A 60,948-nucleotide genomic window follows, 5' to 3' on the forward strand; every position below is an offset into this window, starting at 1 on the left:
TTTCTAAAACATATCACTGTGTAAACACAGACAAAGTCGCCGAGGAAATTCCTAATCTGAGAAAAAAATGGTTGAAAAATCCCCTAGCGCAAATTGCAGTGCGAAATAGTTCAGCATCTGAGATGTAAGTAAAGGCTCCCTTGTGCATATTGCAAGCTATTACTTCCTGCTCGGTGCCTCAAGTCGACGGCTTGTTGTTGAACATCTCGTTAGCATTCACCACTGGTCAACTTAATGCCTAATCCTGGCTATGGAAATTCGTCTCTGCACGAAATGAGAGTCCGAGTTGTGGCTGTACAACTGTATGTGGAGCGCTGGTGATTGTAGGCTTAATTTACATAGAAATCAGAGTCAGCATTACGTCTCGGGCACAGACAATTGACGTTATCTTGCCGGAGATAAGTATAGGTAAATATAGGACTTTAGACGAGATAGTTATGTTTTGTACACAGATAAGAAAGAGAGAGGAGTCTGTTGGCTTTGTAATCGCGGTGTTTATTCAGTGGGTCACCTTGAGTGCGGCCGCCACGTTTCTGTTAGTGATGAGGCTGAATGTAGATTAAGAAGCGCCAACAAAAAATATACAATGCGAAGATAACGAGACTGTGGGTATGTTGTTGACAATATTGAGTTGAATTCTGCATTTCTATTGAAGGTAATATGTTGGTAAGCTAATAAAAACAATTACGAGACCAAAGTCCAGGAGACCCAAGCATGGCTTAAGGACACATTTCTGAGTTTGAAAATGTTAAGCCTTTAATCACTGGCTACCCGTGCGATAAACAGACCGAAGCATTTTGATAGGGAGAAAGGATAGAGCAAAATCATCCCATCCCCAATCCCCCATCCCCCATCCCCAATCTTCCATATCATGTCCCCAAACATTAATTCTCCTTCGCCCATCGCCACAATCTGCTCTGGAAACCTCCCATTCCTTCCCCAACAGCCTTCACCCATTCTCCATCCCCCATCGCTATCCCCGCCTTCATCTGTCTTCTCCCTCCCCGTTGCCCCTTTTCACAAAAAGGACCCAATTAAATACCACAATAGACACACACATTACCTGAATGTATGACTCTGTTGTTTCGACTATCATAGAGATTGAAAATGGAATCCATTTCTCAGGCGACATAGGTGGCCAGATTCATAATCGACCTGTTTGGAACCACTTCGTCCCAGGGAGAGTAGTGATGAGCGATACACACTGGGGAAATAGGTCATTTAGACAAGACTAGGGTTCTCAGTTGCTGCCCTCAACAGAACGGAAGGTTTCTGTAATAATGTCTCGGTATTTCCGGTACATTTAATTCAGAGAGCTATTTTAGGTATCGGTTTTATTGAATTGAAACGAATGAAAACAACTCGGGGCACAATTTGTAAGAAATTAGGAAACTTGTAAATGCACTTTGGATATTCTTCCAATCGATATCTAAATGGAACATATTTTGTCAATGTTCAATTTTCATTTAAAGATCCTTCGAGTGCTAAGGGTAATTAACGACGCCGCAACGACATCTCAAGCAGGAATCCATAAGCGTCCTTTGGTTTGAAACTAGTTTCACCTAAACGCCAGCTAAGACGAGTTGAGCTCCCAAAACAAATTTTGTCTCAATACCTCATGCTTGTTTGAAAAGATGCTGAAAAGGAAAGAGTATTTTACTATAAATGGTGAACAGACAAAAGAGAAACTATTTGGGCCAAATGTTCAACGTTCATCAACCCTCTTATGTTCAATATGAGGGCAAGTTCTATTTCAAAAACAAATTTCATATTCTAACATAACCCAAAACATTGATGTCAATTAAATTGGAGGACATTTCTTCTCACCATGTGGCACACACAAATGTTCAACTTGAAATGTCATCTATGACATTGAATGTACCCTTTGTGGATTGATTTTAGACAGAAAGAAATAATTATACTTCAGACTGAAGGAAAAAGATATTTGCCTGCCACCAAAATTACATTGTCGCGAGGTGAATATCTTCTTCTGGTGCCAAATGTATACTTTCTTAACGTCAAGAACTGAAACGTGTGTATAAATTTAATTATATTTCAAAGTAAATGTTTTACCATCAAGTGTTTGGATGAATATGTCATATGTTAACAATATACCATCTTAAAAAGTCCGACTTAAATAAGAAATGTCAATGCAAGAGAATAACCTGTCTTGTGTGTTCTCCGAAACAGATTTCATAAGTGTAAAGGGCAAAATAGTTGTGAAAATTATATGAATGATAGTTCTGATTCTTTGCAATTTTGAAGTGTTATAAAACCTTTCCATTCCCTACAATGAGCCGACACTAAGAAACTCTGTCTGTCAATTTCTATACCTTTCACTATTAACATCTTCCTGTTCGACGACCCGTGGACTTATATAAAATCCAATCCAAAAATATATCTCCCTGTCTAAGACGCCAAACATCATAGCATCTCCAGTAGCGTCACAAGAATATTTTGTGCAGTTGCAAACTATCAAAACACTCCCCATATTAACCAATAGAGCATCTTTTGAAAAAGGTGATAAAAGGTAATTTGTGACTAATTCCCATGTTAACTGTTCAACATTACCAACTGGCAAATACTCACGGCAGGAATGTATATTTACTTATAGCCATATATGAATAATCCTTGGATTCCCACGTTCCTGTTCAACACATAACAACTTGTCAATACGACCTGAAGAAATAACTATTACAAGGTAAGTCTTATTGCTGACTTATTTGCATTTCCCAGAAATAGAAGCGACACAAATATTTCTATATTCAAAAGAAATATCTGCTAAAAGAAGAGTCAAGTGTACTATTCCGATTATATCATGAGCATGTGCTAATGAATCACTATCAAACAGTCAATACACCAGTGTTCGCGAAGTTACCTTCACGATAATCTACATCGCATAGTCTTTGATACATGGTCGTTTTCAGTTGTTATTATCGTCGGCCATGCAACGGTAAGACTGCAAGGTTGGCAGTGACATATTTTGAACAGCGTGATTTCGTCTGGAGCAAAACAACACGATAAACGAGGCACGGGTAGTCATAAGGAAATGCGATGAACTGTCCCTGAATCATTTTCGACAGCAGAAGTTTCAAGCAAGTTTCTTGCTTGAAAAGCGGTTTGCATTCGATCATCAATCTTTATTCATTTCGTAGAGTAGGCCAAGGACCCAATCTACATTACCGAGTTACATGGAGTTACATTCGGTCGTCTCTCAATGGAAGGTTTGAAGCCAAACTGGAACTAGCTGTCTGCGCGTGCACAGTTGCCTGGTCTTTTACAAGTGTGTTCAGACAGGGCACTAGGTCTTAGGGCCAAATTAACGAGAGATTACAGCTATTGCTGTTAAGCCCTCAGCTTAATAAGTCGTTATTGTATTGTTTAAACATCGGTACGTCATTTTATTTTGTCATCGCTTTTGTCGTTCACCTTCACTGGAGGAACATAAACTAGAAACTATATTTTCACAGCGCCATGACATCAATGACCTCTGCTGTGGTTTGGTTAATAAACTTTGGCACCTTGACCTTTCAGTTGCCACAAAAAGGGAACATAAACTTGAAACTATTTTTTCACAGCGCCATGAGTGAGTGAGTGAGTGAGTGAGTGTTGGGTTTAACGCCGCTTTTAACAGTATTACAGTTATATCAAGGCGTGTCAGCTTAATGTGGGAGGAAAGCCCGAAGTGATGCAGGTCTCGGACTTTTACAACTTCGGTGAAACTATTTTTTCACAGCACCATGACATCAATGACGTCTGTTGTGGTTGGCTTAATAAACTTTGGGAATTTGACTTTTCAGTTTCCACAAAGAAGGAACTGAAACTGCTAGTTTTGGATGATTCCTCTTCCAGTTACATAGGTTGTAATAAATAGTATATTACACTCTCTAGGTCATCGTAAAGGTAACTTCGCTAACACCTGGTATCGTCACCATTTGATTGTGACTCACATTGTCATGATATAGTCGGAATCGTACAACTCCTTGAATCGATATTTCTTATAAATATGGAAAAGATTTTGTCGCTTCAAGTTAATATATATTTATTATCTATTTAATCTATTTAATATTAATTATAAGTGTACATCCCGAGTGAAATAATTTTGTTTTTAGTTTCGTTTTGTCATATTCTATAAGTATTTCCACCCAAAGTGCTGGCCTTCGTTTAAAAGTTAATGAATAAAAGATAAAAGTTAAAAGTTGAAAGTTTGAATGATTTAGCGTATAAATCTAAGGAACTTCTAATGAGCCACTCACTTTGGGTGCAAAGTAGAAATTCATGGTTTCGATTAAGTGTGATCTGCCTGTCAGTACAGTGAGTGAATGTTGTTTAACGCCGCAATATTACACCTATAAACAGTCGAGTTTCGGGGACAACAACCAGTCATTGACATTATGAGCAACGCCAAACGCTTCAGAGTACGATGACACGTTATCAGCGAAGTCACCGAGCCTGACCTTCGCATGCAATAAACAGCATACAACCAATTCAACTGGGCATCATAGAACCGCATTCGGTGATCATCTTATCGGTGTTAATGAAGTTACCAACTGGTTCTACGCTACCTCTGCAGGACGCTGTCATACACTTCCAGTAGATGCAGTGACCGTTGCTGTAATTCTTGCTTTGTTTGTTAGTTGTTTAACTCCGCATCCAATACTCCAGCTATATGAAGGCGGTCTATAAATAATCGAATCTGGAACAGAGTATCCAGTGATTAATATCATCATTATCGATCCATGCAATTGGGATACGATAACATGCAACCAAGTCACCGAGCCTGACCATTCGATCCATTTACGACAAGCACGTATTAGTGGGGATTTTATCCTGACCCGGAAACCCGCACGGGTATGAAATTCTTGCTTTTCAGACAACCGCCCGAAAGGACTTTGTGAGTGCCTGCACTAAGCATGTTCTACTTCTCTCAATCCAGCCGTGATGAGAATTAATACCTATTTTATCTCCATTCTACATCTAAATGATCTCATGTGGTTGTTACATTTAAGGTTACTATCGTAAGATAAAAAAACATGGCTTTCTTTGGAACCCGATTCGAATGACATGATGCTAAAAATATCCATCCAATCATACTACTTCCACGAGCGAAAGAAGTTTTGTGCTATGTTAGTTATGAGTCAAATGTGGAATGTGACGTAACTTCCGAATTGTGGCTTTGGTGCCAAGTGCTCCAGGGTATTTATAATATAATGGACATAAAATACATTGGAAATCTGAAGACATGACGAAGTACAATCCTACAGGAGCTATTTATGGAAATGATTTATACAAAAATCAATTATCTTCTACATTGTTAAAATTAATTAATTAATAGATGAGCGTTCGTATGGCACCTTCACAAGCACCGGTAAGGTCTACTTCTGTTTAGTGGGGACAAACAACTCAAGTATTTGGGGTTTTTTCTTATCAGTTGACACATTATTGTGAAATCAATCGATATATTCTGCCATTATTCGACTGCTATACAAGACAAACGGCCGCACTAAAAAATTATACACTAAAACTGAAACAAACAAGAAATAGTTATTCGATGGCGATGTGTCTGATTCGGGTATCATACTTGTGTTTTAGACCTTAGGTTTGCAGAGTTTCGACGACTGTTTTGAGCCTTGTATCGTTAAGGGATAAAACAAGGACTGTTCGGCTCGGAGTCAGTATACTGTGTCTGAGTGATGTATCCATGTTAAACTGCGGCATGGTATCTCAGTGGGCTAGCACTATATAACCGGTATTAGTGAGGACCACAGCAAAACCATCTAATAAAAAACACAACTGCGTAACGCAAATTGTTTGACAATTTGTCAGCCATTAAACGATGGTATTTAACATTTGATCAAAAACCACGGTGAGACCTACAATATTGTTACTTCCTGGAGTTCATGTTTTCCAAAGGTTGGGGAAATTATTTCTCAGATTAATGCTGAGTCAACAAAACACACCATCACGCCATCGCTTATTACTATGCACACTGCAACAGACATTGGCAGCCTGAATCAGACTAGCGGCTCGCTTGTCGATCACATTCCCCAACACTTTACTTTCTGTATAACGAGGTGGACACAATAGGTTACATATCTGTTCCTGGATGTCCATGGGTGATGGAAGGTTGCGTTACTCAATCTTTACCCAAGTACCGCTGTTGTACCGAAGGGTATTAGTGCCACATTCTCAAAAAAGTATCATCTACGTAGAGGATACTTACATCTACGTTGATGATATTTTCATTTACTTAGATGATACTTTCATCTACGCAGATGATACAACTTTCATCTACGTAGAAGATACTTTAATCTACGTACATAATATAATAATCTACGTAGATGTAAGTATAATCTACTTAGATGAACAATAAAATTAGACCGTGATAATATGCTTCCACACTGTAGTGTTTGTATCTTTTTTTTCCGCATATATATATCCTTCTCTCATCACTGACCGAATCACTAATTTTTCATTATACTGTAGGTTCCGATTCCGCATTTTTAAACTTATCTTCCGACGTTACGCTTTTTAGGTAATCGTCCTGAGGCCGAGCGTCATCAATTGTGACTATCTTCCCGAAGCAGGAGTGTCCACTAGCTATTTCAAACTCTGGAAAACTAGATTTTGATAGGCTCATGGACATTCTTGCCTCGGGAATATGTATTGTGACCAACTCGTGTCGTTCCCGGACAAGCCAAAACAGGTTACGGAAAAGGCCGAGTGGTGACGAATGTAATGGTTTGTAAATTTGAAAATCAACACAACATAACATTACACTGTAACTCACACTTCATCACACTTAATCGTCGAATCCATAGTTCACTTAACATATGGCTGATTGTTCGCAGCAATTATCCAGTTATATAACGGCTGTCAGTAACTGATCGAGTCACCATGAGCATCGCTCCACGAAATAAGGATACAATGACATGCAATCAACCAATCCTAACAGGCCGAGACCGCTTACGTGGTCTTATGGTAGAGCATCCGCCAAGAGACCAGAAGGTTCGGGGTTCGATCCCCGTCGTCATATCAAAAAACGTTAAAAGTGGTACTTGTTACCCCGGTTGTTACTCCACAGTAAGGGGCTAAAACAAGAACTGCTCGGCATTCCATGCACATGGCTATATAAGTGCAATAATCTTAGATGCGACGTTAAACTTCATTTCACCTGACCTTACCTTACCACCCAATCAATCGAGCTGCATCTTACGACAAGCATGGTCTCCTGAACATGGGAACCAATATTTTTTACCGGGATTCCCCAATGTATGGAGGGCTTTTAAGGCATATCATCTCACTGACTTACGTTTCTCAAAGACGTTCTTCTTCACATATATGTGGTAATTCGTTTTGAGTGAAACGCCAAGGTTTGACATTCAAACTTCGCCCTCACAGTAAATCACGCGAGAGAAACAATCTGATGAAGACATGATTATATCCATTTAACGTCAATGCTGATGATATTGTTCTTCGTATCCATTAACGTAGTGTAGTTGAGAATTAATGTCTTGAAAATGTTCGGAAAATACGTTTTCCGTTTTTGCTCCTTGAAGTTTCTTTGATGTCGAGTCAATGTAGAGAAAATAAGAAAGAATTCACATTCATTTCAGTATAAATAGAATTACATCTCTCTTCAAAGTAATATCAAATAATATCAAGATGAAGGCTGCTCGCTGTACAAATACGTGCTTGTCCTGTTGCAACGGATTGATACCCTTCATTAACATGAGGATTTCATTTTGTTTAAAAATCGTTCAAAACGTTCTTGCGAATATTGTTACACGTCTATCATATTTATTTTGATACACGAAGAACTAAAGGAATATAAAATCACTGAGATTTAAATCATATAGATAATAGTGTCTCAAAACTAGCTCATTGGGCCACAGCTTTAAATGTCAACAGCCATGTAACAAAGGTTGCTGTCAGCAATGCTGTTCAAATATTTTCTTCACAAAGACTGATGACAAACGTATTAACAAAACAAACGTGTCTTGGCTTACTGACGTGCTAACAAACATACGAAACAACCAAAGCGAAAATGCCATTCGAATATTCTTAGACACAACATCTGCACAATGTAATCATGGTTTGAAGTTTGAATATTAAACTATGGAAATATACCTGTTCAACCTTTGGAACATTATATAAAGTCTTGGGATTATTTTCTAAAACATATCACTGTGTAAACACAGACAAAGTCGCAGAGAAAATTCCTAATCTGAGAAAAAAATGGTTGAAAAATCCCCTAGCGCAAATTGCAGTGCGAAATAGTTCAGCATCTGAAATGTAAGTAAAGGCTCCCTTGTGCATATTGCAAGCTATTACTTCCTGCTCGGTGCCTCAAGTCGACGGCTTGTTGTTGAACATCTCGTTAACATTCACCACTGGTCAACTTAATGCCTAATCCTGGCTATGGAAATTCGTCTCTGCACGAAATGAGACTCCGAGTTGTGGCTGTACAACTGTATGTGGAGCGCTGGTGATTGTAGGCTTAATTTACATAGAAATCAGAGTCAGCATTACGTCTCGGGCACAGACAATTGCCGTTATCTTGCCGGAGATAAGTATAGGTAAATATAGGACTTTAGACGAGATAGTTATGTTTTGTACACAGATAAGAAAGAGAGAGGAGCCTGTTGGCTTTGTACATCGCGGTGTTTATTCAGTTGGTCACCTTGAGTGCGGCCGTCACATGTCTGTTAGTGATGAGGCTGAATGTAGGTTAAGAAAGCGCCAACAAAAAATATACAATGCGATGATGACGAGCCTGTAGGTATGTTGTTGACAATATTGAGCTGAATTCTGCATTTCTATTGAAGGTAATATGTTGGTAAGCTAATAAAAACAATTACGAGACCAAAGACCAGGCGACCCAAGTATGGCTTAAGGACACATTTCTGAGTTTGAAAATGTTAAGCCTTTAATCACTGGCTACCCGTGCGATAAACAGACCGATGCATTTTGACAGGAAGAAAGGATACAGCATAATCATTCTATCCCCAATCTTCCATATCCTCTCCCCAAACATTAATTCTCCTTCGCCCATCGCCACAATCCGCTCTCGAAACCTCCCATCCCCTTCCCCAACAGCCTTCACCCATTCTCCATCCCCCATCGCTATCCCAGCCTTCATCTGTCTTCTCCCTCCCCGTTGCCCCTTTTCACAAAAAGGATCCAATTAAATACCAATGTTTCTACTATCACAGAGTGAAAATGGAATCCATTTCTCAGGCGACATAGGTGGCCAAATTCATAATCGACCTGTTTGGAACCACTTCGTCCCACGGAGAGTAATGATGAGCGATACACACTGGGGAAATAGGTCATTTAGACAAGACTAGGGTTCTCAGTTGCTGCCCTCAACAGAACGGAAAGTTTCTGTAATAATGTCTCGGTATTTCCGGTACATTTAATTCAGGGAGCTATTTTAGGTATCGGTTTTATTGAATTGAAGCGAATGAAAACAACTCGGGGCACAATTTGTAAGAAATTAGGAAACTTGTAAATGCACTTTGGATATTCTTCAAATCGATATCTAAATGGAACATATTTTGTCAATGTTCAATTTTCATTTAAAGATCCTTCGAGTGCTAAGGGTAATTAACGACGCCGCAACGACATCTCAAGCAGGAATCCATAAGCGTCCTTTGGTTTGAAACTAGTTTCACCTAAACGCCAGCTAAGACGAGTTGAGCTCCCAAAACAAATTTTGTCTCAATACCTCATGCTTGTTTGAAAAGATGCTGAAAAGGAAAGAGTATTTTACTATAAATGGTGAACAGACAAAAGAGAAACTATTTGGGCCAAATGTTCAACGTTCATCAACCCTCTTATGTTCAATATGAGGGCAAGTTCTATTTCAAAAACAAATTTCATATTCTAACATAACCCAAAACATTGATGTCAATTAAATTGGAGGACATTTCTTCTCACCATGTGGCACACACAAATGTTCAACTTGAAATGTCATCTATGACATTGAATGTACCCTTTGTGGATTGATTTTAGACAGAAAGAAATAATTATACTTCAGACTGAAGGAAAAAGATATTTGCCTGCCACCAAAATTACATTGTCGCGAGGTGAATATCTTCTTCTGGTGCCAAATGTATACTTTCTTAACGTCAAGAACTGAAACGTGTGTATAAATTTAATTATATTTCAAAGTAAATGTTTTACCATCAAGTGTTTGGATGAATATGTCATATGTTAACAATATACCATCTTAAAAAGTCCGACTTAAATAAGAAATGTCAATGCAAGAGAATAACCTGTCTTGTGTGTTCTCCGAAACAGATTTCATAAGTGTAAAGGGCAAAATAGTTGTGAAAATTATATGAATGATAGTTCTGATTCTTTGCAATTTTGAAGTGTTATAAAACCTTTCCATTCCCTACAATGAACCGACACTAAGAAACTCTGTCTGTCAATTTCTATACCTTTCACTATTAACATCTTCCTGTTCGACGACCCGTGGACTTATATAAAATCCAATCCAAAAATATATCTCCCTGTCTAAAACGCCAAACATCATAGCATCTCCAGTAGCGTCACAAGAATATTTTGTGCAGTTGCAAACTATCAAAACACTCCCCATATTAACCAATAGAGCATCTTTTGAAAAAGGTGATAAAAGGTAATTTGTGACTAATTCCCATGTTAACTGTTCAACATTACCAACTGGCAAATACTCACGGCAGGAATGTATATTTACTTATAGCCATATATGAATAATCCTTGGATTCCCACGTTCCTGTTCAACACATAACAACTTGTCAATACGACCTGAAGAAATAACTATTACAAGGTAAGTCTTATTGCTGACTTATTTGCATTTCCCAGAAATAGAAGCGACACAAATATTTCTATATTCAAAAGAAATATCTGCTAAAAGAAGAGTCAAGTGTACTATTCCGATTATATCATGAGCATGTGCTAATGAATCACTATCAAACAGTCAATACACCAGTGTTCGCGAAGTTACCTTCACGATAATCTACATCGCATAGTCTTTGATACATGGTCGTTTTCAGTTGTTATTATCGTCGGCCATGCAACGGTAAGACTGCAAGGTTGGCAGTGACATATTTTGAACAGCGTGATTTCGTCTGGAGCAAAACAACACGATAAACGAGGCACGGGTAGTCATAAGGAAATGCGATGAACTGTCCCTGAATCATTTTCGACAGCAGAAGTTTCAAGCAAGTTTCTTGCTTGAAAAGCGGTTTGCATTCGATCATCAATCTTTATTCATTTCGTAGAGTAGGCCAAGGACCCAATCTACATTACCGAGTTACATGGAGTTACATTCGGTCGTCTCTCAATGGAAGGTTTGAAGCCAAACTGGAACTAGCTGTCTGCGCGTGCACAGTTGCCTGGTCTTTTACAAGTGTGTTCAGACAGGGCACTAGGTCTTAGGGCCAAATTAACGAGAGATTACAGCTATTGCTGTTAAGCCCTCAGCTTAATAAGTCGTTATTGTATTGTTTAAACATCGGTACGTCATTTTATTTTGTCGTCGCTTTTGTCGTTCACCTTCACTGGAGGAACATAAACTAGAAACTATATTTTCACAGCGCCATGACATCAATGACCTCTGCTGTGGTTTGGTTAATAAACTTTGGGACCTTGACCTTTCAGTTGCCACAAAGAGGGAACATAAACTTGAAACTATTTTTTCACAGCGCCATGAGTGAGTGAGTGAGTGAGTGAGTGTTGGGTTTAACGCCGCTTTTAACAGTATTACAGTTATATCAAGGCGTGTCAGCTTAATGTGGGAGGAAAGCCCGAAGTGATGCAGGTCTCGGACTTTTACAACTTCGGTGAAACTATTTTTTCACAGCACCATGACATCAATGACGTCTGTTGTGGTTGGCTTAATAAACTTTGGGAATTTGACTTTTCAGTTTCCACAAAGAAGGAACTGAAACTGCTAGTTTTGGATGATTCCTCTTCCAGTTACATAGGTTGTAATAAATAGTATATTACACTCTCTAGGTCATCGTAAAGGTTCCCCATGTAACACCTGGTATCGTCACCATTTGATTGTGACTCACATTGTCATGATATAGTCGGAATCGTACAACTCCTTGAATCGATATTTCTTATAAATATGGAAAAGATTTTGTCGCTTCAAGTTAATATATATTTATTATCTATTTAATCTATTTAATATTAATTATAAGTGTACATCCCGAGTGAAATAATTTTGTTTTTAGTTTCGTTTTGTCATATTCTATAAGTATTTCCACCGAAAGTGCTGGCCTTCGTTTAAAAGTTAATGAATAAAAGATAAAAGTTAAAAGTTGAAAGTTTGAATGATTTAGCGTATAAATCTAAGGAACTTCTAATGAGCCACTCACTTTGGGTGCAAAGTAGAAATTCATGGTTTCGATTAAGTGTGATCTGCCTGTCAGTACAGTGAGTGAATGTTGTTTAACGCCGCAATATTACACCTATAAACAGTCGAGTTTCGGGGACAACAACCAGTCATTGACATTATGAGCAACGCCAAACGCTTCAGAATACGATGACACGTTATCAGCGAAGTCACCGAGCCTGACCTTCGCATGCAATAAACAGCATACAACCAATTCAACTGGGCATCATAGAACCGCATTCGGTGATCATCTTATCGGTGTTAATGAAGTTACCAACTGGTTCTACGCTACCTCTGCAGGACGCTGTCATACACTTCCAGTAGATGCAGTGACCGTTGCTGTAATTCTTGCTTTGTTTGTTAGTTGTTTAACTCCGCATCCAATACTCCAGCTATATGAAGGCGGTCTATAAATAATCGAATCTGGAACAGAGTATCCAGTGATTAATATCATCATTATCGATCCATGCAGTTGGGATACGATAACATGCAATCAAGTCACCGAGCCTGACCACTCGATCCAATTACGACAAGCACGTATTAGTGGGGATTTTATCCTGACCCGGAAACCCGCACGGGTATGAAATTCTTGCTTTTCAGACAACCGCCCGAAAGGACTTTGTGAGTGCCTGCACTAAGCATGTTCTACTTCTCTCAATCCAGCCGTGATGAGAATTAATGCCTATTTTATCTCCATTCTACATCTAAATGATCTCATGTGGTTGTTACATTTAAGGATACTATCGTAAGATAAAAAAACATGGCTTTCTTTGGAACCCGATTCGAATGACATGATGCTAAAAATATCCATCCAATCATACTACTTCCACGAGCGAAAAAAGTTTTGTGCTATGTTAGTTATGAGTCAAATGTGGAATGTGACGTAACTTCCGAATTGTGGCTTTGGTGCCAAGTGCTCCAGGGTATTAAGAATATAATGGACATAAAATACATTGGAAATCTGAAGATATGACGAAGTACAATCCTACAGGAGCTCAGCCAGGCCGCTGGATGACGTCTTTCCAGTTACCCCTATCACCAGATACTGTCTGATTAGTATTAATACATGGAGATTCTGAAAAGGGCGGAAATCGATTTTGACAATCGCAGACACAGGACGTTGACATTGGTGATTTACGGCAATAGCCCTGTGACACGGAGGCATCGGAATGATCTAGAAAAATGTCCAATGGCAACGAACGGTATCAATAACACTTACCGTAACCAATTTCGATTTCAAACACTTGTGTGAAGGACAGACATCATGAGCTTGCAAACAAGATGCTTGATATCATATTTTTTCGTTTGTAGTTTGATGAAGCCTGCATTTAAACAACAAGCGCCTGGGAAGACAAGATTAAAGTTTCCAATTTTGTATTTCCTTTGATGTTTGTGCAGACAGTGGATTCAACAGTGTAATTTACAGTGCTTACAAAGCCCCTATACTGTTATATTGTAATCACCTGTTATTCTTCTCGTAATGTTTTTACAAGCATTTATCTCTTAATTAAGTAGGGGCCACGGGTGGCCAGATCGTCTGAGACGCCGCAATTGGCTGTGCAGAGTTCCGTCCCTTGTAAACACCTAAAACCTGTGATCCTGGGTTCGCTCAGATTTTGTTTCGTAGGTTTCACCAAAGTGGTGAACCTCTAAGACCCGCAGGGGCGGTCGCATAGCCTAGTGTTTAAAGCGTTCGCCCGTCACGCCTGAGACTAGGGTTCGATTCCCGACATGCGTACATTGTGTGAGGCACATTTCTCGTGTCCTCCGCCGTGATATTGACGGAATATTGATAAAAGCGGCGTAAAACTATACTCACTCCGTAAGACCCGCATCGGTCTTTTCTTCCGCATTAAGCTGACATGCCGTGGTAAACTCGAATACTGTTCAAAACGGCGTTAATTCCATGTCACCCACTCACTCTCAGTTTAAGCACATTGCATATCCTGCATTTACTTTCTTAACATGTTTCCCAACCGTCTTGTTTGAACCTGTACACACACCTGATAGGACATATATATCATTCATTATTCCTACATACCAATTGGGCCATCAACCTGGGAAATTAATCTTTGATTATATCGTTGTTAGCATACTATAAATATATTGTCTCATTGTTTGTTTTTTGTTGTTGTTTTTTGTACAGTGATGAAAAGGTGATTTATGGAAATGATTTATACAAAAATAAATTGTCTTCTACATTGTTAAAATTAATTAATTAATAGATGATCGTTCGTATGGCACCTTCACAAGCACTGGTAAGGTCTACTTCTGTTTAGTGGGGACAAACTACTCAAGTATTTGGGTTGACAGTTGACACATTATTGTGAAATCAATCGATATATTCTACCATTATTCGATTGCTATACAAGACAAACGGCCGCAAAAATTATACACTAAAACTGAAACAAACAAGAAATAGTTATTCGATGGTGATGTGTCTGATTCGGGTATCATTTTAGACCTTAGGTTTGCAGAGTTTCGACGACTGTTTTGAGCCTTGTAACGTTAAGGGATAAAACAAGGACTGTTCGGCTCGGAGTCAGTATACTGTGCCTGAGTGATGTATCCATGTTAAACTTCGGCATGGTATCTCAGTGGGCTAGCACTATATAACCGGTATTAGTGAGGACCACAGCAAAACCATCCAATACAAAACACGACTGCGTAACGCAAATTGTTTGACAATTTGCAGTCATCAAACGATGGTATTTAACATTTGATCAAAAACCACGGTGAGCCCTACAATATTGTTACTTCCTGCAGTTCATGTTTTCCAAAGGTTGGGGAAATTATTTCTCAGACTAATGCTGAGTCAACAAAACACACCATCACGCCATCGCTTATTACTATGCACACTGCAACAGACATTGGCAGCCTGAATCAGACCAGCGGCTCGCTTGTCGATCACTTTCCCCAACACTTTACTTTCTGTATAACGAGGTGGACACAATAGGTTACATATCTGTTCCTGGACGTCCATGGGTGATTGAAAGTGGCGTTACTCAATCTTCACCCCAGTACCGCTGTTGTATGGAAGCGTATCAGTGCCATATTCTCAAAAAAGTATCATCTACATAGAGGATACTTACATCAACGTTGAGGATATTTTCGTTTACTTAGATGATACTTTCATCTACGCAGATGATACTACTTTCATCTACGTAGAAGATACTTTAATCTACGTACATAATATAATAACTTACGTCGATGAAAGTACCATCTACGTAGATGTAAGTATAATCTACTTAGATGAACAATAAAATTAGACTGTGATAATACGCTTCCACACTGTAGAGTTTGTATCTTTTTTTCCGCATATATATATCCTTTTCTCATCACTTACCGACTGGCATGACCCTGAAGGTTTTTTTCATTACACTGTAGGTTCCAATTCCGCATTTTTAAACTTATCTTCCGACGTTACGCTTTTTAGGTAATCGTCCTGAAGCCGATCATCAACAATTGTGACTATTTTCCCGAAGCAGGAGTGTCCACTAGCTATTTCAAACTCTGGAAAACTAGATTTTGATAGGCTCATGGACATTCTTGCCTCGGGAAGATGTATTGTGACCAACTCGTGTCGTTCCCGGACAAGCCAAAACAGGTTACGGAAAAGGCCGAGTGGTGACGAATGTAATGGTTTGTGAATTTGAAAATCAATACAACATAACATTACACTGTTACTCACACTTCATCACACTTAATCGTCGAATCCATAGTTCACTTAACGTATGGCTGATTGTTCGCAGCAATTATCCAGTTATATAACGGCTGCCAGTAACTGATCGAGTCACCATGAGCATCGCTCCACGAAATAAGGATACAGTGACATGCAATCAACCAATCCTAACAGGCCGAGACCGCTTACGTGGTCTTATGGTAGAGCGTCCGCCCAGAGACCAGAAGGTTCGGGGTTCGATCCCAGTCGTCATATCAAAAAACGTTAAAAGTGGTACTTGTTACCCCGGTTGTTACTCCACAGTAAGGGGCTAAAACAAGAACTGATCGGCATTCCATGCACATGGCTATATAAGTGCAATAATCTTAGATGCGACGTTAAACTTTATTTCACCTGACCTTACCTTACCACCCAATCAATCGAGCTGCATCTTACGACAAGCATGGTCTCCTGAACATGGGAACCAATATTTTTTACCGGTATTACCCAATGTATGAAGGGCTTTTAAGGCATATCATCTTACTGACTTACGTTTCTCAAAGACGATCTTCTTCACATATATGTGGTAATTCGTTTTGAGTGAAACGCCCAGGTTTGACATTCAAACTTCACCATCACAGTAAATCATGCGAGAGAAACAATCTGATGAAGACATGATTATATCCATTTAACGTCAATGCTGATGATATTGTTCTTCGTATCCATTAACGTGGTGTAGTTGAGAATTAATGTGGTGAAAATGTACCGAAAATACGTTTTCCGTTTTTGCTCCTTGAAGTTTCTTTGATGTCGAGTCAATGTAGAGAAAATAAGAAAGAATTCACATTCATTTCAGTATAAATAGAATTACATCTCTCTTCAAAGTAATATCAAATAATATCAAGATGAAAGCTGCTCGCTGTACAAATACATGCTTGTCCTGTTGCAACGGATTGATACCCTTCATTAACATGAGGATTTCATTTTGTTTAAAAATCGTTCAACACGTTCTTGCGAATATTGTTACACGTCTATCATATCTATTTTGATACAGGAAGAACTAAAGGAATATAAAACCACTGAGATTTAAATCATATAGACAATAGTGTCTCAAAACTAGATCATTGGGCCACAGCTTTAAATGTCAACAGCCACGTAACAAAGGTTGCTGTCAGCAGTGCTGTTCAAATATTTTCTTCATAAAGAATGATGACAAACGTATTAACAGAACAAACGTGTCTTCGCTTACTGACATGGTAACAAACATACGAAACAACCAAAGCCAAATGCCATTCGAATATTCTTAGACACAACATCTGCACAATGGAATCACGGTAAGAAGTTTGAATATTTAACTATGGAAATATGCCTGTTCAACCTTTTAAACATTATATAAACTCTTGGGATTATTTTCTAAAACATATCACTGTGTAAACACAGACAAAGTCGCAGAGGAAATTCCTAATCTGAGAAAAAAATGGTTGAAAAATCCCCTAGCGCAAATTGCAGTGCGAGATAGTTCAGCATCTGAGATGTAAGTAATGATTCTCTTGTGCATATTGCAAGCTATTACTTCCTGCTCGGTGCCTCAAGTCGACGGCTTGTTGTTGAACATCTCGTTAACATTCACCACTGGTCAACTTAGTGCCTAATCCTGGCTATGGAAATTCGTCTCTGCACGAAATGAGATTCTCAGCTGGATGTTGCGGTGTGGCTGTACAACTGTATGTGAAGCGCTGGTGATTGTAGGCTTAATTTACATAGATTCTGCATTTCTGTTGAAGGAAATATGTTGGTAAGCTAAAAAAGTCCAGGAGATCCAATCATGGCTTAGGGGCGCATTTCTGACTTTGAAAATGCTATGCCTTAACTCACTGCCTACCCGTGCGATAAACAGACCGATGCATTTTGATAGGAAGAAAGGATACAGCAAAATAATTCTATCCCCAATCCCCCATCCCCAATCTTCCATATCATGTCCCCAAACATTAATTCTCCTTCGCCCATCGCCTCAATCCGCTCTCGAAACCTCCCACCCCCATCCCCAACAGCCTTCACTGATCAATCTCCATCCCCCATAGCTATCCCCACCTTCATCTGACGTCTCCCTCCCCTTTGCCTCTTTTCACAAAAAGGACCCAATTAAATACACACAAATTACCTCTCTGTTGTTTCTACTATCACGGTGTGTGAAAATGGAATCCATTTCTCAGGCGACATAGGTGGCCAGATTCATAATCGACTACATCGTCCCACGGAGAACAGTGATGAGCGATACCCACTGGGGAAATAGGTCATTTAGACAAGACTAGGGTTCTCAGTCGCTGCCCTCAACAGAACGGAAGGTTTCTGTAATAATGTCTCGGTATTTCCGGTACATTTAATTCAGAAAGCTATTTTAGGTATCGGTTTTATTGAATTGAAGGGAATGAAAACAACTCGGGGCACAATTCGTAAGAAATTAGGAAACTTGTAAATGCACTTTGGATATTCGTCAAATCGATACCTAAATGGAACATATTTTGTCAATGTTCAATTTTCATTTGAAGAACCTTCGAGTGCTAAGGCTAATTACCATCTAAAACTGGCTCCCAAAGGAGATATCGCTCGGGTGAGATATAGGGATTAACCACTGTGTTCGGTTGTTGCCGAAAAATTTACACACGAGTGATTAATCTGTCACGATTAGAACGAGGCTTTGCCGAGTTCTAATTGTGGCAGATTAATCACGAGTGTGTAGATTTTTCAGTAACAACCGAACACAGTGGTTAATCCTTTTTCTCCCATAAAAATACGCCATAAAAAGTCGAGCTCGTAGTTGAAGATTTCCCGTGTGTAGAAACCACTCGGGATTCCCTCCAGCCTCGTTTTCGAATATGCTCAGTAAGACAACTGCACCATAAACAGGTAAAAAGGATCTAGCGAAGACAACCCACACGAGTTTTCCCGTGACAGGCAAGCCACTTGTTAGCATTCATGTTATTTTTTTTGCTAACTTTTTAAAGCTGATTGGAGTAACGTTTTGAAAATTAGTAATGTGAATTGATATTTGTTAATGGTTTTGGATTACTCGGCCCATAACTTTATTTGCATTCGTCTCGCCGTGACTATCATTCTCAATGCGCAACACTAAATAGGCCCACCGTTTGAGTGTATGTAAATACGTTATTCGTTTAATTGTCCGCTAGAAACAAATGTTATAAGCCCAATTAAGAGGGAATTAAATATTGTCTTAAATATTGTGAAATATTTTTAACGAAAAACAAGGGCCCAGGGAACTGTCAGCAGGATTGATCAGGCAAGCTAAGATTCTATAAATACCAACTCAGGCAACTGATCAGCTGATTACCGCCAGGTAAATCTTCTCAAATCCATCAATGGATTATAATATTTTTGAACGAATTTTCCTCTTTAAAACTAATTTTACAGTGAATAATTTTATATGTAAAATGATGATTATTGCATTTCATCTTTTTTTTTGTTCCTGAACATGGTGAGCACATGTGTTTTTATTATATAAAAAAACCTTATTCAGTGGACAATTTTTCTTTTGAACATAAAATAGAACATCATGACACCAAAAATGTTACTAAATTAGTTATCTAATTTCCCCATATTTGTAAATGACAAGAAACAATGTGAATTTGACAAGCATAATACTTTATTGTGTGTGAAACATAAATACATAGGATATATGTAAACAATAAATTATTTTTTGAATAGTTCTACAAATATTTGCATTTTAATACCCTTGTAATGTTACATTGTTACTTTACTGCAACAGTTACCTCCAAACGTTATTCTTTTCTTATTTTATCAGATTAGAAGTTAAGACTTACTGATAATATGTAATTTAACATTAACATTTTCTTCTTTTTATCTTCATGAAAACTTGACTCATAATAAATTTGTATTTTAGTGACCTGTTCATATAATTATTTTTCGTAAAAAGTATTAAGATTGAAATTAGACATTGCTAATGTAAAGAAATTAGGTTTATGGTAAAATTACACATTACACATTAGAATAATTTCAGGTCTCTGATTAAAATAGCGACACAGTTTTCCACTCTCGGGGAGCCAATTAGATTATGTGGAAAAAAAATACTGTAAACCTTGTAATGGGAGAATAATTAATAAGAATACATTCCTTTTTTTGTCATATGTCCAGTTTATCATCCCTAGAAATGCTAAATAATTATCATTAAAATTAAGCTAGCTATGCATATTGGGGCTCTTTATCTGCTATGATAATATAACAATTGCATTATTAAAGAAGTGTTGTTGTTTTTCAGTAAACATGGTAATTATTAATCTTTGGTTTAAAGAATATACTTGAGACAAACATAATTCTGCATGTCTTTAATACTCTGTATTGTCTGTCAATTCTGAAAATAATTAATTGTGATATTGAGTTTCTACCTAAAACTAATTATATGAATTTAATTTTAAGATTATTTCATCCTATCTAAAATACAAAATATATTTTAAGATGCATTAATGTAAATCATTGTTGAAAAAAAAAAGTTTTTGAAAAAAGTCTTCATGTTTTAAAAGAAAACAAATAATTATAGGCCAAAATAAATTAATTATATTGATCTGGATAAATTCCACCTGTTGAAAGGAGAAACAACTGCTGTGGTTGCAAAACATCTTGGTCGTGAGATGTACAGTACAGTCCGTCCGGCAAAGATTGATCGTTTCCTGCATTAACATTGAGTACTGCTTTAGATCCAAATTATTTGAGTCTTTATTTTCTTAAAATATGAAATGTAAGTCTCAGTTATTTTAATATAACAATGAAAGATGTTTTTGATCGATCGGCTCTAGATCAAAACTTCGTTATAACGTGACATTTATTATGTGGTTGATAGTTATATTTTTAAAAATACCCAAAACAATATGGTTTGTTTCACTTTTTCATCGGTATTTTTACATGAATTAATTAACTGTTTCATTAGCTTTGTTATTAGCCTTGAAAACGCCCAGTAAAGAATGTACCGGAGTGGCTCACCTGGTCCCGTAATATCGATGCGGTATCTCGCTTCGGTTACCGTCTCCCCATTCTGCAACTGAATCTCATACATTGTGAAGCCGAAATTCTCTGATATATCTCCACATATCACACCCCTTCTTCCCCCACAATGTTCTCTCGGTCACCAACTTTCGGAGATGGAAACATCGTCACTACGGTAATGTTTTGCCAGCTGGGGATTTCCTGAACCAGACGACCTCGGGTATCCCCGATCCGAAAATAGTGCCGTTAATTATTTTTAGCCAGCCAATCAAAACACGATGACACAGCTCTCAACTCTCAGCCAGCCAATCAGATTGGGTGAATAAAAATAAACCACTGCGAATAAACCACGGCTGGCGATTGAAGAACAAGCCCTGTTATGGGAGAACAAACGATATCTACACTGTAGATATCGCTGCACTGAAATTGCATCACAATGCTTTGGAGACCATTGTGACGTCATTGGTTACCATGACGCCATAATCAAATGAGATCACTAATGGCTTTGCTACTGAAGCTGTCAAGCAGTACGTTTTACACTTAAGACACTGCTTATTACTTTCCACAAACTGAAAAAGTTGGAAGAATGATGTTGGATGATAAACAAAATCTCACCTTCGTGTCTTTTGACATCAAATATATCAACACTCGTTGATAAAAGTGGCAAAAATCATCGGCAAGCCTCGGAATTTTTCCACTTTTATCAACTCGTTTTTTGTCACCCAGTGCATATTTGATATCAAAAGACCCTCGGGTGAGATTCTCTACCTTACGGCGCCGCAACAACATCTCAAGCAGGAATGATGATGGTCGGAATCCATAAGTGTCCTTTGGTTTGAAACTAGTTTCACCTACACGCTAGCTAAGACCAGTTGAGCTCCCAAAACAAATTTGGTCCCAATACCCCATACATTTCTAAATGCCTATCAAAGAAGATTCCCCATGCTTGTTTTAAAAAATGCTAAAAAGGAAAGAGTGGTTTACTATAAATGGTGGACCGACAAAAGAGAAACTGTTTGTGTCAAGACAGCAAAACTGCCCCGACTATGCTGCAGACGGTACTGTTCCATCATAATGGTTTAGATTCTAGTCCTGGGATGATCCTTGGGGACATCATGAACTCTCCTTATGTTCAACATGACGACAAGTTCTTTTTCAAAAACAAATTTCATATTCTAACATCACCCAAAACATGAATGTTTATTAAAATTGGAGGACAATTCTTCTCTCCATGTGGCACACACAAATGTAAAACTTGAAATGTCATCTATAACATTGAATGTGCCCTTTGTGAATTTGATATTAGACCGAAAATTCTGGAAAGAAATAATTATGCTTCAGACTGTTGAAGAAAAAAATATTGCCTGCCACAAAAATTACATTGTCGCAAGGTATCCCCGCCACCTTTAGAATAACAAATGGTCGGTCCCTTAAGCTTACAAAACATGGAGTGATTGGCGCGGAGTCAGTATAATGTGTCTGAGAGGCAACCATGTTAAACTGCGCCATGGCATCTCAGTAGGGGTCTAGCAATATAAGGGTGGCATTAATCCTGACTAGCACAAGCACATACAATTGCATGCACCTCGTTGTATGAGTGAAACAATCTTGAACGAGACGTTAAATCCAATCTCACCTTCCCTTAGCGAGGTAATCTGTAATAAACCCTGATAGGTTCTAATAAAAGTGACACTGATATCATGCTGGTAATGTCAAGTGGGTCTTACACAAATAATTTTCCATAAAGCTAGGGGATCCACAGGGATTTCTACTTGAATGTGTCCGTCAGTAGTACCTTTAACAGGAATATCTTCCAGTCAACCAGAAGGTCATCATTCCCGAAAAATGTCGCAAGCATATTCCACGTCAGGTGGACACCGACCTTCTGGGCGAGTTCAAATACAGTTGTATGGTGACGTGCCGATGGACTCATATACCTTGTGTGACAGAGAGCGTCTGAGCTGGTGCCAAATGCATGCTTTCTCAGCGTCAAGAACTTAAACGTTTGCATAAATTTAATTATACTCTTCAAAAAAAAAGAAACGCAGAACGGATATTTTTGGCCATAAAAGCAAAATTAGCGGACCAAGAGGTGCCAAATGAAGAGGTTTAATGTGCTATAGTGTCAGTGTCATCGAAATGATCACAACAAGGACATGCAAACCATTAGTCGGGAAACACGTAAGATCGAAAAAAACGCACCAAGTGCATTAACAAAATGGCCATGGAGCTGCACGCATAGCATTTGCATCAGCACTATAAATGGTCTTAAAGTGCAGGGTTTTTGATTGCCTGGAATCTGCGTTAATCGAACAGTGACAGTTAAACAACATGCCAAGATTAACAGAAGTGCAAAGAAACAACGTCATCGGCCGCTTGCAGGCAGGGTAATCTCGGTCAGCTGTAGCCAGGGTTTTCAATGTAGCGCCCAGCACTATCACAAGGATGTCCAAGAATGTCCGACCAGACCGTACGAAACCGTCTACGAGCAAGACGAATTCAACGACGAATCCAGATTTCTCCTCCGTCGAGGAGATGGAAGAGCACGGGTCTACATATGTCGGGTAGAACGTTACGCCGGAAACTGCGTACAGGAAGTGGACAGGTTGAGGGGGGGGGGGAGAGTTATGATGTGGGCAGCTATCTATCATCATGGCAGGACAGGTTCGTTCCATATCCAGGGCAATCTTACGGCTCAACGATACATCAACGAAATTCTCCTACCACACTCCCCTGGCCCTCCAGATCCCCGAATTTGAACCAGATAGAGCACCTGTGGGAGGAATTGAATAGACGGCTACGCCGACGTCAATCATAACCAGTCAGCAGTTGGCTTTTTCGTTGCAGGCCGAGTGGGCAACCATTCCCAAGGATGTGAGTCGCATTCTCGTCTTTTCCTTGGGCAGGACATGTCAGGCCGCTATCGATTCAAGCCGGGGACATAGGCGTTATTGATGGTAGCTGACCTTCACCTTGGACATTTCCTATGTGCCGATAACTGAGATGACTACAATCACCAAGTGTTCTCTCCACAACATTTGGCTCAATACCTTGTACGGGCCTCGTATAAAATTAATGTATTTTCCTACCTCACACAAATCTGGCTTTACGTTTCTTTTTTTGAAGAGTATATATTTCAAACGCAAATGTTTTACCATCAAGTGTTTGGATGTGAACAATATACTAGTTCCTTTCTTAATAAGTCCCACTTCAATATATAATGTCAATGCAAGAGAATAACCAGTCTTGATTATCCTCCGAAAAGATTTCATATGTGTGAAGGGCAAAATAGTTGTGAAAATTATATGAATGATAATTCTGATTCTTTGAAATTTTGAAGTGTTATACAAAAATGTCTATTCCCTAAAATGTACAGAAACTAAGAACACTTTTTGCCAATTTCTATACCTTTCACTATTAACACTTTCCTGTTGGGACGGCCTCCGTGGTCAAGTGGTAGAGCGTCCGCCCGGAGAGCGGAAGGTCCGGGGTTCGATCCCCGGCCGCGTCCTACCAAAAGACGTTTAAAGATGTTGTTACCCTGTCTGGCGCACGGCATTAAGGGGCTAAAACAAGGACTGTTCGGCTCGGAGTCAGTGCATTGTGTCTGAGTGGGGTATTCATGTTAAACTGCGGCATGGTATCTAAGTGTGTTAGCACTATAAATCGGCATCAGTCCAGGCTAGTACAAGCAGACATACACATGCATTGTACATACACACACACGTCCTGTTGGACGACAGGTGGACTTCACAAAAAAATATACCTCCCTGTCTGAGACTCCCAACATTATAGCATGGTCATTAGCGTGACTAGAAGATTCTGAGCAGTTTGAAACTATCAAAACACTCCCCATATTAATCAATACAGCATCTTTTGAAAAAGATGATAAAAGGTAATTTATGACTAATTTCCATGATAACTGTTCAACATTACCAACTGGCAAATACTCACAGCAGGAATGCATATTTACTTATAGCTATATATGATAACTAAAGGATGAATAATCCTTGGATTCCCACGTTCCTGTTCAACAAATAACAACTTGTCCATACGACGTGAAAAAATAACTAAACTGGCGGGCAAAAGAAACGCCACCAAATACATAGCGATACCCCCTCGGGGAACTATAAATTTAAACTACTTAAACCCCCTTTGAGGATACAGACACGAACAATATATCTCAGATATAAATTTATTTTTCCAGTGTTAAAAAGCAATTTAGTTCAAACAAATCATATAAACAAAATTTATTATACAATTTTATTTCTTTTTAAAAAAACAATAATTAAATGTAAAGTAATGGTATAAAAAGAGCCTTTATAAACTGATGGGCCAAAGAAACGCCAACAAATAAATAATGGTCGTCCCTTTCCAACAAATTTGCCAAAGAGCACAAAAACAGTTGGGAGCACATAGTTGGAATGCAACTTACCCTGTAAACATGTGCCTCACGTGATTTGCGAGAAAAGTGAATTTAATCACTAAAAAATGCCAAATGTGAACAGAGTTACCCGTATGAAATTCTTGTATAAAACATGAGCAGGATTGTACCTATCTCACAGTGATGAGCGATACCCACTGGGGAAATAGGTCATTTAGACAAGACTAGGGTTCTCAGTCGCTGCCCTCAACAGAACGGAAGGTTTCTGTAATAATGTCTCGGTATTTCCGGTACATTTAATTCAGAAAGCTATTTTAGGTATCGGTTTTATTGAATTGAAGGGAATGAAAACAACTCGGGGCACAATTCGTAAGAAATTAGGAAACTTGTAAATGCACTTTGGATATTCGTCAAATCGATACCTAAATGGAACATATTTTGTCAATGTTCAATTTTCATTTGAAGAACCTTCGAGTGCTAAGGCTAATTACCATCTAAAACTGGCTCCCAAAGGAGATATCGCTCGGGTGAGATATAGGGATTAACCACTGTGTTCGGTTGTTGCCGAAAAATTTACACACGAGTGATTAATCTGTCACGATTAGAACGAGGCTTTGCCGAGTTCTAATTGTGGCAGATTAATCACGAGTGTGTAGATTTTTCAGTAACAACCGAACACAGTGGTTAATCCTTTTTCTCCCATAAAAATACGCCATAAAAAGTCGAGCTCGTAGTTGAAGATTTCCCGTGTGTAGAAACCACTCGGGATTCCCTCCAGCCTCGTTTTCGAATATGCTCAGTAAGACAACTGCACCATAAACAGGTAAAAAGGATCTAGCGAAGACAACCCACACGAGTTTTCCCGTGACAGGCAAGCCACTTGTTAGCATTCATGTTATTTTTTTTGCTAACTTTTTAAAGCTGATTGGAGTAACGTTTTGAAAATTAGTAATGTGAATTGATATTTGTTAATGGTTTTGGATTACTCGGCCCATAACTTTATTTGCATTCGTCTCGCCGTGACTATCATTCTCAATGCGCAACACTAAATAGGCCCACCGTTTGAGTGTATGTAAATACGTTATTCGTTTAATTGTCCGCTAGAAACAAATGTTATAAGCCCAATTAAGAGGGAATTAAATATTGTCTTAAATATTGTGAAATATTTTTAACGAAAAACAAGGGCCCAGGGAACTGTCAGCAGGATTGATCAGGCAAGCTAAGATTCTATAAATACCAACTCAGGCAACTGATCAGCTGATTACCGCCAGGTAAATCTTCTCAAATCCATCAATGGATTATAATATTTTTGAACGAATTTTCCTCTTTAAAACTAATTTTACAGTGAATAATTTTATATGTAAAATGATGATTATTGCATTTCATCTTTTTTTTTGTTCCTGAACATGGTGAGCACATGTGTTTTTATTATATAAAAAAACCTTATTCAGTGGACAATTTTTCTTTTGAACATAAAATAGAACATCATGACACCAAAAATGTTACTAAATTAGTTATCTAATTTCCCCATATTTGTAAATGACAAGAAACAATGTGAATTTGACAAGCATAATACTTTATTGTGTGTGAAACATAAATACATAGGATATATGTAAACAATAAATTATTTTTTGAATAGTTCTACAAATATTTGCATTTTAATACCCTTGTAATGTTACATTGTTACTTTACTGCAACAGTTACCTCCAAACGTTATTCTTTTCTTATTTTATCAGATTAGAAGTTAAGACTTACTGATAATATGTAATTTAACATTAACATTTTCTTCTTTTTATCTTCATGAAAACTTGACTCATAATAAATTTGTATTTTAGTGACCTGTTCATATAATTATTTTTCGTAAAAAGTATTAAGATTGAAATTAGACATTGCTAATGTAAAGAAATTAGGTTTATGGTAAAATTACACATTACACATTAGAATAATTTCAGGTCTCTGATTAAAATAGCGACACAGTTTTCCACTCTCGGGGAGCCAATTAGATTATGTGGAAAAAAAATACTGTAAACCTTGTAATGGGAGAATAATTAATAAGAATACATTCCTTTTTTTGTCATATGTCCAGTTTATCATCCCTAGAAATGCTAAATAATTATCATTAAAATTAAGCTAGCTATGCATATTGGGGCTCTTTATCTGCTATGATAATATAACAATTGCATTATTAAAGAAGTGTTGTTGTTTTTCAGTAAACATGGTAATTATTAATCTTTGGTTTAAAGAATATACTTGAGACAAACATAATTCTGCATGTCTTTAATACTCTGTATTGTCTGTCAATTCTGAAAATAATTAATTGTGATATTGAGTTTCTACCTAAAACTAATTATATGAATTTAATTTTAAGATTATTTCATCCTATCTAAAATACAAAATATATTTTAAGATGCATTAATGTAAATCATTGTTGAAAAAAAAAAGTTTTTGAAAAAAGTCTTCATGTTTTAAAAGAAAACAAATAATTATAGGCCAAAATAAATTAATTATATTGATCTGGATAAATTCCACCTGTTGAAAGGAGAAACAACTGCTGTGGTTGCAAAACATCTTGGTCGTGAGATGTACAGTACAGTCCGTCCGGCAAAGATTGATCGTTTCCTGCATTAACATTGAGTACTGCTTTAGATCCAAATTATTTGAGTCTTTATTTTCTTAAAATATGAAATGTAAGTCTCAGTTATTTTAATATAACAATGAAAGATGTTTTTGATCGATCGGCTCTAGATCAAAACTTCGTTATAACGTGACATTTATTATGTGGTTGATAGTTATATTTTTAAAAATACCCAAAACAATATGGTTTGTTTCACTTTTTCATCGGTATTTTTACATGAATTAATTAACTGTTTCATTAGCTTTGTTATTAGCCTTGAAAACGCCCAGTAAAGAATGTACCGGAGTGGCTCACCTGGTCCCGTAATATCGATGCGGTATCTCGCTTCGGTTACCGTCTCCCCATTCTGCAACTGAATCTCATACATTGTGAAGCCGAAATTCTCTGATATATCTCCACATATCACACCCCTTCTTCCCCCACAATGTTCTCTCGGTCACCAACTTTCGGAGATGGAAACATCGTCACTACGGTAATGTTTTGCCAGCTGGGGATTTCCTGAACCAGACGACCTCGGGTATCCCCGATCCGAAAATAGTGCCGTTAATTATTTTTAGCCAGCCAATCAAAACACGATGACACAGCTCTCAACTCTCAGCCAGCCAATCAGATTGGGTGAATAAAAATAAACCACTGCGAATAAACCACGGCTGGCGATTGAAGAACAAGCCCTGTTATGGGAGAACAAACGATATCTACACTGTAGATATCGCTGCACTGAAATTGCATCACAATGCTTTGGAGACCATTGTGACGTCATTGGTTACCATGACGCCATAATCAAATGAGATCACTAATGGCTTTGCTACTGAAGCTGTCAAGCAGTACGTTTTACACTTAAGACACTGCTTATTACTTTCCACAAACTGAAAAAGTTGGAAGAATGATGTTGGATGATAAACAAAATCTCACCTTCGTGTCTTTTGACATCAAATATATCAACACTCGTTGATAAAAGTGGCAAAAATCATCGGCAAGCCTCGGAATTTTTCCACTTTTATCAACTCGTTTTTTGTCACCCAGTGCATATTTGATATCAAAAGACCCTCGGGTGAGATTCTCTACCTTACGGCGCCGCAACAACATCTCAAGCAGGAATGATGATGGTCGGAATCCATAAGTGTCCTTTGGTTTGAAACTAGTTTCACCTACACGCTAGCTAAGACCAGTTGAGCTCCCAAAACAAATTTGGTCCCAATACCCCATACATTTCTAAATGCCTATCAAAGAAGATTCCCCATGCTTGTTTTAAAAAATGCTAAAAAGGAAAGAGTGGTTTACTATAAATGGTGGACCGACAAAAGAGAAACTGTTTGTGTCAAGACAGCAAAACTGCCCCGACTATGCTGCAGACGGTACTGTTCCATCATAATGGTTTAGATTCTAGTCCTGGGATGATCCTTGGGGACATCATGAACTCTCCTTATGTTCAACATGACGACAAGTTCTTTTTCAAAAACAAATTTCATATTCTAACATCACCCAAAACATGAATGTTTATTAAAATTGGAGGACAATTCTTCTCTCCATGTGGCACACACAAATGTAAAACTTGAAATGTCATCTATAACATTGAATGTGCCCTTTGTGAATTTGATATTAGACCGAAAATTCTGGAAAGAAATAATTATGCTTCAGACTGTTGAAGAAAAAAATATTGCCTGCCACAAAAATTACATTGTCGCAAGGTATCCCCGCCACCTTTAGAATAACAAATGGTCGGTCCCTTAAGCTTACAAAACATGGAGTGATTGGCGCGGAGTCAGTATAATGTGTCTGAGAGGCAACCATGTTAAACTGCGCCATGGCATCTCAGTAGGGGTCTAGCAATATAAGGGTGGCATTAATCCTGACTAGCACAAGCACATACAATTGCATGCACCTCGTTGTATGAGTGAAACAATCTTGAACGAGACGTTAAATCCAATCTCACCTTCCCTTAGCGAGGTAATCTGTAATAAACCCTGATAGGTTCTAATAAAAGTGACACTGATATCATGCTGGTAATGTCAAGTGGGTCTTACACAAATAATTTTCCATAAAGCTAGGGGATCCACAGGGATTTCTACTTGAATGTGTCCGTCAGTAGTACCTTTAACAGGAATATCTTCCAGTCAACCAGAAGGTCATCATTCCCGAAAAATGTCGCAAGCATATTCCACGTCAGGTGGACACCGACCTTCTGGGCGAGTTCAAATACAGTTGTATGGTGACGTGCCGATGGACTCATATACCTTGTGTGACAGAGAGCGTCTGAGCTGGTGCCAAATGCATGCTTTCTCAGCGTCAAGAACTTAAACGTTTGCATAAATTTAATTATACTCTTCAAAAAAAAAGAAACGCAGAACGGATATTTTTGGCCATAAAAGCAAAATTAGCGGACCAAGAGGTGCCAAATGAAGAGGTTTAATGTGCTATAGTGTCAGTGTCATCGAAATGATCACAACAAGGACATGCAAACCATTAGTCGGGAAACACGTAAGATCGAAAAAAACGCACCAAGTGCATTAACAAAATGGCCATGGAGCTGCACGCATAGCATTTGCATCAGCACTATAAATGGTCTTAAAGTGCAGGGTTTTTGATTGCCTGGAATCTGCGTTAATCGAACAGTGACAGTTAAACAACATGCCAAGATTAACAGAAGTGCAAAGAAACAACGTCATCGGCCGCTTGCAGGCAGGGTAATCTCGGTCAGCTGTAGCCAGGGTTTTCAATGTAGCGCCCAGCACTATCACAAGGATGTCCAAGAATGTCCGACCAGACCGTACGAAACCGTCTACGAGCAAGACGAATTCAACGACGAATCCAGATTTCTCCTCCGTCGAGGAGATGGAAGAGCACGGGTCTACATATGTCGGGTAGAACGTTACGCCGGAAACTGCGTACAGGAAGTGGACAGGTTGAGGGGGGGGGGGGAGAGTTATGATGTGGGCAGCTATCTATCATCATGGCAGGACAGGTTCGTTCCATATCCAGGGCAATCTTACGGCTCAACGATACATCAACGAAATTCTCCTACCACACTCCCCTGGCCCTCCAGATCCCCGAATTTGAACCAGATAGAGCACCTGTGGGAGGAATTGAATAGACGGCTACGCCGACGTCAATCATAACCAGTCAGCAGTTGGCTTTTTCGTTGCAGGCCGAGTGGGCAACCATTCCCAAGGATGTGAGTCGCATTCTCGTCTTTTCCTTGGGCAGGACATGTCAGGCCGCTATCGATTCAAGCCGGGGACATAGGCGTTATTGATGGTAGCTGACCTTCACCTTGGACATTTCCTATGTGCCGATAACTGAGATGACTACAATCACCAAGTGTTCTCTCCACAACATTTGGCTCAATACCTTGTACGGGCCTCGTATAAAATTAATGTATTTTCCTACCTCACACAAATCTGGCTTTACGTTTCTTTTTTTGAAGAGTATATATTTCAAACGCAAATGTTTTACCATCAAGTGTTTGGATGTGAACAATATACTAGTTCCTTTCTTAATAAGTCCCACTTCAATATATAATGTCAATGCAAGAGAATAACCAGTCTTGATTATCCTCCGAAAAGATTTCATATGTGTGAAGGGCAAAATAGTTGTGAAAATTATATGAATGATAATTCTGATTCTTTGAAATTTTGAAGTGTTATACAAAAATGTCTATTCCCTAAAATGTACAGAAACTAAGAACACTTTTTGCCAATTTCTATACCTTTCACTATTAACACTTTCCTGTTGGGACGGCCTCCGTGGTCAAGTGGTAGAGCGTCCGCCCGGAGAGCGGAAGGTCCGGGGTTCGATCCCCGGCCGCGTCCTACCAAAAGACGTTTAAAGATGTTGTTACCCTGTCTGGCGCACGGCATTAAGGGGCTAAAACAAGGACTGTTCGGCTCGGAGTCAGTGCATTGTGTCTGAGTGGGGTATTCATGTTAAACTGCGGCATGGTATCTAAGTGTGTTAGCACTATAAATCGGCATCAGTCCAGGCTAGTACAAGCAGACATACACATGCATTGTACATACACACACACGTCCTGTTGGACGACAGGTGGACTTCACAAAAAAATATACCTCCCTGTCTGAGACTCCCAACATTATAGCATGGTCATTAGCGTGACTAGAAGATTCTGAGCAGTTTGAAACTATCAAAACACTCCCCATATTAATCAATACAGCATCTTTTGAAAAAGATGATAAAAGGTAATTTATGACTAATTTCCATGATAACTGTTCAACATTACCAACTGGCAAATACTCACAGCAGGAATGCATATTTACTTATAGCTATATATGATAACTAAAGGATGAATAATCCTTGGATTCCCACGTTCCTGTTCAACAAATAACAACTTGTCCATACGACGTGAAAAAATAACTAAACTGGCGGGCAAAAGAAACGCCACCAAATACATAGCGATACCCCCTCGGGGAACTATAAATTTAAACTACTTAAACCCCCTTTGAGGATACAGACACGAACAATATATCTCAGATATAAATTTATTTTTCCAGTGTTAAAAAGCAATTTAGTTCAAACAAATCATATAAACAAAATTTATTATACAATTTTATTTCTTTTTAAAAAAACAATAATTAAATGTAAAGTAATGGTATAAAAAGAGCCTTTATAAACTGATGGGCCAAAGAAACGCCAACAAATAAATAATGGTCGTCCCTTTCCAACAAATTTGCCAAAGAGCACAAAAACAGTTGGGAGCACATAGTTGGAATGCAACTTACCCTGTAAACATGTGCCTCACGTGATTTGCGAGAAAAGTGAATTTAATCACTAAAAAATGCCAAATGTGAACAGAGTTACCCGTATGAAATTCTTGTATAAAACATGAGCAGGATTGTACCTATCTCATCACATTAAACCGTTTAAAACAATGAACATGCCACGACTAACCGCAGAGCAGAGGGAGAGAGCCATCGGTATGTTGCAAATGGGAGCGACGCCGGAGCACGTTGCCAGGATCATGGGCTGCTTCAAGTGCACCATCGCCAGACTTGTCACACGTCACAGGCAAACTGGCAGTACTGCAGACAGGCAGATGACTGGCAGACCCAAGGTCACGACTTCACAGGAAGACCGGTATTTACGGGTGCTTCACCTGAGGTCCAGATTCCTAACTGTGACGTTATCACCCGCAAACAGCCTTTGACATCCCGTCAGCAGAAGGACCGTTGCTAGACGACTCCGCCTGTATGGTCTCTGTGCCTATTGACCTTTCAATGGCATGACGTTAACGTTTCTACGCCGACGTGACAGACAGGGCCAGGAATGTACAGCAGTGGCAGCAGAGAAATTGTCGAAGAGTGCTCTTCAGCGACAAAAGTGGGTGCAAGCTCTTCAAGTCTGATGGGCGGGTTCGAATCTACCGACGACGTGGTGAACGGACGGCACGTTGTTGCGTCCAGGAAGTTGAGCCTTAAGGAGGCGGTAGTGTCATGGTCTGGGGTGGCCTCTGAGGGGACGAGAAGACAGATCTGGTCATCATCGAAGGAAATCTCACTGCACGTCGTTACATTAATGAGGTGTTGCGGCCTCTGGTACTGCCTTTCCTGCAAAGACACCCACGGACGCTGTTAAAGCAGGACAGCGCCACCCCTCACACAGCTCGAGTCACTAGCGACTTTCTGAACGCCAACAACGTGACCGTATTACAGTGGCCATCCAGATCACAGAACACCTCTGGGACCAACTTGGACGCAGGATTCGGAAACGTCAACAGCCGCAATTGACGAGCGATGCCTTGGAAATTGCCCTGCAGGAGGAATGGCGTAGGATCCCTAATCAGGATGTCAGGAGACTCGTGTACTCAGTTCGACGTTGTGTTAGGACCTGCATCGTTGCTGGAAGGGGTCACATCCGATACTGGGCCATGTGTGTAGCACGGGACTTTCAAAGAGATCGACGTCGATTCTGCGGGTGTGATCGAATACTGGACAGTGCACCTAGCATCATAAACGTGTGTGCAGAACTATAAGTACATGGTTTTTGAACTTGTCATTTTCAAATACCGTTTTTGAATAATGGGTTTTTTTTATAATAAAACATCAACTGTTACTAAATTTTGCTTCTGTTTTGTTTTAGACTAGAAAATTGTTTGGTGGCGTTTCTTTTGCCCGTTAGTTTATGATAAAGGTTATAATTATGGCTGACTTATAGGCATTCGCCATAAATAGAAGCAACAAAACCCTTTCCATATTCATATGAAATATTTGCTCAAAGAAGAGTAGATTACGACTATAACATGAGCATGTATGTATGAATCACAATTAAATAATGATGATACCAGGTGTTCGCGAAAAGGTGAGCGTATCCTGCTCCACTGGTGGCACCTGTCACAAACACACGAAAAGGCAAGTCAATTGTTCACCTGAAAAAAACACGGAAACATATGGTACGTTTCAAAATAAGAAATTGCATCGGACCTCACTTTCACTGACGCGTCAAATTTGGAAATTATCTCTTCATTTCTACCACACCTGTCTGCCTTTTTGGAAACCTTTTGTTTATTCAATATGAATACCTTAAATGTAAACATTTTGCACAAAGTAGTTGCATGCAGTTACAGTGTTCTGTGAGAATGACGTTGCTTTCCTATCCTTTTCTATCCTTTTCTATCCTTCTATCCATACGGATCATGGAATTCAGACACGCGCCAAGAAGTCAAACTAAACCATGTTACCAAGTTTATTGAGATGACATATCCCTCCGCTATGCACAGTTACCTCTATCGCACAATGGGTTGTGTTATATTGAGTTATGACAGTAAACCGTTTTTTAATGTGAAGTTTACACGATATATGGCTTTTCCATTGGATGAGATTTATGAACGTTCATGCGTTTTTCACAAGACTGTATTCTTGACATGACGTAGACACTGACGGACTACGTCCACATCCTTGGGGAAATCCTGGCACAGGTAAATACGGAAGCGTTGTTTCTCATCATTTTGACCCTTTAATCTTGAACATAACATTTTAGCATACATTGGGATGAGTAAGAGAGTTTGATTGCATGCCCGTTCAAGGATATCCTCGCTTCAGCCCATCCAAGAGAGAACAAAACGAAGAAAAGCACACCCAAACTATCATGGTATCGACTCCATACGTGTCTAGACAACAGCGACAGTCTACAGTAATCTATGAATTTACCTTTGTATCTATTTGACACATCTTTACAATCACTTTTCAATGACCGGCAAATTGCGACTAACACTTGCAGTAGGAAATTCGGAAAATTCTCCCTCGATAAAATAGTGATATTAAAGGAATTATACGAATTTACTTCCGCAAGCTCCGACGTTCATACAGTTTGGTCCTCACTCTATGAAGGTTCATACTCCAATGAACTCACACAAAGGGGAAGTCGCGCTTTGAATAACTTTTTTTTATTTTATCAAGGTAAAAATGTCTCCTTATCGCCTTGTCGCCCCATCAATAATGTGTAAAAAAGGCATTAAGTTCAGTTTATGTTACAGTTAGGAAGCAGTAACCAACTTATATCTGCCCTAGTCGTTCTACCCGATGAGGGGCGGTCGGGTAGCCTAGTGGTTAAAGCGTTCGCTCGTCACGCCGAAGACCCGGGTTCGATTCCCGACATGGATACAATGTGTGAAGCCCATTTCTGGACCGTGATATTGCTGGAATATTAAGAAGCGGCGTAAAATCAAACTCACTCACTCACTCTACCCGATACGTCTTGAATTGAAAATCCATGTCCGTCCGTTTTATTGTGAGTTCTCCTCTATTGGTGCTTTGTGTTCAACTCAAGCATATAGTTTCTTAAAGTGTTGACCATATTCTTAAACAGGTAATAGGAAGAGATCACGTGGTACCAGTATCTCATCAACAATCCACATGCCTCTAATGCAGCGGTCGTCCGGAAGATGTTTCTCTTGACGTATAAGACAACGGACGAGATTACGACACACTGTATACTGCATGTGATACTTATAAGGTAAAACGTTCAAGATTCAAGTTGTATTTATTTATTATACAACAGACCGCCGTCATATAAATGGAATATTGCCGAGAACGGCGTTAAACAGCACACACATTTTCTTTTTCAAAATGGAGCGCTCGAGTCATTTCAATTAGAACCATATACATATGCAGTACCAACTAACTCACTCTGTTCCAAATATTCAGCAGAAAATATATATTAACCAGCTTTGGGGTGAGATATCAGATTTTTACAAGCAGTCGAATAAGGATGATATATATAGAGAGAGATTATATTACTTCACGAGCAGCTCTTGGACACCGTTTATCTTGCAACGAGTGCAGTAGTATGTTTCTTAATAAAACCGCACCATTTTAGAGTGGGGATCCCATGGGTAGGTTGTTGGTAGTTCTCATCTGTTGGTAGTGCTCGTCCCCCCAGGGGAAGTAGGTAGAGGAGATGCAGACGGTGGTGCGGGTGATGATAGATTCTGTGGATAGGATGGCTTCTAGAGAAGTTTCGGTGATGCGACGGTGGATAATTTGCAGAGTGTTATCTATGGGTACGTTGGTGAAGAGGTCTACTGCATTGCAAGTAATGATTTGATCTGGGTCAGTGATGTTGCCTAGTACTGGTTGACTAATAAACATTTGTACCATGACATAGCAGGTAAACGTTGCGTGGTCGGGGGTGATCAACAACGTCGCAATCTGCATCGTAGAGCTGCATCCCTAATGCATGCGAGAAGGCCATGGTGTTGGTTCTAATCCCAGATTCGCCTGATACTTGGTTTGTCAGTACCATACCCATATCATACCTATTTCATACCCATATGATACCCATTGTTATAACCTTTGAAGTAATTCCTTAAGCTTATAATAATAATAAGCTTTTCATCCCACTATAAGCTTATCAGCCCGAAATATACTTTGGACATTGTTCAAAAGCGGCGAGGGGGCACGGGTGGCCCAGTCGTCTAAGGCGCCGCGATTCGCTGTGCAGAGTTACATCCCTTGGGCAGCTCAGAAACCTATGATTGTGGGTTCGAATCCCGGTTCGCCCCAATAATGTTTCTAGGTTTGTCAGCACCATACCCGTGCTCGTTGGTTACACCGAAGTGGTAAACGTCTGAGTCCTGCATCACTTCGGGCTTTCCTCCCACATTAAGCTGACACGCCGTGATATAACTGGAATACTGTTAAAAGCGGCGTTAAACCCAACTCACTCAAAAGTCGCGTTAACACAAGAATACATTACTTGGAGGACAGTCACAAACTCCTTCATGCACGTACAAGTGTCATAGCAGAAATGAAATACAAGACCTTCATTCAAGAGAACGGACTTAATAATCAATAAGGCACGTGGTACAAAAAACACTGAGGTCCCGTGTAAGAAAATGCCAGAAAATGTCATGAAATTAATTCAGACACACGCAATTATTTTAATATTTATTCTAATTGTCTTGTGAGATGTTTTACCTAATATAAAGAGTATTGTTCGTGTGAACACGCAAGGAGCCTATTTCATATGGATCAGTATCAACACGATAATGTAATACCGGGGAGTGCGTCTGTCATGTAGTGGGTTCCAGTAAATGTATATTTTATTGTATTGGAACAAGGAGTATTTACGTCCCGTCAGACATTTGCATGACTATTGCATGACTATTGCATGACTATTGCATGACTATAGCAATTTGAGAACACAGAGAACATGGAACATAAGATGTGGTCATGTGGTACACTCAGGAACATATGGTAATGTAAGGAACATGTAGAGCAGTCAGGAACATGTGGTACAGTCGGGAACATGTTGTACACTTAGGAACATATGGTACACTCAGGAACATATGGCACAATCAGGAACATATGGTACACCCCGGAACATATGATAAAGTTAGGAACTTATGGTAATGTTAGGAGCATATGGTACACTTAGGAACATATGGTACAATTAGGAACTTATGGTACTGTAAAGAGCATATGGTACCTTCAGGAACATATGGTACACTCAGTAACATGTGGCACAGTCAGGAACATGTGGTACACTCAGGAACATATGATACAGTTAAGAAACTTATGGTACTGTAAGGAGCATATAGTACAATTAGGAACATATGGTACAGTCAGGAACATGTGGTACACTCAGGAACATATGGTACACTCAGGAACATATGGTACACTCAGGAACACATGGTACACTCAGGAACACATGGTACACTCAGGAACATATGGTACACATAGAAACATATGGTACACTCAGGAACACATGGTACACTCAGGAACACATGGTACACTCAGGAACATATGGTACACATAGAAACATATGGTACACTCAGGAACATATGGTACACATAGAAACATATGGTACACTCAGGAACACATGGTACACTCAGGAACACATGGTACACTCAGGAACACATGGTACACTCAGGAACATATGGTACACATAGAAACATATGGTACACTCAGGAACACATGGTACACTCAGGAACACATGGTACACTCAGGAACACATGGTACACTCAGGAACATATGGTACACATAGAAACATATGGTACACTCAGGAACACATGGTACACTCAGGAACACATGGTACACTCAGGAACATATGGTACACTCGTAAACAAATGGTTCACTCAGGAACATATGGTACAGTCAGAAACATATGGTACACACAGGAAACATATGGTACACTCAGGAAACCTATGGTACACTCAGGAACATCTAGTACACTCGGAAACGCATGGTACACTAAAGAAACATCTGGTACAATTAGGAACATATGGTACACCTAGGAACATATGATACAGTTAGGAACTTATGGTAATGTTAGGAGCATATGGTACACTCAGGAACATATGGTACACATAGAAACATATGGTACACTCAGGAACACATGGTACACTCAGGAACACATGGTACACTCAGGAACATATGGTACACTCAGAATCATATGGTACACATAGAAACATATGGTACACTCAGGAATATATGGTACAGTCAGGAATGTATGGTACACTCATGAACATATGGTACAGCCACTAAACATGTGGCACAGTCAGGAACACTTAGTATAGTCTGGAACACATGATATAGTCAGGAACATATGGTACACCCAGGAACATATGCATGGAACACTCAGGAACATACGGTACACTCGGGAACATACGGTACACTCAGGAACATACGGTACACTCAGGAGCACATGGTACACTCAGGAACATATGTTACAACCAGGAACATATGGTACACTTAGGAACATATGGTACAACCAGGAACATATGGTACACTTAGGAACATATGGTACAACCAGGAACATATGGTACACTTAGGAACATATGGTACACTTAAGAACATACGGTACAGTCAGGAACACATGGCACAGTCAGGAACACATGGCACAGCCCCGGAACATATGGTACAGTCAGGAACATATGGTACACTTAGGAACATATGGTACAACCAGGAACATATGGTACACTTAGGAACATATGGTACACTTAAGAACATATGGTACACTTAGGAACATACGGTACAGTCAGGAACACATGGCACAGTCAGGAACACATGGCACAGCCCCGGAACATATGGTACAGTCAGGAACATATGGTACACTTAGGAACATACGGTACAGTCAGGAACACATGGTACAGCCCCGGAACATATGGTACACTCAGGAACATATGGTACACTTAGGAACATACGGTACAGTCAGGAACATATGGTACAACCCCGGAACATATGGTACAGTCAAGGACATGTGGAAACGTCATGAACATGGGGAACGCTCAGGAACATATATACACCTCGTCAAAAGTATCGCACTACCAAGATTTTTTGATAATCAGAAAACAGATGGGTAAGGATCGAGAAGCTGGAAAGCGAAACAAAAGCAATCAAAAGTGTTAGTTATTATCAAATAAGATGTTAATTTTATGAATAATAGAGAAAATGAGCCTTTGCAAAGAAAATAAGCAACTTTATGTGCCAGCGACTACAGAGACTGTAATTAGGGATAAATAGAGGCAGCATAAGTATGGAAACTGTCAGGAAAGAGATGGACAGATCAACATGTACGTGACTCAGTAACGTTGTACCCATGTCACAGGTACGTGATCTACAGTGTAAGTCAGCTTCTGGTGGGGTCACGCCGTACTCGGATCACGTCCACAAAAGGTCTTCTCGTGTTCAAAAATTAGACGCCTGATCCTCGACTGAGGGATGTGTTCCATTCCTGGTGCAATGCCTGGGTCAGTTCTTTGAGGGGCGGTTGGGTAGCCCAGTTGTTAAAGCGTTCGCTCGTCACGTCGAAGACCCGGGTTCGATTCCCGACATGGGTACAATGTGTGAAGCTCATTTCTGGTGTCCCCCGCCGTGTTATTGCTGGAACATTGCTAAAAGCGGCGTAAAACCATACTCAGTCAGTCAATTCTTGGAGATTCTGTACTGGAGAGTCCCTGGCTCTAACCCTACGTCCCACCCGATCCCATAGATACTCGATTGGATCCAGGTCTGGGCTTCGAGAAGGCAAAGACAGGGTCTCAATGGCGTGGTTTTGGAGATGGTCAGTCACAGCTCGTGTTCGGTGAATTCGGGCATGAACGTCCATGAAGACAGAGCGTGTGCCTAGTGCATGGTTATCAAAATGAGGCACAACAAAAGGGTGCAATATGTTATCTGGGTTCTTTGTTTATTTAATGTCCCCTGAACAGTGACCAAATCAAGTTCATAATCAAAGGAGCAACATCCCACACCATCAATGAGCAACCACCACACGCCACTGTTTCCTGGCTGATGCGCTGATGACAAGGCGTTCCTCCTTGTCTCCAGACATGGGTCCTGCCATTAGGTCTCTTGTCAGACCAATGAATCTCCTCCATGGCCTCAAGTTCCAGTGTGCTCGAGCCTGGCAGCAGACTAAACGGTCGGGGTGAGAGGAATTGACGTCTTATTGGTCTTCTGGCCTTAACCCTGCTGCATTAGGAATGTTTTTCAAGGAGAGGCTATCTGAACGACCACTGCAACGAGTTTATGCGCAGTGTGTTGAGAAGATCGGCAATCCTGCAGAGTCCTTTGCTTGGATGAAGTCGTCTGGCCTGAAGAGTGAAACAAAAGGCTTTCCGTTTGCTGCTCAGGACCAGTCACTTCCCACTCGAAACCGTCAATGTGTGATTTTGCATCAAAATGTAAATATGAAATGTAGATTATGTAATGAATTTAATGAGACTGTCCAACACATTGTCAGTGGATTCCCAGCTTTGGCACAAACACAGTATCTTAAACGACATGATGGTGTAGCTCGATCATTTTATTACCGTCTTCGCCATGCTTGTGGTTTTGACACAGAGTTCAACCCATGGTACGACCCGGAGAGGGCGTCGTGGATTTGTAGAGGGCGTCATGGAAAATGATAAATACAAAATTCTTTGGAATAGGCCCATTTACAGCCTCAGACGTATCCAGGCCAACAAACCTGATCTTGTTCGTTTTGATAAATCAAATAAAATAATTTATATCATTGAATTTTCTGTCCCCTTTGACACTAAAGTGAATGACAAGATTGAAGAAAAACATGGCAAATATGCGAACCTTGTTTTCGAATGGCACGCTTGCATCCCAAGTACCAAGTTGTCCGCCTCCCCATTGTTCTCGGTGCCTTGGGTTTGGTACCTCCCAATCTGTTGAATGACATAGTGAGTACCCGGGATTACTACCAGGAATACAGCCCTTCTGACAATCTGGCAGCTGTACTCGATTCATATGCATGCTCTAAGCGCTTGGACTTTATTACCCCGGTCAATAGATCAGTGTGCACTCAACAATCATTCTCGGCTCCCTGGGGAGTATATAACACAAGCTGCCTGTGAGGCGCTAGAAGGTTAACAGCCACCATCTCATACTACCGGGTACCCATTTAGTGCTCGATGAACAGAGGCACTTGCCTAATTAGACACCACATGTGCTTCAGGGCGAATCGGGATTCGGATCCACGAACATCGACTTCTGGTACGCCAAAGAGACGCAACTCTGCACACATTACGTCGCCGACGATTGGGTCACTCTGCTCTTTGATTCTTAAGTAGCTGATAGGGAAATAACACATCAAAACACCTCTGACAATGGCTTCGACCGCCGTCTGAAGAGTTCCCATTCCTGTTTTTTTTGCCGTTGTAAGAAACTTGCTAAGTTATTCTTGAAACCCTTTCGTGTGAGTTTTATCTCCGACTGTTCCTCAGATCATTGTTTACCTCAGCAAGAAGTTCTCTTTTCTGAAACATGTCAAGACGAATATTCACAAAGTCACCAAGACCTCGAATTAGCAGCCAAGGCTACACGCCATGGGTACTATCAAGCAGGAAACGACGTAAGTAACTCGGCTCAAAAGGCTTAGCTCCTGACTAACTGGACACACGAGATCGCGCAGTATAGCCTTGGAACCTGTTATAAAAATCGGTTAATGTCGATATTGCCTTGAGTTCAGTTTGTCATGTTCCATCAAAACACTGCAATAAAAGGGCACAAGCAAAGCCTATACTTTCTGTTGAAATGAAAGAGGCCAGAAGCTACGTTCACCTCCCTAGCTGAGAGTATTTCTGTAGGTAATGGGTATCATTGGCCTTCTCGTCCTGAACGAGTTCCGGACTATAGGCATTTGAGTGAACACACTTCCGGAAGAAGCTTAGACCAATGGCAATTGCCGGGCTGCCATTAGTGGCGAGTTTCTGTTCGCGACGACGTGTGGTTTACTGCAAGATGATAACAAATGACAACCTAAAACAACATTATCTGAATAAAATTAAAACTTGTTGCTGAGGGGCCGATCACTTAATATTCGAGCTGATGCCTGGGAATTTTGTTCGAGAAATAATATTCTCTGAAAGGAGGCGCTAAAAACGGGTTTTTTCAACTTCAACACATTATTTTCAGACTATCCTGCAAGTCTTTTTTGTAAAACCCGAGCGCAAAGTGTTTATTGCAGCAACAGATCATCTTTATTTCTCATCTTGGTTGTAAACTTCCAAACAAACTTGAATAGTTCCTTATTATTAAGTCGCAATACGATTCTACTTAAATGTATATAAACTGCAATGCAAAAGAAAGTATCCATCCATGTTTGATGGTGACTCTAAAATGAAACAAACAAGAAATGGTTATTCGATGGTGACGTATATATGGTTTCTAGAGAGCTGAAGATCGGTGGACCCATTCCTTGGCCGCATCTTTCTAAAAGACGTTAAAAGATGGTACGTGTTGTTACCATTCCTGGCGCTTGGCATGAGGAGAGAAAACATGGATTTGTCGTCTCGGAGTCAGTACACTGTGTCTGAGAGGATATACATGTTAAACTGTGGCATCGCATCTCAGCGGGCTTGCACGATGAACCCGTGCGGTCCAACACAAGCACACACACGTCGCTATACATGTATAAGTGCAAAAATCTTGCGATGTTAAACCCCTCTTCACCTCAGCTCACATGTATCATCTTTTGATATGTACAACTCCTACAGGCCATATAATGTTCAAAGGCTGAGGAGAGATTTCAAGAGGATTTGTCTTGGTCTGCTTTTTCTTTTGCCGGCTTATCAGAAGAGTGACACCAATATCAACCACGGAAATTAGCTTCTTTTCAAGTCTCGCTTTCTTTTCGTACTGATTTGAGATATTGCCTTTTTGGTAAAAACTATGCATTTATTCATTCTGATTATTTTTATTATACTAGATGCGATCATTCTCAAAGAACGGCTGAAACAGACTTGTCAACCTAACAATCAATCTCACTAGAAGAGATAGATAGATAGATAGATAGATAGATAGATAGATAGATAGATAGATAGATAGATAGATAGATAGATAGATAGATAGATAGATAGATAGATAGATAGATAGATAGATCCTTACCACTTCACGTAATATTTTCCGCTAACTAAATCTAACATATAGTCCGCCAATCTTAAATCTAACATATAGTCCGCCAATCTTGTCCCATATGATGTTTCACTAACTTACTCTCATATATACTCTACCTTCTTACTCTCACATTTATACCACTAACTTTATACTCCTGACAGACCTTTCCTCGTTATAAAGCCGAAACAGCCAATTGTGACACTACATCGAGTCAGATCACCAAGGGTCTATAAATAACGCCTTGAGTGTAACGGAAGAGACACCATCCATTATTCCGATACGTTTGGCATTATAAACAATGGCGCAATAACGAAGTTTACTTTAGCCGTATAAAGGCCGTTTCGGTGATAGATGCCCTTTAACACAGCCGAAAATACTCTTGTTTTTCCAAGCAGCCCTTGATCACTAATAGGCTTTAGAAAATGGATAGACAGGCTATTGCTATTTGAGGTGGCGATAATCCGTTTCCCAGGACACGCCTTTGGGTCAAGGGGACTGGACATGTGTGGCCACTGTGCTCTCTTCCCGCTATACAAACACGAATAATTGATGCCATGTCCTCAAATATCCAATTAACCTCGTTCTACAAAAATACCCCAATTTCACTTTGTCTTCAATGCTTTCATAACGAAAGACATTGATTGACAATAGTTGTAGGCAAACAGTGCTATTGTTCTTGCTATGAAAGCTGTACTCGTTTGAAGTATTTGCTTACGAAAAAGAAAACCAATCTCAGCCTTGAACATAGGATAGGGGGCAGTTCAAACGCTAAAAATATTAAATTCTTATGCTGGGGGGAGGACGGGGGGAGTATGGTTGAGTGGGGGTGGGGGGGTGGGGGGGGGGTGGGGGGGGGGGAGTTGTGCCTCAACAGTTTTCAAGTTGGGGATGTGTCGCCAAACGTACAACTTATTACTTATAAGGATTCTTTTTATCCGTTCACGAATTTGAAATGCTCTTAAGTACAAGTCCGACAGTGGAGTTGTAAAAAATGTGGTAGTTATTTTCAACATTGAATGCGTTTTGGTGTCGTTTAATAATTTTAGCTCAAGAACCGTTAAGATTATCATCAGGAATTACAAGACGATTCTGTAATGAAGAGGTAGCCATTTCCCGCCTGACAGATATCGAAGTTTGTCAGTCGGCATCTTCCCGAAGCAAGGGAGTTAACTGACTGTAAAAGTCCAGTTTCCTTCCTTGCCGAACTAGGCTGGTATTACTGGGCTCGATCGTAGCGCCACCAGTGGACATTACCAGTTATGTCCCTTCTAAGCCTCTCCTATGGACCAATCAGATTCCACCTCTCCTATCACTTGCGTTTGTTTCACACAAAATGGTGGCGATAATCAAGATCTATATTGTGATAAAACGGGTCTAACATCGCGAAATGCATCAAATCACGTGAGCACCTTGATTAAAAACATGACAAGATTTGGAAAATATCTGCTGACAATGAGTTGGCGGTGCACATGCTTTGCAAATCCTGCAATCGACCGAAATCTGCACGACAGTTTACGAACCGGATTTCGATTTCGGTGCGCGATTTTGATAGGACTATGCATAGACTCGTTAGTCCAGGCCAAATGTAACTCCATAATACCAGCCTAGTTCGGCAAGGGTGGAGAATGGACTTTTATAGTCAGTTAACTCTCTTGCCTCGGGAAGATGGTTAGTCGGTGGCGAATGAATGTCTGTTGGGGTGGTTGGGGATGGTGTTGCGCTGGTCGTTGGATCAGAAAAACTCTCGCCCGGGCCCGGGCAGAGGTGGTTTCATGTCATGTCGACGTGACAGGTATATTTATTATCAGATCGAAACCAACCCGTTATTTGGGTGACGGAACTTTCATTACATGTCTAGTCATCTTTGCTATAAAACGGGATCGATATTATTTTCTGGCAGTTTACAAAAATATTATTCAGAAATATACGTTTGATGGTAATTCACGAAAGCCAATACTAATTAGTTTCCCGTGAGAGAACGTGACTCCAGGAAATGTATTTCACGTGTCTCGATCAGCGCCTATGTGCTAACATGCAAAGTAACTTTCCTTTCAGAAATATGTCAATCACTTGTGACTGCTTGTCAATCAGCTGAGGGTCTCAGATGTTGGCTCTTTCTCAAAGTTTCCTAAAACGTGCTTTGAAAAATACATCCACGAGTCTCGCGGTCGTCAATGTTACGGTGAGAAGAAGAGGAGACGGGGTTTCCTGTGGGTAGGGGGGGGGGGGGGGGGGGGGGGGAGGGCGTGAATTCTTGGTGAAGGGGTGTTTGGGGTGAGGGAGGGTATGTTAGGGGTGTGGGAGAGGATGTTGGGGGATAAGGGAAGGGATGAGAGAGGGGGTGTTAGAGGTGTGGGAGAGGATGTTAGGGGATAAGGGAAGGGATGAGAGAGGGGGTGTTTTGGGTGAGGGAGGGGATGTTAGAGGTGTGGGAGAGGATGTTAGGGGATAAGGGAAGGGATGAGAGAGAGGATGTTTGGGGGATAAGGGAAGGGATGAGAGAGGGGGTGTTTGGGGTGAGGGAGGGGGTGTTAGAGGTGTGGGAGAGGATGTTAGGGGATAAGGGAAGGGATGAGAGAGGTGGTGTTTGGGGGTGAGGGAGGGGATGTTAGAGGTGTGGGAGAGGATGTTATGGGATAAGGGAAGGGGTGAGAGAGGGGGTGTTTGGAGGTGACGGAGTTGATATTAGGGTATGAGGGAGGGAACGGGACAGAGCCTGTTTGGGGATAAGAGAGGGGATTTGGGGGTGAGGGAGAGGATGTTAGGGGATGAGGGAGGGGATGTTAGAGGGCGGGTGTGTTTGAGTGAGGGAGGTGATGTAAGTGGATGGGTGAGAGAGGGGATAAGATGGGGGTTGGATGTGGGGGATGAGGGAAGGGAATGTTGTGCGAGGGGATGTTTGGGGTGATGGGGTTGATATTAGGGAGTGAGGGAGAGGACGATAGGGTTTAGAGAGGAGATGTTTAGGGGTGAGGGAGGGGGTGAGAGAGGGGGGAGACATGTTAGGAGATGAGAGAGGTGATGGTGATGCTCGGCAAGGTGGAGGCGGAAGGTCGCATTAGGTGTTGAGGTTAGCGAATGAGTGAGGGGGTGTTAGGAAATAACGGAGAGATGTTAGGGGTTGAGGGAGGGAATGTTTGGGGATTTTTCGGGTGAAGGCTGGGATGTTCGTGGTTGAGGGAGGGGATGGTAGGGGTGGGTGTTTGTTGGTGTGGTGGAAATGCTAGGGATAAGGTAGGGGGTAAGGGAATGCATGTTCGTGGTTGAGGGTGGGGATGGTAGGGGTGGGTGTTTGTTGGTGTGGTGGAAATGCTAGGGATAAGGTAGGGGGTAAGGGAATGCATGTTCGGGGTTGAGGGAGGGGATGGTAGGGGTGGGTGTTTGTTGGTGTGGTGGAAATGCTAGGGATAAGGTAGGGGGTAAGGGAATGCATGTTCGGGGTTGAGGGTGGGGATGGTAGGGGTGGGTGTTTGTTGGTGTGGTGGAAATGCTAGGGATAAGGTAGGGGGTAAGGGAATGCATGTTCGGGGTTGAGGGTGGGGATGGTAGGGGTGGGTGTTTGTTGGTGTGGTGGAAATGCTAGGGATAAGGTAGGGGGTAAGGGAATGCATGTTCGTGGTTGAGGGTGGGGATGGTAGGGGTGGGTGTTTGTTGGTGTGGTGGAAATGCTAGGGATAAGGTAGGGGGTAAGGGAATGCATGTTCGGGGTTGAGGGTGGGGATGGTAGGGGTGGGTGTTTGTTGGTGTGGTGGAAATGCTAGGGATAAGGTAGGGGGTAAGGGAATGCATGTTCGGGGTTGAGGGAGGGGATGGTAGGGGTGGGTGTTTGTTGGTGTGGTGGAAATGCTAGGGATAAGGTAGGGTGTAAGGGAATGCATGTTCGGGGTTGAGGGTGGGGATGGTAGGGGTGGGTGTTTGTTGGTGTGGTGGAAATGCTAGGGATAAGGTAGGGGGTAAGGGAATGCATGTTCGGGGTTGAGGGTGGGGATGGTAGGGGTGGGTGTTTGTTGGTGTGGTGGAAATGCTAGGGATAAGGTAGGGGGTAAGGGAATGCATGTTCGGGGTTGAGGGAGGGGATGGTAGGGGTGGGTGTTTGTTGGTGTGGTGGAAATGCTAGGGATAAGGTAGGGGGTAAGGGAATGCATGTTCGTGGTTGAGGGAGGGGATGGTAGGGGTGGGTGTTTGTTGGTGTGGTGGAAATGCTAGGGGTAAGGTAGGGGGTAAGGGAATGCATGTTCGGGGTTGAGGGTGGGGATGGTAGGGGTGGGTGTTTGTTGGTGTGGTGGAAATGTAGGGGGTAAGGTAGGGGGTAAGGGAATGCATGTTCGGGGTTGAGGGTGGGGATGGTAGGAGGGGTGGATGTTCGGTGATGAGAGAGGGGATGTTTCCTCGCGTTTCTTTCACTTAGTGGATGTCCATCTTTAACGCTCGGGGCAATTAAATGTGATCATGGTGTGGAAAAACGCCTATCTTAAGACAAAATATTCATTTGTCAGCTACATTCGGAAGACTTTGAAAATTAATTTTCCAGCCCTAGCGTAAACCAGTCTATTACACTTTTCAACCGAGGAAGCCTTACATAAAAGCCTTGGCTCCGTGCGGGGCGCCGATGTGGGGAGATCTCCCGACCGCAATTATTGGAATCCACAAAACAGAAGTTTAGAGTTCAAAAAGAAACTTTACATTTCTTTGGACAACTGCACCGACCTTTAACGCTAGAAAGGAAGCATCGCTACACATAATTCAAGTGAAACACGCATTTCTCGTGACACCTACAGTACTTGAGATCCACAAAATAACAGTAGAACACATAATTCAAGTGAAACACAAAATACCTGTGATCCACTCCATGCCCATAGGGTGTTCTAGTATGGTCTAACATGAGTACCAAAGTACCTATACAGAAGGCTGTTCTAGTGTGGCCAAACAACAGTACCACAGTACATTTACAGAAGGATGTACTAGTATGGTCTAACATACGTTCCACAGTACATTTACAGAAGGATGTTCTTGTATGGTCTAACATGAGTACCAAAGTACATATAAAGAAGGATGTTCTGGTGTGGTCTAACGTGTATATCAGAGTGTCTATACAGAAGGATGTTCTAGTATGGTCTAACATACGTTCCACAGTATCTATACAGTAGGGTGTTCTAGTATGGTCTGACATGAGTTCCACAGTACCTATACAGTAGGGTGTTCTAGTATGGTCTGACATGAGTTCCAAAGTACCTATTCAGTAGGATGTTCTAGAATGGTCTAACGTGTATATCAGAGTATCTATACAGTAGGATGTTCTAGGATGGTCTAACATAAGTACCACAGTTCCTATACAGTAGGGTGTTCTAGTATGGTCTAACATGATTACCACAGTACCTATACAGTAGGGTGTTGTAGTATGGTCTAACATTAGTTCCACAGTATCTATACAGTAGGATGTTCTAGTATGGTCTAAGGTGTATATCACAGTATCTATACAGTAGGGTGTTCTAGCATGGCCAAACATAAGTACCACATTACCTATACAGTATGATGTTCTAGCATGGCCAAACATAAGTACCACATTACCTATACAGTAGGGTGTTCTAGCATGGCCAAACATAAGTACCACATTTCCTATACAGTAGGGTGTTCTAGCATGGCCAAACATAAGTACCACATTACCTATACAGTAGGGTGTTCTAGCATGGCCAAACATAGGTACAATAAAATCCTATACAGTAGGATGTTCTAGCATGGCCAAACATAAGTACCACATATCCTATACAGTAGGATGTTCTAGCATGGCCAAACATAAGTACCACTTATCCTATACAGTAGGATGTTCTAGCATGGCCAAACATAAGTACCACATATCCTATACAGTAGGATGTTGCAGCATGGCCAAACATAAGTACCACATATCATATACAGTAGGATGTTCTAGCATGGCCAAACATAAGTACCACATATCCTATACAGTAGGATGTTCTAGCATGGCCAAACATAAGTACCGAAGTATGTATACATGAGTGAGTGAGTGAGTTTTGGATGGGTGGGCGGTTGGGTGAGGGCCAACACATTGTAGTTGAATGCATCGTTTCAGACTGCCTGGTTTACATATTAATGTTGAAAAGAAAGACAAACTTTGAAATGGAATATGAAAGGTTGTCGGGTAACAAGGGAATAGTTTTCATTGGGTGTGCTGATACATTAAGATTAAAACTCACAGGCCAACATAATAATTTATTGTTTATCACTACAAGAAAACGACTTGACTGAGTGCGACGTTCAACAACAAGAAAAATATGAGACGTGCAGAAACACACTCGCATTAACATAACAGTTTTGGCAGTCATATATGTTTCACCTGAAGAGGTGAGGTGAAATGGGGTTTAAAATCGCGTTCAAGATATAGAGGATATTATATGAGTGTGCATTTGTCTAAATTCCGGTGTCAGAGAGTGGGATTTCCCCCTAGCCCAAATTCCCCCCGGAAAGGGGGCTATATAGCCTAATCCCCCCCCCCCCCCCCGGAAAAAGGGCTACATAGCTAAATTTTCCCCGGGGGAAAATGACTACATAGCCATATTTCCGCTTTAGAGTCAGATTTCCCCCCTTAACACAAGGGGGAAGTATGGCTATATAGCAGAATTTCCCCTATATCCCTCAGGTTTTTCAATGCAGTATTAAAAAACATAACCTACTGCACCATTTAACAAACATTGATCGAACAGCAATGGCAAAAGCGAACTTCTTGCATGCCATATTTGACAGAGAAATTGGAGTTAAACGTGTCTCAAGCTTTTAGGAATCCTGTATAACAAGTTTAGTGTTAAAAACATAGACGATTCCGACTTGCCACTTGTTATTCATGCCAGATAACTTATTTATGAACTGTTGCTGGATACTAGTAAATACTTCACGTCAGTGATTTTCTACAATGCAGTGATTAAGGGTGTGTTGGAATCAACAAACAGCAAAACAGTGGAAGACAGTTATATTTTAGAATTTCTGGACAAAGTTTTGTCCTGTGTTTCTGGCGCAATAGACCAGCTTGAACTCCATCTCCATTAGTATTCAGTAAAATGAATAAAATTCTTTTTACATAGTTATTCTGTTCACCAATGTTATGGTTTTAATGGTGCTGAAAATTTCACTGTCGGCTTTATCATACTGAAGAGCAAGAGGTCCCAGGTTTGAACCCCGTTAGTGTTATCTAGAATAAAGCTTTATTAACCCGAGGGGAATTTGGATTATATTTGAAGTGAAAAGAGTATACATACACTCATTACGAACAATACAATTTCAGACCAACACATATATCTGCACTCATACATAGCACTCCATGCAAACTTACATAACACTCCATGCATACAAACATACACACAGAACATACATGTATAACATAAAGCAACAAAATATGCACTATTAGAGAAGATAAAATATGAATTAACACTAGCACATAAGAATTAAACAATGATTAAGAGACAGGTTGACTTGGTTCATCATTTAAAAATAAAATACTAACGGGAACAAATGAAGATTTGGCTCATTTGATTTAAAACAAGGTGCACTATATCTTCTTCCAGATGGTAAAACGGCATAACAAGGGTATAAAAAGTGATTTGGTTGGTCTAACATTCTATTTGCAAGCTGTAAAACACGTTGATTGTAAAGAGAGTCCAGACTGTTGAATTTGCATCCTGGGATTTTGCTATCCACTGCAGTTATTTTAGTTATTTAACCTAAGGGCTGACATTAGTACAGGTCCTAAAAATGTTGTCGCAAGCATAGCCTGCAGTTCACAACCCTATGCACTAAACAGAATCCGCTCATCAGTTGGTAAATGAACAGATGACGGAAACAGTACTCACGTATATATCTTCCACTGAAACACGAGTTGAAAAACTTGCGGCGTCACCTTTGGCAAGTGATCTTGTTCATGCATGCCTCTGTCCACAAACAGTAAATGAGTACCAAGGAGTTAATGTGGTAATGGTAATGTGAATGGGTAATCTTCTAGCGCCTGACAGGCAGCTTTGGTTGCATATTTCACATGTAGCTGGGAAGTTCTGGAATGCAAAATATACGGACCTCTGATCGGGGCAAGAAACGTCATGAGCACGCACAGATATATGCGCTATATATACGTTGTAAATATACCTTATAATATACTTGGCAGTGAGCGACTGAGAATTCTCGATGACAGAAAAGTGATATGTCACTGCAACCATGATAAGGAGAACGACTGCCGTTCAAGTTTACAGTGCAGACCTGATAGAAATCAACTAGCAAAGTGTGTTTCAACTAGCAATGTGACGTATTGTTATTGAAGACAGTTGGAAGATTTTAGATTCGCTGATTTACCTCAAATACACAACAACAAAATAAAAATAAAAAACAACACATACCCTACTAAATAAATATATAATAAATAAAACATTTCATTTCGTCAGTGACAAAAGGCTGATCTGATCTGTCGAGTGACAGATCCGCCATATATCACTGTCGAAATGAACTATCCTCTATCTATTAAAATTAAGAATGTATGGCGCAAAAAAACACAAGATTTTAAACATGGTTTCTCTTGTAAATTACTCCATCAGCCAACTGTACATCTAGGTACTTTTGATAATAGACATATATTTAATTTATGGGGGAAATCTGACTCCAAAGCGGAAAATTGGCCATATAGTGTATTTTCCGGGTGGGAAATATGGCCATATAGTGTGCTTTCCGTGGGAAGTATGGCTATATGGCCTGTTTTCCGGGGAAAATTTGGCTATATAGCCCCTTTTCCGGGGGAAATTTGGCTATATAGCCCTTTTTCCGGGGGGAAATTAGGCGAGGGGGGAAATTCCACTCTCTGACACCGGTATTTCCCGAGCATGAGCGAGGGACATACCGGAATTTAGGCACGAGTGTCGTAAACATAGTATGACATGAACACTCGTAGAATGTTCTATTAATTGCCGAAGAAGATATCGACATACAGAGACGAGTTCAGCTATGACGTCGTTTATAGTGTGGCGTCATTCCCACTTCACGTCACAATAAGATTCGAATGACGTCAACAATGCCGTCCGGATGACGGAAACAATACACTGTGGTCTCCTGACGTGATATGTCCCTAGGGCACATATGATTTTTTTTTATCCGCTCCGCAGGTAGTAATATTGCATAAAATATATATAGCGACGTGAATGCACGTTTGGGTGTGGCTGCTTGAAAAGAAAAACTGGACTAATGCCGGTTTTATAGTGCTAGCCCACGCCGCAGTTTTAACATCGAAAACTGACTCCGAACCGACCAGTCCTTGTTTTATCCATTTAGTGCCTAACGCTAGGCACGGTAACAACAAGTACCATCTTTTGGTATGACGCGGATCGAACCCCCTGATTTCCGCTCTCCGAGCAGACGCTGTCACCAAAGCTCCATATAATACCAAATCAAGAGAAACCTTCAGTGATATTGTTCTAAACGGGTTGACAGGGAGACAATTATTCAAAATACTTGAAATAACTGTTTCATTGACTGTCCATCACACAATTTGTTTTGTAAACAAATAGTTGTAAAACAAATCTGTCCTTTACTGTCCACTGCAAACTAGTATAAGTTTAAAATATTTTGTTGGGTTTCTTGGTGACAAAAAGATATACGTATTGCGCGAACATAATGTCAGTCGATATGTCATTGTCATTATTTGAAGGGATTTTGGGATTTACGGTGCCCCCGCTTCCTGCACGATGCCCCAGGATTCATCACTTAGTTTCTGGTGGTTGTGCACAATACTAGCCAAGATTAATAAATACTCAGCAATGAGCTGGCTTAAAACACTGGTTGATGATAGTTACATCGATTATGATATGAATTACGTGTCACACAGGTGGGGATTCCTTGACCGAAATACTTGAAGTCATACCCGCAGTCTGATTGGTTTGTCGCATTTTCGCACATTCATCGAAAGGGGAACGAGTCTTCTTGCAGGTTACGGAAATGGGCGAGTGGTGACGATTGCATTGCAGGCACTTTTCGTGCGTTTCCGTGATCTTTAGAGCTTTTTCGGAACGACAAAAGTGGCAGAACTTTGCTCACTTCAGTCCGGTAATTCGCTGGTTAATCTGTTCGTTAGCGCAAGTTTACACTTTTACTCGCTTAGGTGGACAGGATCCCTAAGATAATATGCAGTAGCGAAATAAACCAAGGCGAACGGTAAGGCTGCACAGGTTACAATCAAAGGGGAATAACGCGTTCCAGTATGTGGTTGAAGCACATGTAAAATAATAGATTACGGTTCGGGTCAAAACATTTTTCACAAGCGAAAACAGACTCGAATATACCCGAAAACACTCGCGGAAACACAACAAACGTAAGGTCGAAGCCACAACTGTGATATCCGTATCAAATACATCTCCAAGATACCAATCATTTCTTATTTGGTTCATCTCCAGCCACCCTCAAACATGGCTGTATACTTTCTTTTGTTTTGCAGTTTATGTTGTAATATTGTCAATGTAAACTCCAAAAAAAGTTATATCGTAGCTATTTCTTGAAAGAGAAAATACGTCCGGTTCCCTCCAATAACGCACGACTGATAAACCCCATACATGCTACGCACCATTGATAGTGTGTGAGTGAGTTGGTTTCAGCGCCGTTTTGAGCAGTATTCAAGTTATATTACGCCGTGTCAGCTTAATGTGGGAAAGCCCTAAGTGATGCAGGTCTATGACGTTTACAGTAGACAAAGGCTTAGGCTCTGAAAAATAAACAAGTTTGATAAAATCAAATAACTCCATTTAAATGGAAAAGGAGCCCCAGTGAGATGAGAGATTCAGGGGAAACTTGAGAAAAATCTAGACTTGCTTCATTTAGGGCTTTTGCATTACAGAAAGAGTTGCAGAAGGGAATATAATTGTTTAGGGACTATGATACAGTCTAACGTTTCGCACCAATAAAACCCACGACGCGGTCTTCTTACAAACAGAAAATCATTATCAGCGAGAATCATTATCATAGGATTCTGGCACCATTATAAGGGACGCAACTCCGTCTGTGATATGCGGCGCCTAAGACAACCGGACAAACCGTGTTCCATGTCAGAGTCCGTTTTCTCTAAAGGAAAACAACGTACCATATTTATGTCATGTTCTGTTACTGGTAGTTGCTTTTGAACATTTTGGTATTATGAAGTTGATATAAAACTCGCTAGAGGTTGTTAATCGAAAGTTTGATATCAGAAAATTTAATTTGGAACCGATAAATCGTTTTCCTATCATTTACGCACATTTGTATATTTTGAGAGGAATAAGTTAATTCCACCTCTAATACTTCCACAAAAGTATCTTCCTTACTGCCAACCTATCGTCATATTTGTTACATAATAGTAGTCACAAAGCATGAAGAAAAAGCTAAAATGGATAATGGAATTTACACAGCCCCGTGAGCAAAAACCGGATTCTAAGACGAACCTAATTTATTTGTGGTCTTAGTACAAACCGCGATACCATGAATTATCTCCCTTAGACACTTCCGGAATTATGCGGCCTGCATGGTGACTTGCAAACTTGATTCTAAAAGCAGTTTGAATTCACCAACCCGTGCCTTCTGAGGCATACCGACGAACACTTTGCATAGAGTACACGTCAGGAGATTTGTTGTATCAAAAGCAGGAGTACACATCGTTTACAACATGGTAAGATACTTATTTATTGTCAGTTTGATGGTCGTCCATTTCTCATGAAACAAAAACATCCACATTCACCGTGTTCGATCAACGCGACTTGTTCAGATATCGTTTTTGATTATAGAAAGATAACATGTCATTATTATGTGTTTTGGAAATATGTTGCGATACATTTCATTAATCCATTTTATAACTTTACAGCATGTACAGGTTTGAATAGTACTGATCATGATCAACAAATAAAATGTCAAAATATTTCAAACAGTTACCATCTGCTGATTTTTACGGATGACGAAGGGTCGATGTTGTTTGCTAGTTTCAATTATTATATTACTTAAAGTTTTATACATGACATTTTCCGTGATATTTCTTGAATATTGCGGCCTGTGCCATTCTGTTAGACATCTCACACAAAAAAACGCGTCTGAAGACAACAAAATGAACATTGTGACTGTTTGGTATTTTATATGCCAAACATGGTCAATGTACTGACTTAAACCCTGCCTAAAACTAACCCAGTCTTATAGTTACTATATATTGAATTTTGAAGTTTGTTCTTTTCAGTTTATAGTACATTTGATATAAAAGTCTTCTCTCTTCGTCATGTTTATCTAAGTACCCATGTCTCTTCAGAGTATTCTTGCCTACAATGGGGCAGCTATCATTGCCATGAAGGGGAAAAACTGTGTGGCCATTGCAGCTGACCGAAGGTTTGGCATCCAGGCACAGACAATAAACATGGAATTTGACAAAGTCTTTGAGATGGGACCACATTTATATATAGGCCTACCAGGCTTAGCAACTGATGTGCTGACCATGTAAGTCGCTATTCAGCATAAGTCAGTGCACCTTTTTAATTATATTATATTTTGTAATTTTTGACTTCTCTTAGAAATGACACTTCATGAGGAATGTACTGAGATTATTATTGCCTCACTAACAGGCATCTCTCTCCCCATTACATTTAATTTAACTCAACTAAATGGCTACTTTGGGTAGTTGGCTTATTTTGCAGTTGAAAAGTGATAAGAATTGTTTTTATACTGTGCACCTGGTGTACGTTTGTAGTGTGTTCATCTTCTATTTGGGGCGGTCGGGTAGCCTAGTGGTTAAAGCGTAAGCTCGTCACGCCAAAGACCCGGGCTTGATTCCCGACATGGGTACAATGTGTGAAGCCCATTTCTGGTGTCCCCTGCCGTGATATTGTTGGAATATTGCTAAAAGCGGCGTAAAACCAAACTCACTCACTCATATTCTATTTAAAGGCATTCATCATTGTACTATACTTTTGTAGTTCACAAAGACTGAAGTTCCGACTCAACTTGTATGAGCTGAGGGAAAATAGAAGGATCAAGCCCAAGACATTCATGAGCATGGTGTCCAATCTGCTGTATGAAAGGAGGTGGGTGGCACTGAATATTAGCATGGTCTGTTCGAAGAGTTGCATTAGATTTTCGCTTGTTTAGCCTGACCATTTGGACCGAATTGCCCTTTAGATCTAAGCCTTGTAAGATTACTACAGTGTATTTGCCTGAAGTCAGTATTACTTGACTTGGATTTGGACAAGTGGTTAATGTCACATACCAAGGTGAAGTGGGTTAGAATAGATACCTAGAACTCCATTGGTTTGGGACCGCCTCCGTGGTCCAGTGATAGAGCGTCAGCCCAGAGAGCGGAAGGTCTGGGGTTCGATCCCCGATCATACCAAAAGACGTTATTGTATCTCAGTGAGCTAGCACTATGAATTGGCATTAGTCCGGACTAGTACAAGCAGCCACATACACATGTGCATGCACGTCACTATATAAGTACAATAATCTTGGTCGCGACGTTAAACCCAATTTCACCTCACTTCCATTGGATTGGTGATTAGCTTTCGAGACATAACTGATTGTAAGGTCATGGTACCCCAGCAGGATGGCATTGATCGTAAATTAACCATGTTTTTTCAGGTCCTGGTAATTACTGTTGTGACATATACTGAATAAAAATATTCAGTCATTAGGGTCATTAATATTTTTTAGGGTCTTTATGGCAATGAAGACTGAGCATACACGTCATTACATATCTGAAATACTGTTCAAAGCAATGTTCAGCAAAATTTACTCACTCGTGTATATTTTAACCCTTTCAATAATCTGACCGCCTCCGTGGTCTAATGGTAGAGTGTCCACCCGGAGAGCGGAAGGCCCGGGGTTCGATTCCCAGCCGCGTCATGCCAAAAGACGTTTCTTGTTGTTACCCTGTCTGGCGCTCGGCATTAAGGGGCTAAAACAAGGACTGGTCAGCTCGGAGTCAGTATACTGTGTCTGAGTGGTGTATTCATGTTAAACTGCGGCATGGTATCTCAGTGTGCTAGCACTATAAATCGGCATCAGTCCGGACTAGTACAAGCAGACATACACATGCATGCACGTCGCTATATAAGTGCAATAATCTTGGACACAACGTTAAACCCCATTTCACCTCACCTTTCAATAATCCATGTTATTCTACACAGGTTTGGACCCTACTTTGTGGAGCCTGTGATCGCAGGTCTCGATGCCAAGACAGGAGAACCATACATAGCATCCATGGATCTGATTGGTTGCCCAATGGAGACAGATGACTTTGTTGTCAGCGGCACATGCTCAGAACAGATGTATGGAATGTGCGAGTCACTGTGGGAACCGGATCTGGTATGTCATTGGTTTCTTAAGTTCATTATGCATGTATTCCAGGTTAGAATTGGTCCCAAACAAGCTATGTTGGTCGAAGAAGCAGCATAATGGATTGTTGCTCACAATATCAATCACTTGATTGCTTGGTCCGGACTCTGGATTATTTACAGGTTGCCGTCATATAGCTGGAATATTGCTGAGCGTGGCATTCAGCAACCAACAAACACACACACACACTCATTGTTCAATTTGGACAGTCCATATTAATTTTTATGTCCAGTTTTATCTTCAATGCAATATTTTTCGCATTCAAGACAGTACAGAGTTTTGCTACACTTGGGCTTACAGACTTTAGCGATGAAGTGCATGCCTTGGCGCGCCAGCAACCTATATTGTGGGTTCAAAATCCGGTTTGGTCTGAGTATGTTTATCAGCACCATGCGTCATGGGCGTCACCCAAGTGGCAAACGTCTGAGACCTGATTGATCCAGGCTTCCTCCCTCGTTAAACAAACACTCCCTTCATGCCCTTAGACCTGCATCACTTGTGGCATTAAACTGATGCATTGTGATACAACTGGAATACTGTTCAAACGGTGTTGCACCCAACTCACTCACTCACTTTGTATACTTGCCCATGTTGTTATCATGGATATGGGGAAGTCTACCCTGAGCCCAATTTTCTTTATTTTTTAGTGTGTTTGCCCATATGTCACTGTTATGTATGTTTCATAATGTCTTACATTTCCAGGAACCGGATGACCTGTTTGAGACAATATCTCAGGCATTGATGAATGCCTTTGACAGAGATGCTGTGTCTGGTTGGGGTGGTGTTGTCTATATCATGTAAGTTTCACAAGTAGATCTACCCAGTAAATACCCAAGGTGCTGTGTAAGTTACCTTTCAAACTGGTGGCTGGGAAGCATGATACAGCGATGACTGAGAAATGACCATTTCTTTTGAAGATTTGTCACAGTATTAGCTACCAATGCTTGCAGCAAGAGGTGATTATGGTTGTCGTAAGCGACTAACGGGATGGGGTGGTAAAGTTCGCTGACTTGCTTGATGTGTGTCATTGTGTCCCATTTGCATACATCGATGCTCATGATGTCAAGCACTGGATTGTCTGGTCCAGACTAGATTATTTACAGACCGCTGTCATAAAGCTGGAATATTGCTGAGTGCGGCATTAAACAACAAACAAATTACAACCCTGGTGTGACTGGTTAGAATTGGACTGACTTCAGGTTTAAATGAATCCCCAGCAACATATGCTTGTTATGTGAGGCAACTGTATGTATCAAGCTTGGTTGATTGCATGTCATTGTAACATGGCAGCATAGCTTATTGCTCACAATTTTAATCACTGGTTTGTCTGGTCCACAAACGATAATTTGCAGGCCTCTGTCCTATTGCTGTCTCAATGCAGACAACAGTGTAAAACAACAGAAAAAGAATATGTCCCAAGGGCCCTTTTGTTTATAGGAAGAGGTGACTAAATTTACATTAGATGGGGTTGTCAGATTGCGTGTCTTACCCTAAATACATAGGACACTCATCATAATGTTAACCCTTGGCCAAGTCTTGGTTATTTGCAGGTTGCCGGTAAACAGCTGCAATATTAGTGACAGCATTAAACAACTCTGCTCACTCAGTACATGTCTTGCAGCTCAATGTATTTTCTTTATGATACAAGTTTTCTTTGAAACCTATCCCTATTGAAAATAACATAGAGATCCCAATAAGAAAACTAAAAATTCCTTTGTGGTTTGGGGTTATTGAAATATGATGAATTCATCACTTTAATAAGTCTGGCCTAATCACTGGTAATAAGTTTGTTTAGGGGTCCATAATCATTGTAATCTAAGGAACCTGGAGTTGAATGTGTCCCCAGCATCCTATTGCTCACTAAATGGAGAACAGGGGATGGCTACGGATTAGAATTGGTTCTCAGTACCTATGGTCATCAGACTCAGTGACTTGGTTGATAGTGTTTCAACATACACTGACGACGTGGATTGTTGCTCATCATATCAATCATAGCATTGTCTGTTCCAAACTCAATTATTTACAGACCACCTTCTTATAGTTGGAATATTGCTGACAGCGTTAAACAACAAATGGATACACCAAAACTCCTAGTGAATCTATGGGCTTAGAGAAACCAAGATTTAATTATTAGAAATGTCAGAATGTCAATGCAATTTCATATGTTGTCCCTTTCTCTGTTTTCAGTGAAAAGGACAAGGTGACGAAGAAACTACTGAAGACTCGAATGGATTAGTTTTATTCCCATGTATATTCAACACTGTGTAATGTATTGCGCTGTCAGAAGAAACATCACCTTCAAACTTCATCCACAAAGTGGCACTGTCAGTTCCATTTCATGTACTAAAACAATTTAAACCAAATATACGACTTGTTGTTTGAATTTTATAGCATGCAGACTGAAAGCTGTTGTTTTAGCATTTGAAATGCTTCAACCATGTTAGGCAGTGATGGAAATCTGTTACAAAAATATTCCAGTCAGAACATTATTTGCAAGATTCACTATGCAGAGTTGTGTCCCTTAGGCACTGTCATCGTGGGCTGGAATCTCCCTCGGGCCTGATAATGTTTCAAGGTTTGTCAGCACCTTACCCCTTTGTGGGATTCACTAAAGTCTTAAACGTCTTTTCGGAC

At 40.4% G+C, this 60,948-nt stretch overlaps 1 protein-coding gene across 1 annotated transcript; it reads left to right on the top strand.

The window, feature by feature from the left end:
* Nucleotides 1–55,437: 55,437 nt before the first annotated feature.
* LOC124148055 (proteasome subunit beta type-3-like) lies at nucleotides 55,438–60,677 on the top strand. Its single transcript, XM_046518984.2, has 6 exons — nucleotides 55,438–55,615; nucleotides 56,240–56,424; nucleotides 56,901–57,008; nucleotides 58,107–58,284; nucleotides 59,017–59,111; nucleotides 60,502–60,677. The coding sequence occupies exons 1-6, from the start codon at nucleotides 55,613–55,615 to the stop codon at nucleotides 60,548–60,550; spliced, it is 618 nt and encodes a 205-aa protein (XP_046374940.1). The 5' UTR covers nucleotides 55,438–55,612; the 3' UTR covers nucleotides 60,551–60,677.
* The last annotated feature ends 271 nt before the right edge of the window (nucleotides 60,678–60,948 follow it).

Source organism: Haliotis rufescens, unplaced genomic scaffold, assembly GCF_023055435.1.
Source record: "Haliotis rufescens isolate VD_foot unplaced genomic scaffold, xgHalRufe1.0.p SCAF_10, whole genome shotgun sequence".
Classification (NCBI taxonomy): Eukaryota; Metazoa; Mollusca; class Gastropoda; order Lepetellida; family Haliotidae; genus Haliotis; species Haliotis rufescens.

Excerpts from the sequence above, each read along its gene's own strand:
- LOC124148055 (XM_046518984.2), top strand. Across the intron at positions 57,009-58,106 it reads AATCTGCTGTATGAAAGGAG|GTTTGGACCCTACTTTGTGG; the intron begins GTGGGTGGCACT and ends TATTCTACACAG. Across the intron at positions 59,112-60,501 it reads GGTGGTGTTGTCTATATCAT|TGAAAAGGACAAGGTGACGA; the intron begins GTAAGTTTCACA and ends CTCTGTTTTCAG.